This window comes from Bos indicus x Bos taurus, chromosome 16 (assembly GCF_003369695.1).
Source record: "Bos indicus x Bos taurus breed Angus x Brahman F1 hybrid chromosome 16, Bos_hybrid_MaternalHap_v2.0, whole genome shotgun sequence".
In the NCBI taxonomy this organism is placed as follows: Eukaryota; Metazoa; Chordata; class Mammalia; order Artiodactyla; family Bovidae; genus Bos; species Bos indicus x Bos taurus.
In genome coordinates, this window is record NC_040091.1 from 71,105,911 (window position 1) to 71,177,800 (window position 71,890).

A 71,890-nucleotide genomic window follows, 5' to 3' on the forward strand; every position below is an offset into this window, starting at 1 on the left:
AGGGCCCATGTTTGTTCTGCTCACCAATGAACCCTCTAAGATTGGCACACAGCAGAAGCTCGAGGAATATTTGATGACCACTTCTTTTTCTGACTCACACCTATTGTCTTTTTTGGGCCCCTGAGACATCTTTGGAGGTTTCTTGAATGTAAATATTTCTATAAACAATATCTCTTCCAAAAGAATGATGACTTTAAATGAACCTAAGCAATAAGGAATGCCTTGAAAGCTTATAGAGTCCAAGCAATGGGGCTTATAAAAATTTATATCTTTTTATTATGTTCAGGTAATTTATGCCTCATGTCAGTTACATAAAGACAAGACTAGAGAAAACTAGTGAACTAATTAAACACTGTCTTTGTTTCACTCCCTACCTTATTAGTTAATTATATTATCAAACATTTGTTGAATGCCTCCTCTGCAACAGCAATAGGGTTGGGCTATCAGACTTGGCTCCGTTTCACAAACATGTGTTAGGGCTGTTCTAGCTACTAAAGCAAGAACTGAATAAACACATAAGTATGGTTTTCTACTACAAAGCCTAAAACAAATAAGCTTTTCTGGTTAACCATTAGATAACTCAATAAACTTCAGTTACTAGGAGGACATTCTTGTATGGTTTTCTAGTCATTGTTTCTATTCATAGTTTCCTCTTAAGGGAGAGACTTAAGGTCTGGCAGTCTGCGGGAAGGAAGGCTGGAAGCTTGTCTTGAAATCATGTTCACACAGCAAGCGTGCTGATTCTGCTCAGATTGCATGGCTCTTTGGCATGGCGAGAGGTGGCTATCAAAAAATATTGTGGGATAATTAAATCATTGCCTCCTCCTAGCTACCCCTTGGAACTCCCACTGATCCTAGTTAACTGAAGCATAATTGTATTTTGTTTTTAAGACTTTCATATATCCCAGGCTTCAAAATCCACTAAGATTTCAAAAACAAAATATCAAAAGGAGGAAGCAGCAGTGGTCTTTGATGACTTACCAACTATTTTCCAGTTGCCCAGGTTTCTTCTCTCATAGGAAGGCACCAGTGAGAACTTGACTCTTAAGGCTGATGTCCACAACAAGCTATGATATAGAGCATATTCGAGTACTTATTTTTGTCAGGTGAGGGTTAAGGGGAAGGGCAGTTTGGGACCCTGAATAGGAAAAGAAAAGAAAGAATCTGTAAACTGGCAACATGGAAGCATGTATTAACCTATTTCCTATGGACATCATGGCATCAAAATCAGAGGAATATGCTGTGCAAACACAAAGGATGTCATTTAATAGTTTCCAAGTGGCCTTTCTTGTTTTATTATCACCCATCCCCTCCTTGCACATTGAAATAGAAAAAAAAAAAAAGACTTGTTTGTATTTATCCTTTTCATTTCTGCTGAATGAACACATTTAACTCAAGGAAAGCAGAACTAGACAGGTCCGGTTTAATTGCACAATTAGATATTAACACACTGTTTTGGAAGATAAATGCTTTATGACCTCAGAATGAATCAGCTCTCAGGGCAAGGAGACTTTAAAACAAAGGCAGGAATGCCTGCTGTCCATTGCTGTAGCCAGCAAGGCTGAGCTTCATGCTCACACAGTTTAGAAGCTGGATTAACAAGAATGTATGAAACTGGACTTCATTCTCCTTCTCTTTCTGGGCTCCATCCCTGGCTTCACTTCAGAGCCTTCATTTTTAATCTCCAAACTATAGTTTCTAACCAATCATAAATAACCTGAATATCAAGGACTCTCTAACTTCCAACCCAAAGTAGGTGCTCAATTCAACTCCAGGGCTGAATCAAAGCATTCAGTTCAGTTCAGTCGCTCAGTCATGTCCGACTCTTTGTGACCCCCATGGACTGCAGCATGCCAGGCCTCCCTGTCCATCACCAACTCCCGGAGCTTACCCAAACTCATGTCCATTGAGTCGGTGATGCCATCCAACCATCTCATCCTCTGCCGTTCCCTTCTCCTGCTTTCAATCTTTCCCAGCATCAGGGTCTTTTCAAATGATTCAGCTCTTCGCATCAGGTGGCCAAAGTTTTGGAGTTTCAGCTTCAGTATCAGTCCTTCCAATGAACACTCAGGATTGATCTCCTTTAGGATGGACTGGTTGGATCTCCTTGAAGTTCAAGGGACTCTCAAGAGTCTTCTCCAACACCACAGTTCAAAAGCATCAATTCTTCTGCACTCAGCTTTCTTTATAGTCCAACTCTCACATCCATAATGACTACTGGAAAAACCATAGCCTTGACTAGACGGACCTTTGTTGGCAAAGTAATGTCTCTGCTTTTCAATATGCTGTCTAGGTTGGTCATAACTTTCCTTCCAAGGAGTAAGCGTCTGTTAATTTCCTGGCTGCAGTCACCATCTGCAGTGATTTTGGAGCCCAAAAAAGATAAAGTCATAGATGGCTGAATAAATGTCCTACTTGATAACCATGCTGTAGACCGATTACTGCTGTAGGTTGAAAAACATGGAATGGATTAAAACACTGGGAAATCAGAGCACCTTGTGAGCCCTTAAAAGAAACGGATTATTTCCTGACGTAGAGTAGCAGTTGTGCTTTCTTCAGTGCAATGGGCAGGTGAGAAGTGTGGATTCCATTGTGTATATGTACCATAGCTTTCTTATCCATTCATCTGTTGATGGACAACAGTCTTTTGGACTCTGTGGGAGAGGGAGAGGGTGGGATGATTTGGGAGAATGGCATTGAAATACGTATAATATCATATATGGAACGAGTCACCAGTCCAGGTTCGATGCACGATACTGGATGCTTGGGGCTGGTGCACTGGGACGACCCAGAAGGATGGTATGGGGAGGGAGGAGGGAGGAGGGTTCAGGATGGGGAACACATGTATACCTGTGGCGGATTCATTTTGATGTTTGGCAAAACCAATACAATATTGTAAAGTTTAAAAATAAAATAAAATTAAAAATAAATAAATAAATAAAATCTTAAAAAAAAAAAAAAGTGTGGATTCTTCTCTGTATCTCTTTACTATTGGCAAATCCCAGAGAATCCCACACTGGTGTATTTGCAGTGAGCAGACACTTCCATAAGAGACACCTCATTTCACTGATCTTATCCAATTAACAAAAGGAGACAAACAAATTAAAAGGAAGTCCCTGAGGTGGCTGAGATCCAATATGCCTAAGTGGGTAAACAACATAATTACCATCGCCTTCCCTAATGAAAGCACCACGCTCAGGGCTGGCTTTGAACAAGCAGTTCTAGTTTTGCAAGAGTTAGCTACTGTCTTGTCAAGGAAAGGTGAGGAAGAAATGTGCTGCAAACAAAAGTTTTGGTTTAGACACAGATGGTGAGGGTTGATACCTATTGGAAATAACCGTTGAAGGAAGTCAGAGAATGTTTGTTCCTCGCGTCTCAAATATAATCTTGTCTCCAAGCAAGGAGCCTGGGGAGTTCTCCAGGACTCTTCCCACCTGGAAATTCCAGCGTCCTACTGGGATGCACTTTCTCTGTGATTTATGCTGATTTATGTGTCAGAGTGAGGAGATTCTAGAGGATGGACTACCCTTGAGAACAATCAGTGGTGCTTCTGAGGATCACCTATGCTTTTCTGGTGACCTGACTCCAGGGTACTCTACCGACTGATTCTGCTCACCTGATCTAGAGGAATGAGGCCCACCTGGGTCTTGCTGGCTTGCATACAAAGGAAGTGACTTGGTAGTACCTGTACTTTAAGGGTAGAGGTATTTGCTCTCGTCTGTAACAGTGGAACAATTAGCAAAGTTACAAATTGTCTGTTCATCAGAATTTGTTGCCTTGTTACGAGGTGTGTATGTGCGCTCAGTCGCTCAGTCGAGTTCAACTCTTTGCAACCACATGGACTGTAGCCCATGAGGCTTCTTGGGCCATGGGATTTTCAAGGCAAGAATACTAGAGCGACTTGCCATTTCCTACAGGAGGGGATCTTCCCACCCAGGGATTGAACCTACGTCTCCTGCATTGGCAGGTGGATTCTTTACCACTTATCTACCTGGGAAGCCCTGGTAGGAGGTAACATGACCTAAAATAGGTGGCTTTCTATGCAAATCAGCAAATTCAATGTAACTCAAGCCGATATCCTAATGAGATATAAAGGAAGAAGAAGAAGAGAAAAAGAAAAGATTAAAAAGAATAATAAGGTAATGGAGGAGTCACTTTCCTTTTCATATATGAATATGCATTAAGATGTTCAGGTATGTATGTGGTAGCTGAAAGTATGATCCTGGAACTTCCCTGGTGGTCTATATGGTTAAGACTCCTTGCTTCCACTGGTTGCGGGGGGTGGAGGGAATGAGGGGGTGGATTTGATCCCTAGTACTGAATATTGACAACACCTTTATTCATCATCAGGAGCTGAAAACAGTTCAAATGTTTCTCAGCTGGGGAATGAATAAACAAACTATGGCATATTTGTACAATGGACTGCGGCTCAGTAGTAAAATGGAAGGAACTGTCGATATGTGCAACTATGGGGAAGGATTGTACGAACATTATGCTCAATGAAAGAAGCAAGCCTCAAAAGGTTACGTGCTGAAAAATTCCACTTATATGCCATTCTGGAAAAGGCAAAACAACAGGGACAGAAATCACATCAGTGATTGCCAGTGGCTAAAGGGAAAGGTGAGGTTTGACTGCAGAAAGGCAGCATGAAGGAATTTGGGGAATGAGGGAACTCCTCTATCTTGATTGTGATGGTTACACAACTCCATGCATTGGGCGAAACTCAGAACTGTGGGGTGGGTTTCACTGTATGATAACTGAAATATAAAATCAAATAGACCAGTGCTATACTAGTACAAGTATGGACAGATCAATAGAACATCATAGTGAACTAGAAGTGAAACATAAATAGTTAATTAGTTTTGCTAAAGATGGCAGTTTAAAAACCATGGGGAAAAGCTGCATTATTTAATAAATGGTGTTAGGAAAATTAGTCCTTATCATTATGAAAGATACCTAATTTACTCCTTGAATCAAAATAAACTCTAGAATGATTACAGATTTAAATGGGAACAAAAATGAGACTAGTGGAGGAAAATGAATATTTTTTATTAATACTGGAGTGGGGAAGGACTTTTAAAGAATGGTATAAAAGTCAGAAACCATAAAGAAATAAAACCCAAATTGATATGACTCTATACAACATTTTTTAAAGCAGTAAAACAAGCAAACAATAACTATTAAGTCCATGGGGTCAGTAAGAGTCGGACATGACTGAGCAACTTCACTTTCACTTTCCACTTTCACGCATTGGAGAAGGAAATGGCAACCCACTCCAGTGTTCTTGCCTGGAGAATCCCAGGGATGGGGGAGCCTGGTGGGCTGCTGTCTATGGGGTCACACAGAGTCAGACACGACTGAAGCAACTGAAGCGACTTAGCAGCAGCAGTAGCAGCAGCAGGCTCCTCTCCTACAGCTGTCCTCAGCTGAAGACAGCCACTTTGCATGGCCATACCCACTCCCTGAGGGCAGCTCTCATCCAGTGATTGATTGATAAAGGAGTATGAAGACTGGCCCTCTTGCCTCAAGACAGACTGTGAAAGGCCACTCCAGCTCAAGAGCTCCCCATGGGGTCAGCTAAGTGGGGCCTTCTGTCCACTCCTGCTTTTTTACACCCTCTCTTAGGTCTTGATCCCAAGGGAACTCCCCAATAAACTCTTTCGTGGCAATCTGTCTCAGGGTCTGTTTCTAGAAATTTTAATTCCAAATGATATCCTTAATATGTAAAGAACTTTCCTAAATCAACAAGAAAATAGATAAATAAGCAAAAGACATAAACAGCTAATTTTTTATATGCACCATAATTAAAACTACCTGTGCCTTTTGTCACAGCAGGCTCACTTCTAGAACTTATCACGGAGAGATAATCTCACAAGTGTGTAAAGCTATATGGTCAAAGTTGTCCACAGGAGCATTGCTTCTAATAGGGAAAAATTGGAAACAGCGTCCACCAATTGGTTAAATGAATATCATACTGTGTGGTTATTAAAAACAATGATTTAGATATTTATAAACATGAAAAAATGTTCAACATTCAAATATGCTTCTTAAAGTACATTCTGTAAAATAGATTGCATGGTACATAACACATATATAAAATTAAAAATAATCTGGGGGGTTTCCCTGGTGTCACCATGAATAAGAATCCACCTGTTAATGCAGGGGACACAGGTTCGATCCCTGGACCAGGAAATTCCACATGCCTCAGGGCAAATAATCCCGTGCACCACAGCTACTGAAGCCCGAGGGCCTAGATCCTGCACTCCACAGCAAGAGCATGTGTGCGTGCTGAGTCGTGTCTGACTCCGTGACCCTGTGAACTGTAGCCTGCCAGGTCCCTCTGTCCATGGAATTTTTCAGGCAAGAATACTGGGGTGGGTTGCCATGTCCTCCTCCAGGGGATCTTCCCAACCCAGGGATCAAATCTGGGTCTCCTGTGTGTCCTGTATTGGCAGCCTGATTCTTTACCACTGTGCCACCTGGGAAGCCCCCAAACAAGAGAAGCCACAGCAATGACTAGCCCCAAAACTGCAGCTAGAGAGTAGCCTCTACTCTCTGCAACTAGAGAAAGCCCGTGCAACTACGAAGATGCAGTGCCACCAAAAGTAAATAAATAAAAACTTAAAAATGATTGGGAAGTTTCCGAAGAAAATTTTAGTAGTTAGTATTTTTTAGGATTATAAGGGATTGTCATTTTCTTCCTTGTACTTTGCTATATTTTCTGAAAAATTTTTTATAATGTATAATTTGCATAAAGAGATAAAAGTTATGTTTAAAAGGATACTGTTGGATAAGACTTTAGTATAAAATTCAAGCACACTGATTGAAATTCAAGCATGTTTTCATTTTCACATTTCCAACTTTTTCAACTAAAGCAAATTAACCACAATATTAATTTTAACAGCAATGAATAAAAAAAATCTTAATTTCTGGCTTTACTATCCATATTAACCCATAACAGTCACACACAACATGCTGTTTCCATGTTTGTTTTGCCTGAGCAGTCTCCAGTCTCCTTCTTCAGGTAAGGGTCCTGGTTTGCCTTTGGGGAAACTACCCTCCCTCTTGGAAAGCCAAGAGGTTCCTGTGAGGCTGACCCTACAGCCCCCATGGAAGAGCACATCACCCATCCACACCTTCCACCCCTCTAGCCACGAGGGATTCAGGAGGTGTGTGTGTCCTGAGTCAGTCCAATGAGAGTCAACTACTGGACTTCTGTGGCAGTTGTTAGGAATGCAATGATGTGTGTGCATGCTGTTGCCTCAGTCATGTCCAACTCTTTGTGACCCCACGGACTGTAGCCCACCAGGCTCCTCTGTCCATGGGATTCTCCAGGCAAGAATACTGGATTGGGTAGTGATTCCCTTTTCCAGCAGATCTCGCTGACTCAGGGTTCAAACCCACATCTCTTGTATCTTCTGCATTGGTAGTTGGTTCTTTACCACCAGCACCACCTGGGAAGCCCCTGGGAATGGAATACTTGCTCTCAGCTGGGGCTGCTAAGCTGGTCACAGAGAAGCTTGGAGAAATCCTGCTGAGTACGAAGTCAACACAGAACAAAACAGAGCAGACAGATGGAAAGAGAAACATTCCTGAAGACAGTGTTGGTGCCTTTCAGTCCAGCTGCGCTCCAAGGTAAATTCCTGGACTTCTCACTTGCATGAACCATTACATTCTCCAGTTTTTCTCAAGCCTGTTTGAGTTGGGCATCCTTTGCGTCTCAGAGGATGTGGTATGATACTCATTCTACTATACCTTCAAGGAAACCAAAATCCTGTTCTTTTGTTCAATCTTTCAGTCATTCAATTAAAATGTGTGGAGCACTGTCTTAGCCTAGGCTGCCATAACAAAATACCATAGACTGGATGGTTTAAACAAGAAATCTATTTCTCACAATTCTGCAGGCTAGAAGTCCAGGATCAAACTGCTACAAGGTAGGCTTGAAAGCAAGCGGTTCTCAAACTGCTGCAAGAGGCATCTACTCTTGGCTTGCCTGTGGGCCACCATCAGGCTGTGTGCTCCCACAGCTTCTTCTCTTTGCCTGCTGAGACAGAAAGCAGTTTTCCAGTGTCTTTTCTTATAAGAGACATAAAAACCCCACCTTCACACCTCATCTAACCTTTATGACCTCCCAAATGCCCCATCTCCAGATCCTATCACACTGGGGTTAGGACTGCAATACACGAGTTTTAGAGAGACACACTGAGCTCATAATTTAGAGAGACACACTGAGCTCATAATATGCAGGACCCACCATGTGCTAATAACCATGCTGATCCTGGGAGAACAGGGGAGGAAGCCACAGTCTCTGACCTTAACAGGATGGGCACTCTTGGTGGGAGCTCAACCCCAGCCTCCTCTAAGCAGAAGGTAGGCCATCATTTCTTTCTGTCTATGGACACTCCTTCTTGCTAGAAGTAGTGTCTACCTTCTCTCTGGCTGTCACTGGCCTTCCTTCTTTGGACTCTTCCAGCTGTCTGTCAAGTCAGAATGGCTGCAGACTGGGAGGCCTGGGCTGGGCGGTCCAAGTAGTGATACAAACACCCTTCTGCCCCGGAGTCCTGCTCCTTGTGCCTTTTTTTTTTTAGCTTATTAATTTTTTATTTATTTGACTGCATTGTGTCTTAGTTGCGGTGTACGTGAGTGCTCAGTCGCTTCAGTAGTGTCTGACGTTTTGTGACCCCATGGACTATAGCCCACCAGGCTCCTCTGTCCATGGGATTCTCCAGGCAAGAATACTGGAATGGGTTACCATTTCCTTCTCCAAGAGATCTTCGCAACCCAGGGATTGAACCTGTGTTTCTCTCTCTTCTGCATTGGCAGGCAGATTCTTTACCACTAGCGCCACCTGGGAAGCCCCCTTTAGCTGTAGCATAGAGGATCTCGTTTCCCTACTAGCAATCGAAACTGAGCCCCCTGCGCTGTTAGTGCAGAGTCTTAGCCAACAGGGATGTCCCTGTGCTCTTGTTGCCTGGACTTTCCTCTCCTCTGGACTTGGTGAGATCTAGACCTGGGGGTGCACTTATGGAAAAATGATAAAGGAAGAAGCTGCCTCATGCCTAAGTCGAAGGGGTTCTGCAGGGGCTCGGCCCAGCCTAGACTACTGGCTCCACATTGGGGACTGATCGGGGCCCACGTCCCCGAGTCACAGTCTTTGCTGCCACCTTGCTCTCTGAGCGTGGGTGACCTCATGGAGAGGGGCTGGTGGCCAGAGGACAGGGTCTGGGCCTTCCTGGGCTTCCTGGCCAAATGCTTCCTTCATCTCGCCACCCACAGACGTGCATAATACCTTCAAAGGAAACTGCTCAGATGAGAAACTTGTGGGGAGTGTAATCCTTTTCAACGTATCTAGCTGAGCCAGATGGCTCTCTCAGAGGTCCCTGTAAGAGAACTTAGGAGGCTGTAGATCACATATCCAGAAGGGGAGAAGCAGCGTCCTCAGCAGATTCCATGAGGATAAGGGTAACTCGTGAGGTCATGTCTGGTAATTACAGAATTATCTTCATTATTTTTTAATGTATTCAAGGCTTGAGTGCACCAGCATTTTCATTAGACAGTATAAACTTTTGAAACCAATCCCAAACACTTCGGGAGAAACTGCACAAACAGGCAGTGAGCCTCCTGATCGCACCTGGAGATGGAGAGACCTAAACTGGCTAAGGGCTACACTGTCCACTGTGGGAGCTACCCGCTGGCTTCCTCTGTCCTCTCGGGCCTGGAGAACCAGTCTCAGTACAGTGGTCCCTTCCTTGGTGGGACGTCAGAACCTCCTGGGGAGCTTCGGCAGGCTTCACGTATCCAGTCCTCCCCTTTGGAGACTGATCCTGTAGGTCTGGGTGTGAGAGGGCGGGGGGACCTTCAGCGTCTGAATTACACCGATGAGTCTCTAAATTAGCCGATGGAGACCCGAGACCCGGAAAGAGAGAAAGCCACTTGTCTAAGGCAGCAAGGACTATTGGTCAAAGCCAGGCCTAGCAGCCAGGTTTCCTGACTGACCCACTGCTCCTTCTACTATGTAAGTAGAAGCACAAACACACGGGCATTCTTACACAAACTGCCTGGTTGGCTTCCGTTACTCGAAGGGCCACATTGGAGAGTGGAGTGTGGCTTCAGTCTGCCCCTGGGAGCACTGATCAGTGACTTCTAGCTCTGCCAAGCAGACGGACCTGTGCTATTTGGGTAACAGCTGCCAGACAAATCTGTCCCTCATTTCCAAAGACAAGGCCACTGGCCCTTTGTATTCCACTGTGGTAGACAAGACGGGGAAATGTGAGACACATCTCCTCCTCTTTCTGTACATGAAACTTGCGGGGCGTGTGACCATCTTAGTTCCATGACCAGGGATTGAACCTCTGCTCCCTGCATTTGGAGCACAGAGTCTTAACCACCAGTGTGCCAGGGAAACCCCAGTATATGAACCCTTAATGCCCCGTGGTTTGTGGTTGTGGTCACTCGTTTACAAAGCCTGGCTCTCAAAGCCACGGTCGGCTCAGAGTCTTTGTTGAGGAGGAATCACCACGTGTGCTATCACACCCAGGGGGTTCTGTCTGCTGCTGGCCTTTCCTAGGCCCCAGGTTTGAATGTGGGCATTTTCATTGAATGCAGGAGACACACCCCACAACAGTCAAGAAAGAATTTGTTGAGGGATTTCCCTGCTGGTCCAGTGGCTAAGACTTCGCACTCCCAATGCAGGGGGCCTGGGGTTTGATCCCTGGTCGAGGAACGAAAAGATCCCACGTGCCACAGGGTAACTAAGCTTGTGCGCCTTAACTGAAGAGCCTGCCTTGGCAGCTGGAGAAAGCCTGTGCCCCCCAGTGAAGAGCCCTCTTGCTACAAGGGAGACTTGTGCAGCCAAAATTTAACAACGAAGAAAGTATTAGTTGAGAGATAGTACACACCCAGCATCATGCCTGTGTTTAACTCATGCTGTAGTTAGAAGGCATTTCAGGGTGTTGGGGGGAGAGAATGTAAATGCCTCAGAGCTCTCTTTCAGAGAAAGAAGGTCCCCTATTCACAGCACACTTAAGAGTGCACTAAAATTTCTTTACTCCTAGAGAAAAACATCCTTTGGATACCCCGGAAAGCTTCCATCAACCTCTCTCCGCCAGGCCTATCTGCTGGGACTCAGCCACACAGCGCTATCAACTGTCTCAAAAGTGCCACCTTGCTAGAAGAAATCTGGCAGCTGCAAGTCATACAGCTCCCTGGCCCCTTGGACTTGCCACCACTTGCAACTGTTTTACAGTTCAGGAAATCTAGAGACTGAGTGATTAAAGCCCAGCCAAGGTCACTCACATGGAGTTCAGAGTACAATCCAACAGAAGGGAAACTTGCCGGGTTTCTAGAATCAAAGGACACAAAAGCTGGAAGGGATTTCAAGAGGTCATTTGGCTCACTTGCTTCACTGCAGGTGACCAGCAGAACCGTCCAAGACTAACGACTGTCTAGGGGCATAGGCTTCTTAACGCCCCCTCACTTCTGGGTTCGAGTTTGTTCTTCCCTATAGTTCTTCCTTAAGTCTAACTGAACACTCTCTTGCTGCAACTCTTTCTATCATCCCAACCAGTGTTTCATGGAGAGAACAGGGTTTCTCTAATGTAAGGCTTCATTTGTTCTATTGAAGAGTCGGCTCTAGGGCAGTCTTGAAAGACTCACTCAGAGAAACCCTGTAGGGAGCTTTCCGCCACCAAAGGCACACTGGTCTGTATTTTTGGCTCTTTTATACTTTGGCTGAATGCCAGGCAACTGCACTTTCCTGATTCATCCTCAAGGATTATTTTCCCTGGAGAAGAGAAGGCTGAAGGCGAATCAGTGAGAACGCGAAGACAGAAGATAGTAAGAGACGGTATCCACAGCCTTGGAAACTGCGGAGTGACGGCTTTCAGGTTAGGCAGATGGAATGGGTCTTCCACACTCTGAGGGCTATTACTGAAGTCAGATCTGATCCAGAGGGCGGCTGTGGCTCATCCTTCCCAGGAAGACTTACAGACAGGAGACGGTCTCAACACAGGGGTGACTTCGCTGTGCTCCCCAGTGGGGGAAAGGGGCACTTTACTTGGACTCTTTCCAACTTTGCAGGGGCTCTTCCCCTGCTCTGAAAAAGCACCAGTTCTGAGGACTTTGAAAGGCCAGTGTGTGTGAGGGAACTAATAAAGTGCAGCTCCACGAGATGCCCTTTGAGTTTGGCTCTCACCCTGCATTAAACCAGCACAGACAAGCCTAAAATGAGATGGTTCCGAGATGGCTCCCCGGGCAAAGTTTGAAAGCTTTAAAACTGACATTTTCTTTCTTGATATGTTCTCCCCCTCCTGCCTCCTTCCATTAGGCTGTGCAGCAGGAGACAGACAGAGTTCGAGGTTTATTCCCACGCCTAGGATTTGATTTCGTTAAGTCTCCTTTGGGGGTGAACTATTCACTAGTTGCTCTTGAATCCCTGCCTAACTTGAAAGGCTTCGATAGCAAGGAGAATTTTTCTTAAGCCAATTCTCCCTAAAGGTGAAACGAGATATTGTAAACTCTATGGAGATGAGCTTTAAAGAAAAAATATATATATGACAAATCAATAGACTGCTCTTTACATTGACACTTTTTGTAACACTTTTCACCAATCTGCCAACAAGCATGTCCATCAGTTAGGAAGCACTGACTGAGGCCAGGTTTAGGCCATGCAGTGCAGGCTTTATCCCAAAGTATCAGGTTTAGTCCCTGCCCTTAAAAAGTGTCCAAGCTGGGGGGCTACAGTCTTAACTCACGCATTTAGGGTGCTAAAATGGTATTAGTGCTTTAGTGGATTAAGGAAGTAGTCAGATATTCAGAAAGCTTTTACTAAAGGGTGCATGGCCAGAGATCGCTTTCAAGAGAGGGCAGATTTGGGAGAAGCAAAGCAAACAAACAAATAGAAATAAATGGGGGGTGGGGTAGAAAGCAAACTATGAAAATTTAAACTAGTATTTAAAGACTTCAATATAGGTCATTTCAGTCACATAGAAAGATACAGAATCCCTGTGTACTCAGCACTTATCATTTCATGGCCAATCTTGCTTCCTTTATACCCCGACCCACTTTCCCCACATCATGGATTGTGGGGAAACCCAGACATCGTAGCATTCTATCGGTAAATATTTCAGCATTTTTACTAGCATTTTGATGTAAGCAGGATCAACTTACGCAGGTCAGAGCGTGTTTCAGAAAACAAACCCCAAACTGAAAATCTTGGCACAATAAAAAGATCCCCCAAGCCTCAGCTAATGACACATTTATTCCCAGTTCTACTTGGTTCAACAATATCCTAACACATCAGAAGAATCCTTAATTCTTTTTTCTTTTTGGAGGAGGTTGAAATAAAATGTATATGTCCAGAAATGCATGCTTTTTGCTATAATGCTGGGACCTTACTGGAATGTTGGAAGCATATGAACAAACACTTGTCCCTGTACATCTGCTTCAATGTAAGTCTATTTCTTTAGTCTATTTTCAACATAGCTCAGAGTGGTATTTCAGGAAGACATGCTTTTCTTAAACCAGAGTCCAACAAAAATGGTCAGAGGAATCTGAGGATGGTTGGACAGTCTGGGACCAGAAGGTAACAGCACAGCTGGGGAGGGGAGAGGATGGGGAGGGCAGTGGGGGCAGAGAGGACAAGGAGACTCTTAGGGCTTTGCCTGGATGTGAAACTGAGTGGGAGGCCAAGAATGAAAGTGGAGCATGTTAGTTAATCTTGGAACGAGGATGAGTCATACAGAAAATGAGATACTTTCCCACTGATGCTTTGAATAATACCCTTTGACTGGGAAAAGAAACCAAATGAATGTTACTTTTTTTTTGCCACAGTATTTCCCCAACCAAGGATAGAACCCAGGCCCCCTGTAGTGGAAGGGCACAGTCTTAACCACGGACTGTCAGGGAAGTCCGTAAATGTTGCTCTTGATATGGTAGATATGGGCGACGGCCTACAGGGTCTATAGTTGAAGACTGACCATGCTTCCAAGCTCTTCCTCTCTTCCTGGGTGACCTGGAACAAGCTATCTAACGTCTCAGGGTCTCAGACGACTCCTTTTCAACAAAACGGAAGTGGGGCGAGATCATCTCTGCATCCCTGGAGACCCATAATATTCAACAGTTCTGTTACTTGATATGTATTGTAAAAGGACAGATAGATATGAATTCGGGGTGACTTTTGGATGGGGGCTCCTAGCAGTAAGAAGTAGCAGGAGGAACTGAGACAAGCAAACCCATGTACAAAGTATCATACAGGCAATAGAATAATGGCACTGACCTACAAGCCATTGTAGGTATGTATCCGTTTACTATGTATGTAGGACGTATGTATCCTTTCCTTTACTAAGCAGTTTACATACATTATCTCACTTAGTTCTCGAAACAACCCTGTGAGGTAGGTTCTAATATTATCATACTATCGTGAGGAAACTGAGGTATAGAAAGGGGTAGGTAATCTACCCAAGAAACACTGCCAATAAATCAGAAAGCCAGACTCGACCCAGGATCTATTTTGACTCTTAAAACCTAGCCATACTACATTCTCTCTTATTATCCTGCAGCTGCTAAGTTGCTTCAGTCGTGTCCGACCCTGTGAGACCCTGTAGATGGCAGCCCACCAGGCTCCCCCGTCCCTGGGATTCTCCAGGCAAGAACACTGGAGTGGGTTGCCATTTCCTTCTCCAATGCATGAAAGTGAAAAGGGAAAGTGAAGTCGCTTGGTCGTGTTGGACTCTTAGCGACCCATGGACTGCAGCCCACCAGGCTCCTCTGTCCATGGGATTTTTCCAGGCAAGAGTAATGGACTTATTATGTTAAGGTACATAAAATAACCATTAAAGTCATGTATTTTACCTTTCAATCAAAATCTAGAAATCTCCGTTAAATATATGACACAGGAGCCTGTTTGAAGGGGGTCCCACTGGCTAAATCACACTGGGACAAATTAAGCACCAGAATTAAGTAGAGTGATGAATTATAAACCACTGGAAAAATAGGATTCAGGAATGCTCTTACTGATGATAGACAGATAAGTACATACATACATAAGAGAATACTGAGAGTTGCCTGGTAGACACAGAGAGACTACTGGAGTTGGAAAGTTGTTTGGTAATCATCAAAACAAAGATGGGGTCAGGGCTTCCCCGGTGGCTCAGTGGTAAAGAGTCCACCTGCCAATGCAGGAGACATGGGTCTGATACCTGGTCTAGTAAGATCCGACATGGCACAGAGCAACTAAGTCCATGCACCACAGCTATTGAGCCTCTGCTCTAGAGCCTGGGAGTGGCAACTACTGAAGCCTGCTCACCCTACAGCCCGTGCTCTCCAGCAAGAGAAGCCCAAGAACCACAACTAGAGAGGGGCTCCCGCTCGCCACAAATAGAGAAAAGCCCGCACTCAGCAATGAAGACTTAGCACAGCCCCTAAATAATCAATTAATTAACTAATTAAAATGGGATCAGGCAGAAACTGTCGATAGATGCTAAATGTAAGGGGGGAGCATGTAAATGAGCAAGATATTCGCATGGTTTTAAAGTATCTCTCCAGAGACTTCTTATTAGTTCAAGGGAGAAAAAGATTATATACGGTAAACAATTTGATCAACAATTTGATGGGTGAGAAAAATTTACATTACCAATAAAGGGCAGATGGACAGCGTCTGCCTTCAGCTGTAATACCCTTAGAAAGACAGAATATCCATTTTTCAATATTCTAGCCAAGAATGCATAAACAAAAACAAAAATATGTGAATGTTCTATTTTCTTTAAAAAGGGCAAGGGGAACTGTATTATTTTAAAAATGCCGACATCATAAAAGACAAAGGCTGTGGAAATGTTCCAGATTAGAGGTTAAAGGGGTAAGACAACTAAATGCACGTTTGACCCAAAACTTGATGCTGTGCAGGAGCGGGTGGTGATGATAATACTTCAAAAGACATTAGTAGATCAACTGACAAAATTGGAATGTGGATGATGTTCATGTATAAAGTTGGTAAAAATGCCCTGTGGTTATGTTGAGAAAATTCCTATTTTCAGGAGATGTACATTGAATTTAGTGCTGATGTGTGGGAGCCTGATGTGTGGGACTTAGCCTCAGATGGTTCAAAACAGAGAGAAAGTTCAAACACTAAAACAAATGGGATAATACGTTAATAATAGTTGCATCTAGGTAAAGGATATGTGTGTGTATGTGGGGGGGTGTCCTTGAAAGTTTTTCTAAGTTTGAAATATGTCCAAATAAGGAGAATTTTTTAAAAGTCAGTCTGGCATCACATTAGTAATTAGTGGTCAATCTCTTAAATTCTCGAACTGTGTGTGTGTGGGTGCAGGGAAAAAAGGAATGATCCACACTGAGCCATGAGAACAATTGTCATCAGATGGAAAAAGCTTAAGGCAGAGCTGGCTCCCTGCTGTTTAGGGGTTCACCAACCAATCCAAGGAGTTATGTGGGTCACACAGAAAACAGGCTCATGTGTGAACAAATAATGGAATAATTCCACTGTGAGGAATACCAGAAAAACCAACATCTCCGTATGTGTAAGGGAAGGTTTTCAGGCATGGGACTATTAGCCCACTTATTTCAACACGAATGTCCCCAGTAGAAGAATTAGTCTGTTTAAGCTCATCTTCCTTTTGCTTTTCTGGAAAATATGTGCGTGCGTGCTAAGTCACCCCAGTTGCGTCTGACTCTTTGTGACCCCACGGACTGTAGCCCACCAGACTCCTCTGTCCATGGAATTCTCCAGGCAAGAATACTGGAGTGGATTGCCATGCCCTCCTCCAGGGGATCTTCCCAACCCAGGGAAAGAACCTGCATCTCCTGTAATTCCTGCATTGCAGGTGGATTCTGTACATGCTGAGCCACCAGGGAAGCCCCTCCTGGAAATATATTGGAACTTAAATTATATCTGCAAAGGATCTTTTTCACAAATAAGGGAGAATATTCACAGTTTCCAGGAATTAGGATATTGGGCAAATCCTTTGGGAGCCACCCATTACAGGTCCTTTCCATGTACCAGGCATTGTCCTAAGCATCTTATATGCATTAACCCATCTATTTCACAACAACCCAATGATACAGGATATTATTTTGGTCCATATTGGGGAAAGGAGGCACAGAGCCATTAGGTAACTTGCAATCATTTCTTAGGATAATTTGGTTTGAGCAGCAGGCTTGGAGAAGAGGAATGAGAGATAAACAAGTTAAGATCACATGCAAGATGCCTTAAATACCTAGATAAAATAGTGTGCCTTTATTTGTGGGTAATGGGCAGTCAGTGAGGGTTTTGAACAAGAGTGTCATGTGAGCATTGATATATGGGACTATTGATCAGAAAGCACTGTGTTAAACAGACTAGAGGAAGGCAGGAATGGGATGCCTATTAGAAGTGCTCACATAATTGCTCCGAGAGACGCGTCGGCTGGGACTGAAAGCCTGGCCACAGAAACAGAGAGGAATACTTAATAGCCCATCCTTCTTTTCATCCCAGCATGGGGAGCCAGGCGGTCTTTTCCATTAGACTCAGCTCGTCCATCTTCCTCCTGGTTCCATACCAGGAGGCAGTTGAGAGATAAAACAGTCTCCATTTGCCCCAATTTAGCAGACACTGGTTTTTCCATTAAAGGATGGCTCTCAAATCTGAAGACACCTGAGCAATGCCTAGAAATGCAATCCCAGTAGTCTCGATTATGCTCACTCTTAGACAACGGCACTTTGGGGACTGAAAGATGTCTCTCTTGAGTTTAAGAGAGGGTCAACTCTGACCTTACGATGGAAAACCTTGAAGCTCAATGCAAAGCATAAATAAAGTCAATAACAAGGGCTCATGGGAGCAGTCTGTGGCTACAGCTACCACGAGGCTAGATCTTGGCTGTCTTCTTCTAGAATCAGCAGACAGGCTAGAGGGAAGCATTTCTAGCCTCACTTCCCACCTACCCTTTTTGGTGTCTATTGCCATTTCCAGTGCTGCCTAAATATTAAACACCCCTTTTTCATTTTAAATCTCTTTGGCTCCTAATGAGGATTTGATCAGTAATTGATAGAAAAGCCTTTTCACTTTGGATAATGAAAGGTTTGAGTGCAAGAGACCCCCAGTCATACTCTGACTCATCAGCCCAACCCATTATTCAGACTTCAGGAGCCATTAATGTTAGTCAGAATTTTTTTTTTCTGACACAGTGAAGGCAAAACCGGAAATGCATATTCACACCTGGAACTTGATTAATTTTAAGGTGTGCTTACCTACAAGAAAAAGACATTTGATTTCATTTAAAAATTCTAATATAAGTGATATCATTTATTACAAAATAAAATTTGAATATGACAGATTAATATAAAATAAAAAGTAAAATCAAAACATTTTAACATCTGAGGATTTTTTTTTTTTTTTTTGCATGGGACCAGATTAACTCCACAGAATAGCCTCCTCCTAAGGTTAAAAATAAAAAGCTTCTGAGGAGAAGGCAATGGCAACCTACTCCAGTACTCTTGCCTGGAGAATCCCATGGATGGAGGAGCCTGGTAGGCTGCAGTCCATGGGGTCGCACAGAGTCAGACACGACTGAAGTGACTTAGCAGCAGCAGCAGCAGCAGCATGCAGTTACAAGCATAATGTAGATGGATCCTAAACTACATATCACCTGTAATTCATAAATGAGATTATCCTTACATAAATAAATGATCCTCTTAAGTGTAGAATTACTGGACTTTTAGATATGCAGATGACACCACCCTTATGGCAGAAAGTGAAGAGGAACTCAAAAGCCTCTTGATGAAAGTGAAAGAGGAGAGTGAAAAAGTTGGCTTAAAGCTCAACATTCAGAAAACAAAGATCATGGCATCTGGTCCCATCACTTCATGGGAAATAGATGGGGAGACAGTGGAAACAGTGTCAGACTTTATTTTTGGGGGCTCCAAAATCACTGCAGATAGTGATTGCAGCCATGAAATTAAAAGACGCTTACTCCTTGGAAGGAAAGTTATGACCAACCTAGACAGCATATTCAAAAGCAGAGACATTACTTTGCCAACAAAGGTCCGTCTAGTCAAGGCTATGGTTTTTCCAGTGGTCATGTATGGATATGAGAGTTGGACTGTGAAGAAAGCTGAGCGCCGAAGAATTGATGCTTTTGAACTGTGGTGTTGGAGAAGACTCTTGAGAGTCCCTTGGACTGCAAGGAGATCCAACCAGTCCATTCTAAAGGAGATCAGTCCTGGGTGTTCATTGGAAGGACTGATGTTGAGGCTGAAGCACACAGGGATCCCCTGTGCCACAAGTAAGACTTGCTGTAGCAAAAAAAAAAAAAAAGCTTCTAGTATCTCTTGGTCCTCAGAGTGTGATCTGGGAAACACTAACATTGGCATCCCCCAGGAGCTTATTGGAAATGCAGAATGTCAGGCTCCACCACAGACCTCACTGAATCAGTATCTGCTTTTAACAAGGCACCACAGGCAAGGGGTCACTATTTTCACTAATGTTAGTCCTTCGGAAGGCATCCAAACTATTGAAGAAATTGAAAGGAAGAGGTACATAAAAACAGTAGGCAAAACAATGAGGAATTCACTCTACAAAGTCTTGTGTGATCAGAACCCAATTGTGGAACACGCCACTAGAGAATCAGATTGGGGAGTGACCTGTTAAAGAGATGTCACTCAGATGTAGGCCACCTCCCCTTAGTCCTTATAGTAATTACAAATTAATAAGAAAACCATGGAACCAGAGACCTTTAAAACTTTAACGAATGATAGAATTTGTAGTAATCAGTGCGTGTGAAGTCTGGAGCCTCAAACTGAGTTTGTTTTTCCCAATTTGGGGTATGAAGTTAAAAACAAACCCAGTGCTGGTGCGATTAGGGCCTCTCAAGCAGAGGGACCTTGAGCAAATGTCTTCATTTCTTGGAGTCTCATCCCATACTCTGTAGAATCTGTCCTGCAAACCTTATAGGGTCATCATGCACCTTAAATAAGGGATGTGGACGTGTTTTGAAAACTATGAGACCCTAGAATGTCACCATGGCGGGTTTCAAGGGTGGGTCCTAGTTTTACTCAATTAACTGCATCTTGTGTGGGATAATATCACAGCAAAACTGTGGTAGCCTGCTTGAAGTAAAGAAAACAATGAGCTAACTAATAAGACTGTGTCACAGTGGTTTCTACACTGTCTAGAAGAAGAGGATTCTCTGACTCTCAAGTTCCAGTGTAGACAGGAAAACAAGGATATTCAGTAAGGATCTGTTCAACGAATGCCCGAATTACTAAACTTGAGAAAGGTAATTTACCAACATTCACTCATTCATTCATTTATTCAACAAACACTTTTGAGTCCCAGGTTGGCTGGGGATAGATACAACGGTGAACAGAAAAGCACACACTGCCTGCCCTTGCCCACATGGAGCTTGTGTGTGAGCGTGCTAAGTCACTTCAGTCGTGTCCAATTCTTTGGACCCTATAGACTATAGCCTGCCAGGCTCCTCTGTCCATGGGATTCTCCAGGCAAGAATACCAGAGTGGGTTGCTATGCCCTCCTCCAGGGGCTCTGCCCAACCCAGGGATCAAACCCGTCTCTTCTGTCTCCTTAATTGGCAAGCAGTTTCTTTATCACCAGAGCCACCCAATTTATTTATTTATTCTTGGCTGTGCTGCATGGCATTGTGGGATCTTAGTTCCCTGACCAGGGATGGAACCAACGACCCCTGCATTGGAAGTGCAGGGTCTGAACTACTAGGCCACCATGGAGCTGACAGCCTAATCAAATACTCAAATGGATAAATGTAAATGGCATCCTTGCTCTGTGCCACAAAAATCAGGACCAGGAGCCAAGCGAACTTGTACTAGAGTGATATGATCTGGTCAGAGAGGTCACAAAAAGTTTCCCTGAGGAAGTGGCTCTTCAGCTGAGAGCTGAGTAAGAACTAAGGTGGGGAAGAAGGGAGGAAAGAGTGTCCCAGGCAGAGGGAATAGGGTATGCACAGGTGTTCTGGCAAAAGGAGGCATGGTGGTCAGGAGGACCAGGCCTGTTAGCTTCGGGGTGGTGGGATGAGGCTGGGGAGGCCAGCCCATGGCCAGCCCTGTGCACTCGAGCTTGGCTCATCCCCTCTGGGCGCTGGGGAGCCACAGAGGGATTGCAGCTGTGATGGTGCTGGTGATGGTGCTGGTAGAGGTGGTGGGGAAGGATGTGTATTTTGTCATGCTCAGATCTGGGTTTTGAAATTATCACTCTGGCAGCAAAATGGAGCATGACTCAGGGACAGGAGGGCCGGGTGTATGTGGAGACACAAGGAGGAGACTCTCACAGCTCAGGAGACAGAGCTGAAACTGTCTCTTCCACAGAAGATCCAACTCCTCTGGCCCAGTTCTGTCCTCCATATACAACCTTGCTTCTGAGAGGTCCTTCCCACAAGAGGGAGGCGGGCTCTGGGCAATGGATTCCCGGCTCCGAGACTAAGTAAATGAAGTAGGGATTCTGGTCAGGAACTCAGTCCGTTTTGAGTCTATGTGAATCAGTTCCCCTCAGGTGAAATGACAAAGTGTGGTTTCTGAATCTGCAGGTTAAAATTTTCAGTCCTGGATTCATCGTGACCCCAAGCACAGGTAGCCTAAAAGGCTCTCATTCCCATCCCTCATGAGAATATGAGGTAGGCAGTATCGTCTTCTGTGGTCACATCTTAGGGCTTCCTTTGGTGACTCAGATGGTAAAGAACCTGCCAACAATGCAGGAGATGCAGATTCCATCCCTGGGTTGGGAAGATCCCCTGGAGAAGGAAATGCTAACCTACTCCAGTATTCTTGCCTGGAGAATCCCCATGGACAGAGGAGCTTGGTGGGCTACAGTCCATGGGGTCGCAAAGAGTCAGACACAGCTGAGCAACTAACACACACACACACATAACTCCAGTTAAATGGCCATCCCTTAGAACCCCTCACTAAAAAGATATGGAAGTGAGGCCTACAGAGTTTTAATAACTTGTCCAAAATATGTCATTTTTAAGGATCAGTTCCCTGAACTTTCTAAAAGTCATCAGGTATATAAAACTCTCAACATACTCTGCTGGTCAACATCATCTTTATAGACAAGTAACGGAGAGAGTCATAAAAATATGCTTTTAAATTAAATTTTTTTTTTAGACTTCTGTACTTTGTACTTTAATTACAATCTCCCACCCCTAGAGTTAGAAGGGCTAAAGAAAGAATGGGCATTCAGCCTAAACCTTAAAACTGACTAACTACGCCTTCCACAATTTCTAGTATTATGTAACACTGCACCCAAGAAATTCACAAATGCTTTTCATGAGCCGTTCTATATAGGTGTCAGGGTCTTTATTTCTAGATTTAATTTCCAGGCATGACAAGATCTTAGATCCAGTTTTCAGTCTCTAAGAAAAATGAGTTTTCCTTTGCTATTCACTCTCACCTGCCATTCTTTAGCTTAATCAACACATACAAAAAGCTCCGTGACTGTCTGGGGCCTCTCACTGGACATTCTACTCCCTACCCCGTTCCTGTTTCCCGTTTGCTTCCCAGTAGAGTTTCCAGCTCTGACCCTTTCTTTCATATGGTTTCCCTTATACCTCTGAGCCCTTTTGTGATGTTTCTGGGCTTTATTACTGCATTGTTACTTGTTTATTCTTTTTTTTTACTGCCTGTTCCCTCCGGGAGCAACTACAAATTCAAGCCTTCATGTTGTTGGTAGAGGTTTTATATTTTTAGTAATTAGTCAATATATTCCAAAACAAGACAAACATATCTGACTTCCCCCATCATTTTTGCCCTAAGATTGAACATTAGAATTGATTGGCCACCAACCAAAGTCAAATGCAATCTGCTTTTCACATGGTTTTATTCATCTATCTGTCCTTAACACAGCTTCAAACACTCATGATTTTTGAAAACCAATATTCAGAGGTGTGTCTGTGTTTAACAGTTTTTGTTTGTTTTTTATAAGAATCCTTTTAAACCTACACTTTGGGTTGATAAGGTTTAGGCTAGCTCATTGAGCTAAGAAGATCCAATTTGGAGAAGCTTGGCTTGATAAAGCAGGGAGGTGTCTTAGAGGGCTCTGAAATTGTAAAGTTTGTGTTCAACATTTGACTTTCACTCAAATTGGCAATCTCTTTCCAAAATGAGCATTATTTTCTCATCTTTAAAGTATGCTGAGTTTAGTCAGTTTGAACACCAAGCAAATTGTCAGGAGAGTTCTCAAGAATTAGGAAGAAAAAGCCAAGCCATCTTACTCAACCTGGGGCCACAACCTCCAGGAGTGCTGGTGAATAATGGTATAGCTTCCCTTCATTTTAACCCACTTCTGGCTGTGTTAATGCTATGCCAAGACACTCGGCTAAAAAAGGACAAGTTTGAGTCAAGCTACCAAAGTATTTTGACTACACTATGCTAGGGGGGATAAAAGGTTTATTTGACTGAAATGTTTTGCTGATAGGTAAATATTACTCTTTCTGGAATGCATGATTATAACTTTTCCAATCTGGAAAATGCATCTCTGACACCCCTCCCTGCTTCTAGGTTATGAGCGCATAAAGCACATTGTCTGGGAAGTGGCTTACAAGAGGGGGAAAAATGTGGCACCACGCAGGTTCTCATAAGTGACTACTGAGTTGACTTGAACCTAGAGCCCCTTTTACCTGGGTCTGAACGTCTCCCAATTCAGTCTGCTTAGTTATTGAAAGGATTGCTACTGTTTGCTGAGCATCCTCGCCTTCTGCATCGTCTTATTGATTTCTTTTTGGACATTAAATACTTACACTTGGAGGAATATTTTTTCTTTTTGCTTTTTCCCACACAGCGCATGGCTTTTAAGATCTCAGTTCCCCTAACCAGGGGCTGAGCCACGGCCACAGCAGTAAAGCATTGAATCCTAACCACTAGACTACCAAGGAACTCCCTGAAGGAATCTATCTTTTAAGTAAAGGGACCCAGCAGCTCCCAATAGGAGGCAAAATGGTCTTCCAACTGCTTCCTGGCCATTTCCGTGGGATATCTTGACCCACACGTGGCTCCTCAATGTCTATATAGGGGGACCTGGTTTGAAGGAGGTTTGAGGCTGTATTCATATACATGAATGCACAAACATCCATTGTCTACACCAAGAGAGAGAAGATTATGGAAGTCCCCAATCCCATCTCCTCACTCCCACCATCCAGACTTCACTGAAAATTCAGCACATTAAAAAACAGGCTCAGTATTTTCTCGTTAAGAGCAGCTCCTTGCACACCCTTTTCAACTTCTCCCCCTGTTTTAAGCAATATTTTCCTTGTCGGGTTAAAAACTATCTTTTTAAAATTCTCCTTATCAGCTTTCAATCAAGTCCTGTCAATTCTTTCTTAATAAATGTCTCGGGAAGTTTCCTCCATTCTTCTGCATTCCAGAAGAACAGAAATAGATGAGGATCTGGCTCTCTAGTCTGGCTGGGGAGATGAGAAATACACCATATACAAGTGAAAAAACTTTTCTAGAAATAATATTTTTTTTAATGCAAAAATACATGGCCCCAAACAAGCCTTATATACAGACCCTGAGGCACTGGCTAGCACTGTCTTTGTCTCCCAGCAATCCAGAGCAGTTGGAGGTCCTTCTCGCTGTTGAGGGGCTGTGGTGAGGCCTTCCGGAGTCCACTTCAGGCCACTCTGACTCTAGCCACCCCTCCACTTACGAAGCAGGAAGCCTTCACTTTCAAATTAGCTAGTCTCCATTCAGAGCACAGCAAGGTATGTATCCAATCTGAAGCAGTGTTGGCACAATTTATCAGGAGTATTTCACCGTAATTTAAAATTTTATATGTTTCACCTCCACCTGGACAGAAGCTCATACTTCTGTATTCTCACTGCCCCTCCCGTTCCCCATAGCAACCAACACTGGGTTCTGCTGTTTGTAGTGTATAAATACAATGTTTAAGTCTTAGAGCCTTAGAATTTTAAAGTCAGGGGGAATCTTAAGATCTCTTGTTCAGTCCTTTACTCTCCATAGACGAAGAAACAGGTCTAGAGAGACCGGCTGACTTGCCCAAAGTCACCCAGCTGGCTAGTGGCAAAGCAAGAACCAGAACCCAGGTTTCTTCTGCTTTAAGTCTGCACCCTAAATGATCCTTAGATAATCAGTGACAGAAATATCTGACTTCACACAAGGTATCCGGGCGATGGTGGCGATAGGGGGTGATTTGCTTTATTGAAACATTTACAAAGATTCCATTCATCGCCTCGCAGGACCGTCCTGGATGAACTCCTCAACTCGGTGTTGAGCAGAGTCACAAGTTACGTGCTGCACTTGTTTATGAGTCTGTCGGCCCTAATCGCGGTTCTTCTGACAGAAGCGCGCCCCCGCGCCTCCCGCCGCCCCTCACACTGGGGCTCCCCCTCCCTGCCCCTCCCAGGCTGCCGACTGTCACACGGCGGCCGAGCGGCCCGCCCCACGTGGACCCGGCTGGGAGGATCAAAGTCTGTTTGCTGCCTGGCCCCCGACAGGTGTGAGGGGGGCTGCTAGGACCCGCAGCGCCCGGGCAAGAGGCCCGCCACGCCGAGGGGACCCCGCCTGCCTCGCCCTGCCCCTCCCCCTCCTGCTGCACGCGGCCCGCGCCCCCTACCCTCCCCCACGACGCCCGTCGCTGCACCCGGCCGCGGCCCCCGGCCCACGCCCGGCTCCTGAAGGGAAAGGCCCCGCCCCCATCTGTTGAAGCCGCGATACCGCCTCCTCCCCGCCCCTCTGAGCCTCTGCCCAATAGCGAGCGCGGGTGGGCGGGACGCGGCGGCTGTCGTGAGGGGGTCCTGGCCAATGGGAAGACGTGCCGGGCCTGGTGGGCGGGGCGGCGAGGCCTTGTCACGCTCGGGTCCGTGTGAAAACGGGGGTTCCGAGTGCAAAGCAAAGTTTTTTTGTAAACCGTCTGCAAAGGCGGGGGGGCGGCGGGTGGCGAAGAAGGCGCCCGACACCGGGCCGAGTGCAGCAGCCGTGGCCGCCGCCTCTTTAGCTCTTCAGGCGTCGCCTCCTCGGTCCGGGCCACACCGGAGGAAGACCGCCGGAGGGGAAGACCTGCGCGGAGAACCCGCAGATGCTTGGAGCCTCCTCAGCGCTGAGCTGCCGGTCGCCCGCCCCCGCCGCCCGCCTGCTCGCTCCTGCTCCGGCTCTCTGTCGGCGGGCTTCGGGAGCCCCAGCTCCCTGCCGCCTCCGCCGCCGCCCCGCTGTGGGGGTGTGGGGGCTGCTGGGGCTGAGCCGGGCCTCGGCGCCGGCTCCGAGGACGGACGCCTAAGAAGGAGCTGCGCGCCGCCGGCCGGCCGGGGACGCCCGCAGGCGCGTGGGCTCGGCGGCTAGACCCCGGGCTCGCCCGCCCCTGTCCGGTCACCGAGGCCCCGCGGCAGACTCCCGAGCCCCGCGCCGCTCGCCCTCCCTCCCTCCGTCGCCGGCTCCTCGGCGCCTCGCCGCCGCCTCAGGAGTGTCCGGGCCGCGCTCGCGCGGGCTTCTCAGCCGCAGCCATGGGGTGCTGGGGTCGAAACCGGGGCCGGCTGCTCTGCATGCTGTTACTGACCTTCATGTTCATGGTCTTGGAGGTGGTGGTGAGCCGGGTGACCACGTCCCTGGCGATGCTCTCCGACTCCTTCCACATGCTGTCGGACGTGCTGGCGCTGGTGGTGGCGCTGGTGGCCGAGCGCTTCGCCCGGCGGACCCACGCCACCCAGAAGAACACCTTCGGTTGGATCCGGGCCGAGGTGATGGGGGCTCTGGTGAACGCCATCTTCCTGACCGGCCTCTGCTTCGCCATCCTGCTGGAGGCCATCGAGCGCTTCATCGAGCCGCACGAGATGCAGCAGCCACTGGTGGTCTTCGGGGTCGGCGTGGCGGGGCTGGTGGTCAACGTGCTGGGGCTCTGTCTCTTTCACCACCACAGCGGCTTCGGCGACGACTCCAGCCACAGCCACTCGCACGGGGGGCACAGCCACGGCCTCCCCAAGGGGGCCCGCAGCAAGAGCAGCCGCGCCGGGGGTAGCGACAACGCCGTGACCCCGGGCGAGCAGGGTCCCGACCAGGAGGAGACCAACATCCTGGTGGCCAACAGCAGCAACTCCAACGGGCTGAAATTGGACCAGACAGGTGAGGAGAGAAAAGCCGCCGCCGCAGGTGGTTGGCCCTGGGGAGCCCAGACCCCGGGATGGCCCCGGGCGGGGTGGCCCGCACGCCCCCTGGCGCCCGAGCGGACCGCGCCGCGCCGCCTCGGGGCCGCTCCTTCCCGGGCCGGCTCCCGCACCCGCACCTGCGGGGAAGCCGCCGAAACAGACGACCCTAGCCCCGCGCTGTCAGCCGGTGTCAGGAGCCGGGGAAGTGCGTCCTCCGCCCCCCGTTTGGGGGTGTAGATGGCACTGTGGTGGTGAGAGCGGGCAAAAGGTCAGGAGGTGACCCTCAGCCCGCTGCGGTCCACAGCTGCACTTGGCAGTCTTACGGGCTGTCGTTCCAAGAGACTGTCTGATTTTGGCGTTTGCAGGATCAGCAGTGCTTCCTAATTAAATTTCTTCGCCCTCTTGGAAAACCGGAGAGAATCTCCAGTTGGTCCTTAGTTGTTGGATGTTTGGAAGCTTGCTCTGCCCAAGTAGTACTTTTGCCCTTCAAACAAGTTTCTTAATGTATTCAGAGCGATCTTAGTGATTGACTTTCCTGAACTCAAAATCTTGGTTAAAGGTTTCTGTTATGAACAGCAATGCATGTGTCGGTGAATTTTCTAAAGTCTAAACCCAATCCTGAAAATCCTAGACTTAGGACCTGTCTGGGCATGTTTTTTGTTTTTTTGCGGGGGGCATGTTTTAACATTTCACTTAGGATTTGTCGTTTTTGTACTAAGGTAAAAGTGATGATAATTTATTCATCTTATATTTTTAATGTGTAGTTTTCATTCTAAACATTAAGTGCTCTTGGAAGGAAATTGGGGAAATAGGTGTTGAAAGAGGAGATGGGAAAAGGAATCATCCTAATGCCCTACTAACCCATCTCAGTGATATTTTTAATAGGTTGGTGTATTTCCTCCCACTGTTTTCCATTTATATGGAAATATCAATTTCTGTTTACCTATTTGTGTGAAACCACACATGCATGGCACTACATAGACAATTTTCCTCTTTCTAGGATTCAGGATATCATGTTAATGAAATTGACGTTGTATATTGAAAATGTTTAATAAACAATTGAATTTCCTCTCACTATACTCTGCAAGGAGTTATTCCAAAGAATATTAAGCTGTTCTGGTGTGTATAATTCCTTTAAAGGAGCTAGTAGGGTAGATAGTGATCATTTAGTTCCAACTTTTCCTGAAGTCTCCGTGTGATTGTTGATAGGCTTATATGGTTGATTTGTCAGTTTCTAAACCCCTTCCATCAAGGGACTCTTATCATTTATAAGTGACAAAAGTCTAAAAGTTAACCTTAACACTTGAATGATGCAAAGTGACTAGAGCTCTGTGTCAGGTCAGCCATGTGTATTAAGAGTTATCCATAGTTGCGTATGATTTGGGGTGATGGCATTCAGTTTTGTTGTTTTTGATATATGCCAAGTATAGAATGTTCCCAGGGTATGTTTTATGAAAAATTTTCACCTCCATCTCTTAAATGGAATTAGGCAAGAATGTTTATATAAACACTTTAGATGTGTTTGATACAGAGTTTTTATTTCTTTGTAGATCCAGAAAAGTCCAGAAATGATGCAATGGAAGTACAAGTGAATGGGAATCTTATCAGAGAACCTGAAGAGGTGGAATTGGAAGAGGATGAAGATAAGACTGGACAACTTAACATGCGTGGAGTTTTTCTGCATGTCTTTGGAGATGCTTTGGGTTCAGTGATTGTGGTAGTAAATGCCTTAGTCTTTTACTTTAATTGGAAAGGTTGTCCTGAAGGGGAGATTTGTGTGAACCCCTGTATACCTGACCCCTGCAAAGCATTTGTAGAATTAGTTAATAGTACTCAGGCAACAGTTCAAGAGGCTGGTCCTTGCTGGGTACTGTATTTAGATCCAACTCTTTGTGTTGTAATGGTTTGTATACTTCTTTACACAACTTATCCATTGCTTAAGGAGTCTGCTCTTATTCTTCTCCAAACTGTTCCTAAACAAATTGATATCAAAAATTTGATAAAAGAACTTCGAAATGTTGAAGGAGTTGAGGAAGTTCATGAATTACATGTTTGGCAACTTGCTGGAAGCAGAATCATTGCCACTGCTCACATAAAATGTGAAGACCCGGCATCATACATGCAGGTGGCTAAGATCATTAAAGACGTTTTCCATAATCACGGAATTCACGCTACCACCATTCAGCCTGAATTTGCTAGTGTAGGCTCTAAGTCAAGTGTAGTCCCGTGTGAACTTGCCTGCAGAACTCAGTGTGCTTTGAAGCAATGCTGTGGGACACGGCCACAAGCCCAGTCTGGAAAGGATGCAGAAAAGGCCCCGTCAGTTAGCATTTCCTGTTTAGAACTTAGTGACAATCTAGAGAAGCAGCCCAAGAGGACTAAAGTTGAAAACATCCCTGCTGTTGTGATAGAGATTAAAAAAATGCCAAACAAACAACCCGAATCATCTTTGTGAGTCTTGAAAAAGATGTGATGTTTGACTTTTGCTTTAAACTGCAAGAGGAAAAAAGACTCTATTGAAATTCTATGTTTGCCAAGTAGTGTAATTGAAGTCCTTGTCTGGTCACACAGTTTAATTCTATTTTTGTAAGAACATAATGGGACTGCTTAACAGAGTTCTATATTACAACTTTGTGACTATTAGTGCAGAGTACAGCTATGCTGTAACAGTTTTGGAAAGCCAGTTTTAACACTATGTTACATTTTTGTTTAAGTATAAACCTTATATAACATAATGCTATTTGATTTCCAGTTTTTCAATGGTAAAAAACTAATTAGGGGGATAAATAAATTTAAATTGTTACTGGAATTTCTCTGCTTTTCTTTTCCCCCAGTGTTATATTTTGTTTGTTAGAATTATAATTGCTAGAACTCTAAAAATCAACAGGTCTGTTTCCTTTGACGTTTTATGTAATATTTACTTGCCCTTTGAGATCATTACATAGCATAATGGCAGCATATTTTAAGAATGACTCATGAATATTATTAGGAAAAGTTCTTTTTTTTCTTCACATGGGGTTTTATGATACTGAAGATCAGTTACTACTCTGTATCCTATGTTGCTGAGTATTATTCTAATAAATAGATAATTAAATTGAACTAGTATACCTATAATAGGGCAAATGGACAGTAAGAGCAGGGAAGGAAGTTTTACCAAATTTAAGTATTTAGATTCTTGTAAGTTAATAATCAGACTACATATCTAAATTATTCTGAGAATTTTAACTTTTTTTTAAAAAAAAAAACAAAGGTAGTCTAAAAGATGAATATGTTCACCAGCATTACTTCCTTTGAAAGATTGGCATTAGAAACAGAGTTGAAAGTTTACTCATAAAATATACAATAAATATTTTTAGGACTGTTTAATAATTACATGTTAAATGAAAGCTTATTAATCTAATCTTTTAAATTGTGAGTTTTAAAAATAACTTCAGAGTCATTTCACAGTGACCAATTATGAATGGATTCAAACAGCTTTTTGAGCCCAACCAGCAATGCTTGTGCTTTGCCAAGAGCCATTGACTTGAGAGAAAAATCTGAAGGTTAATGCAGTTTGGATATTAAACTGTCAAAAAGCAAAATTTGTTAAGACAAAATTAATAATTGAGATTCTATATGTCATTCTGTCTTGACATTGCTCAGACCTTCCAATAGTGGCTTATTTTGCAAGATGTCGTAATATCTATACAGGAAACTGTTATTGGCTATTTCATTGTTTGTATGGATTTCAAATCCATACACAAATATTATTTAAGGGTATTTAAGTTATATTTTTCTGATAGAGGGATTATGCTTTGTGAAGAAACTAGATTTTTGTCCTCAAAAGGATGAATATTAATATCAGTTATCATGTATAGCTCTATTTTTCTAGAAACGAGGTATCCTGACTACTTTAGTACCTTTTATAGCTGACTACTTTGGGGATGGCTACCTTTTGGGATTTGAAATAATTCATTGTTTAGTGGGTCTTAAGATGAAAACGTTGGCATTTGACAGTTAACTTTTTAAAGGGATGATCTTTTATGGTAGACGATGTGATTTTTTCCTAGTATAAGCCTGTTGCTGGCAATGGGCCTGTTTAAGAACACCCGATTTTTCCATTGAGAATGAGGTAATTTTAGGAACACAGTTTGTAAGTTCATATTTACTATAATGGGCCAAAACCATAACCTGCCAATTTGCAATACATCTTTATCATTTAATACTCTTCTGATATTGTATATTTCAATTCCTAAACTGGTAGTTACTTGGAATTTTGCAAACATTTTTTTAAAACATGAAATTGGAATTTCATATGAGTGAACAAGAGAAAGCTTCAAATTATATCATGTACATTCCTGATTTACCATTTTTTGAAGATCTCAAAACAATTTATGTTATAGAAATATTTCAGTAGTGATATAAAAGGATAACTGGTAATATATATTACATTCAATGAGGTTTTCTTTACAATGCTCTATTGGGTCTATTAAAGGTTGCATAAGGCATACGACATCAACTGAAAGAATTTTTTTTTTAATGGTGTATAAGCATGGGACAAGGGCTACTTTTTTTTTCAAAGTGCTTTGAAAGTAACAGCCTTTAGATTTTAGTTATTTCACTTCATAATTTTAAGTAGCTCATAAGTAACAAAGTGGTACCATAGGATTCTCTTTTTCAAAGGATTTCTGCCATAATAGCAAAATCAGTGGGCACTGACCCACCTTTTCAGTTTTAGCAGAGAATTATTTATTTCTTTACAATGCACTTTCTAACCCATTTTTAGCTATATTAGCATTATCTTTTTAAAATGCTTTTATATTTAAATATTGTGGGATTTAAGTGTCTTTTCCAAAATAGTTTATTCTTTCCTGGAAGAAAATGAGGGAAATTCCATTAATTATTAGGAGACTTAAACCCAATATTTAAATGCTGTTTTATAACACTGCATCAGTTTTAGGAGGTGCATCTCTCCTGCTGGCTCTTTTATATTTGAGCAAGATCAGTGTATTTAGAATATGTGTTTAGAAATGTGTCTATCGTCTCAATTTAGTAAGATGGAGGTGCTGCATGTGCCTGAATTAAAACCAACCCAGACAGTTTTTTCCAACCTAAATTCCGCCTTAGTGATGAGAGAGATTTAATTCTCCATTGTCACCTTTTAGTTATATGATTGTTTAATAAAATTTTTTTTTCCAGAGAGCATCTGCCCTGTATAAAGTATGAACTAAAACCTAAAGGAAAAGTAAAAAACTCAGAAACTTTGCTGTGTGTATTTTAACATTTTAGAAAGTAGTATGTTTGGGTAACTAAGGTATGTAATTTGACCAGGAAGAATTTGCATCAAGAGCACCTTGGAAAATCACAAGTAGATGACTATTAATGTTTGTACCTTGTTAACATCCTCAGTTAATTTTGAATTTTTGAAAGTTCTGAAGGAAAAGGCCTATGGAACCTAATGTGAAGTATTTAGTAGGCTAACTGGTATTGAGTTGTAGATTTTTACTGTTTATAAACAAATATCATTTGATGTAATGTCATTTACCTGCTGTCTTAGGATGTTCACACATACACAAATATGGAGAAGAATCCTACAATATAGAACTATTTATTTTAATAGAGTTTCAGTTAAGTCATAAAACAGTGTTAAAACTTGGGAAGGTGGAGGGTTTGTTGTTTTTTAAATTGAAACTGTCATACAGTGTTTGACCATCTGAAACGGGAATTATAATAGCACTATTTTGATGTAACTCTACCGCTATCATGTGGCAATGCTATTTAGTTTTACTAACAAGTTCTGAAATACTTAGCAGTCATTTTCACTGGCACAGGAGCCTTTTGTATGTCATTCAATTAAGACTTTTAAACCAAAAACTTTATGGTTCAGTGTCTTTGGCAAAAAGATACTGAAGGGAATGTAACATACGATTAATATGTGGTTATATATAAAAAGACACAAGTTGCCATGTTATGGTTCTGCCTTGAAACAGCACAATGAAGCGTATCAGTGTATCTGTGATTCTTTATGAAACCTCTGTGTTGTGTTGTTTTGTGTCTGCCACAGGGTGTCCTCTGGGCCAGGTGTGGCACAGTTAAATGCAATTATCATCTCATGAAATGCAGATGCAGATAAAACGTCTTTAGTGCTGCAACATTTTACCTAACTTTTTGTATGTTTCTGACTGTGCGTTGTTTTCCAAAGCTGTTCCTACCTCACCATGAGGCTTTATGGATTGTTATGTATTATAAATGTTCTTTATGAGACAGACTACTGTGTTTCTTCTCATTTATTAAGAGTTAAGTAGAAAAATAAACTAATTTTAATATCTACTTCATTGTTTTGTGCATATGGCCTCACTCAGCAGTTGTGGCGCACAGGCTTACTCGCTCTGGAAAATGGGGGATCTTCCCAGACCAGGGATTGAACCAGTATCATACTATCTACGATTTCAGGCAACCACTGGGGGACTTGCAATGTGTCCTTCATGGATAAGAGGAGACTAAAAGTGTGTGTGTGTGAGAGTCACTCAGTTATGTCAGACTCTTTGCGGCCCTGTGGACTGCAGCCCGCCAGGCTCCTCTGTCCCTGGAATTCTCCAGGCAAGAATACTGGAGTGGGTTAGCATTTTCTCCAGGGGATCTTCCTGACCCAAGATCGAACCTGGGTCTCCCACCTTGCAGGCGGATTCTTTACCGTCTGAGCCCCCAGGGAAGCCCAAGAGGAGACTACTGGACTATGTTTTCTAGTAATTCTTTTCCAAACAATTAATTGTAAGATCCAGTGTTGAATTACAGCACCAGAGGAGACTACTACAATTGATTCCACATTTCTTTCATGCTTGAGAACGTTTCTGCGATCAGTGCATCAATACAATCAGTGGTATCTTAACCACTCCTTTTGGCCCACTGTGTCTCTTATTAGCATGTATCTTACAATTAATCATTCAGAAAAGAATTACCTGGTCTTTCCAGAAGTACTGCCAACATTTCCTAAAACCTTATGTACTATGCATTGCACATCTGGATGAGAGCTGTTGCTTTTGAATTAGATGAAAATATGCTTAAGAAAGTCAATGACAATGTTGCTTTTAAAGAAATCCCATAGACATTTCTGAGCCTTCAGAATTGACCATTTTTGCCCTCCTCACTATAGCCTATATAGCCTTTTCTCTTTTAAATCAAGTAACGTAGCACTTTGTTGCATTTGCTTATTTACAAACCTATTTCCTTTTTAAAGATTATAAATTCTATGAGGTCAGAGCTATCTTCTTTATATCCTCAGAGTCTAGCACACTGTAAGCATTCAAAGGTGTTTGAAAGAATATTGAGGAATGGCAGGTGTGGAAGAGGACATAGCAATAACACTATTAATAGCTAAAATATACTGAGCAGTTATTACCTACCAGCCACACACATTTTCATTTAATCCTTACAAACTGTTAGCAACATTCCATTATTCCCATTTGGCAGACCAACGGATATTAAGTACCTTACCCAGAGGCATCCAGATAGCGATAGAGCCAGAACTGGACAGGAGATCTAGAGCACATCAAGTAACACGCTTTCCCATTACTTTGAACTGTCAACAACCTATTTCATATGTAAATTCAGAATGAAGATTTTTATGCAACAAGCAGCAATAGATAGGCCAAAAAAAAAAAAAATATATACGTTTTACAGTATTTGATATTTACAAAAAACATCAGCATAGTCACCAGACAAAAAATCAGAACTTATGGTTGTGTCATTCAAATTACACGGGGCAGAGGGATAACAATATTTCTTAGAATTTAGTGTCTCTTGGTTTCAGTCTAGCCTTGGAGACAGTGCCCATCATTACAGAGTAGTCAGCTAGGCCACTGTTAGTACAAGTGTTGTTTAAGGCAGGAACTGCTCCACTTGAAGCACAAACACCTATGGCCTACATATCTTTTTATGCTGAAAACTGGGTATTTGGAGAACTGGAGACCAGAGGTGATTGAACTAAATGTGAATGAGGAGATGCAGGTAGATGATTTGCTTTTCGACAGAGATGCTATTAGCATTTGGGTGAGAAAATGTATCATCGTACAGAAATGTCTCATGTGCTGAATTTAGTAACCCCAACCTCCCACACAAGTGTTTGCAGCTCCTCCACTTCCCCCGGCTCAACATCAACACACCCCAACTTTCTCAAATGTCTCCGAGGGAGGCAGCCTGGCCCTGGACCACCGTGAAGGACTGACCCAGTGGGACTCCTCCAGTCTCTCCCACATGATCCAAATGCTATCTCTATTTCCCTCCTTTTACACAGACCCAGTATCAGAGATTCTTTGCGTTTTGTTTGAACTTCAGTCCCGTCCTAAAGTCCAAGAACCAAGCTTCCATTCCTACAGAGTCAAATAGACAACCTGAAGATTTGATTTCTGAGACTTACAGCCATTGAAAAGACCAGGTAGACAGGAGCTCCTCTGAGAGGTTAAGATTGTTCTGCTTAAGGAAGCAGTGCAGATGTGGCCAACTGAATTGGTCATGGAAACCGTATCTTTTTTTGGAGTATAAGAATCAAATTTCTGGCATTGTAAAAGGGGTTCAAAACCAGTGCCCTTAAAGTATGGATTCGAATATTCAAATAGAAATTGTAAGGACTGACCCTAATTTTTCTTCTAATTGTGAAAATGTCAAGGACAATTCTAGACAAAATTTATCTGCACTTTATTTTTTGGAAGTATAGACTTACAGTATTATGTTACTTTGAGGCATATAACATAGTTTTTCAGTATTTTTGAGGATTATGTTCCATTATAGGAGGAGGAATTGGCACCCACTCCAGTATTCTTGCACGGAAAATTCCATGGGCAGAGGAGCCTGGTGGGCTATAGTCCAAAGGGTCTCAAAGAGTCGGACAGGACTGAGCGTGAGCACAGATAGGTTATAACAGATAATGAGTATAATTCCCTGTGTTACACAGTATGTCCTTGTTGCTTATCTATTTTATTTATAGTAGTTTGAATCCATACCCCTAATTTGTCCCTCCTTCTTTCCTTTTCCTTTTAGTTACCATAAATTTATTTTTTTTTTATATCTGTGAGTCTATTTCTGTTTTGTAAATAAGTTCATTTGTATCGTATTTGAGATTTCACATATAAGTGATATCATATAGTATTTGTCTTTCTCTGTCTCATTTTGCTAAACTGAATATTGTTTAAGTCCATCCACATGGCTGCAAAAGGCAGAATTTCATTATTTTCTATGGCTGAGTAACATTCTGTTGTTATATGTAGACAGGGTTATATATATATTGTTGAATATATATCTCACATATTCTTAATGCAATCATCTGTTGATGGGCACTTGAGTTGCTTCCATATCTTGGCTATTGTAAATAGTGCTGTTATGAACATTGCTACTGCTGCTGCTGCTGCTGCTGCTAAGTCGCTTCCGTCGTGTCCAACTCTGTGCGACCCCATAGACAGCAGCCCACCAGGCTCCTGCATCCCTGGGATTCTCCAGGCAGGAACACTGGAGTGGGTTGCCATTTCCTTCTCCAATGCATGAGAGTGAAAAGGGAAAGTGAAGTCACTGAGTCGTGTCCAACTCCTAGCGACCCCACGGACTGCAGTCTACCAGGCTCCTCTGTCCATGGGATTCTCCAGGCAAAACTACTGGAGTGGGGTGCTATTATGAACGTTGGGGTTCACATATAACTGTTTCAAATTAGTGTTTTTGTTTTTTCAGTATATATACCCAGGAGTGGAATTGCTAGATCATATGGTAGTTCTATTTTTAGTCCTTTAAGGAACCTCCATACTTTTTTCCATAATGAGGACACCAATTAACAATTTACATTTCCCTTAACAGTTTATGAGGGTTCCCTTTTTTCTACATTCTCTCTAACATTTGTTTTTTGTAGACTTTGATTTAAACAGCCTCAGAATAGCCATTCTAAGCAGTGTGAGCTGGGAGGTGTGAGACTTTAATTTAAACCAATTCACCCTTAGAACCTCCAGAAAGAGTGCAGCCTACTGATGCCTGCATTTATGTCATAAAACCCATTTACTTATGACCTCTAGACATGGAAAGTATGTTTGTCTTGTTTTAAGCCACTTAGTTTGTGGTAGCTTGTTATAGCAGCAATAAGAAACTAATATACATTTATTAGCACATAAATATGATTGATACACCAAACTTCTATATTTATTACTACCAAACCTTTGCTATCATGAAGTTAAAGTACAGACTAACTTATAAATAGAATTTTATCAGAAAAGGGCTAGATGCCATAAATGATGGTATAGCTTTTGTTTCATGCTTATGCAATCACTTTTTTTGGATAAGTAAGTTAATGGAACATTGATATATGGTTTTAAGGTAGGAAGAAGATGCTAAAGTTGAATACATGAAATACAATCAGGGGTTTTCTTTATGCATGTGGTCTGAGTTTTTATGTGGCAATATCAAGCTCCAGAGATAAGCAACTCCTTAAGGGGTTTGGTGGGAGTCCAGACTTCCTCGTATGTTGTGACAGGACCCAGCTGAAAGAAAGAAGAGCTCAGGGTGAGTGAATCAGCCTTGTGTGGATTAGAGATGTCCTCTTGGAAAGCCCGGAGGCCCCCTGAAGTGAATATAGAGCAGCACTCACCACCGCAGGCTCCGTTTTCTTTTCGCCTGTCTCCTCTCGCTTCCCCCTCCTCGCCTCCTCCCTCCTCTCTCTTTTCTCTCTAGCCCGTTCTTCACCTCCACATCTTATTAGGAATATGGCCTTGGCTGATTTGGTACTTCTTGGAGACTCAGTTTTCAGATCTGTGAGATGGGAATAATACACCCTTTTTAAGGTTCTTGTGAGGACCACACGGGGCGAAAATGAGCACGTGCCCACCTGCCCTACTTTTGGCTGCACCAGGTCTTAGCTGCAGCACACAGAATCTTTAGTTGTGGTTCCTGGGCTCTCTTACTCGTGACATGATCTAATTCCCTGACTAGGGATTGAACCCCGGCTGCCTGCATTGGGAGCACAGGGTCTTAGCCTCTGGGCCACCAGGGAAGCCTCTCTACCACATTCTGTGTTCCGGCACTATGCTGAATGTTTTAGCCAATCACTCTATGACATGAGGGTAGGAGAACCGAGTGATGGAGGCTCTTCAAATTACATGGTATACAAAGTGGTTAGTTGTGGAGTCAGACTGCCAGGCTTCAAACCCCAGACTCATTGACTGTGTAACATTTGGTAAGATGTCTGCCTTAGCTTTCTCATCTGAAAAATGAGGATAATAGTGGTGTTTTTTATAGGGTGTTATAGATTAAGTGAATCAACATAAGTAAACCATTTGGAACAATTCCTGGCCTTCATTCAGTGCTCAATAAATATTAGCCAGTTTGCATTCTATTCCCTTATTTCTTACCCCCCACTTTTTCCTTCTTTTTCTTCCTCCTTCTCCATTCTTTCTGACTTCTCTCTTTTCCTAACCTAATTAGTGCCCCCTAACACCTTGCTTGGGCTTTCCTGGTGGCTCAGTGGTAAAGAATCCACCTGCAATGCAGGAGATACAGGAGGCAGGGCTTCGATCCCTGGGTTGGGAAGATCCGTTGGAGGAGGGCATGGCAACCCACTTCAGTATTCTTGCCTGAATAATCCCATGGGCAGAGGAGCCTGGTGGGCTACAGTCCAGAGGGTCGCAAAGGAAATCAGTCCTGAATATTTATTGGAAGAACTGATGCTGAAGCTGAAACTCCAATACTTTGGCCACCTGATGTGAAGAACTGACTCCTTGGAAAAGACCCTGATGCTGGGGAAGATTAAAGGCGGGAGGAGAAGGGGACAACAGAGGATGAGATGGTTGGATGGCATCACTGACTCAATGGACGTGAGTTTGAGCAAGCTCCAGGAGTTGGTGATGGGCAGGGAAGCCTGGCATGCTGGAGTCCCTGGGGTCGCAAAGAGCTGGACACGACTGAGTGAACTGAACTGAACTGAGCAACTAAGCACAGTACAGCAGAGCACAGATGCGATTTAATGTGCACTCAGGCACACAAGACCCTGAGTCATCCCACTCGGACTCTTACTCTTTTCAATGGTACCACATTTCTCTTTTTCAAAACCATTAGACTCTCTTTTGGAGAAGGCAATGGCACCCCACTCCAGTACTCTTGTCTGGAAAATCCCATGGATGGAGGAGCCTGGTGGGCTACAGTCCATGGGGTCGCTAAGAGTCGGACACGACTGAGCGACTTCACTTTCACTTTTCACTTTCATGCATTGGAGAAGGAAATGGCAACCCACTCCAGTGTTCTTGCCTGGAGAATCCCGGGGATGGGGGAGCCTGGTGGGCTGCCGTCTATGGGGTCGCACAGAGTTGGACATGACTGAGGCGACTTAGCAGCAGCAGCAGCAGACTCTCTTTTCCCCTCCAGGCAACCTTTGTGACAAGCATTACCTGCAGGATAGTACAGTATCTTGAGGACAAACAGTTGTTTACCTGATGATTGATTCTATGACTGCTATGGGGAGACAGTGTCGGGGAGGAAGAAAATGGTTGAGGCTCAAAACAAAAGAGACAATTGCAACAGTTCACGCAGGCTGTGGAGGGTCAGTGACGGATGGCCTTTGAGTGTGCACTCTCTGCCCTCATGTTGTTGCTGCTGCTGCTGCTGCTGATTTCTGTTGTAGCCTGATGATGATTTCTGTAAAGGGCAAAGCTTGGACCTGAGAACTTTTCAGCTGAGATTCAGGGATCTTATGAGAAATCCTTTTAAGGGACAATGGTATGGCAGAAAGGAGAGTCCTAATTGTGCTCTTTCACTACATCAACCCAACAGGTCTGGGCCACCCTCTGCAATTCCAGAGAAGCAGACCCAAAGGAGGCGATAACACCCACTTCCCTTCTCCTCCTCCTCGTTCGTCTCCTTCTCCTCCTCCACGTTCTTCTTCTCCTTTCTCGTTTCCTTTTCCTCCACCTCCTTCTAAATCAACAGACCATATAATTTTCACAGTCTCCCCTTTTTTGTAACTGAACTGTTTGAGAACCTCTGAGTGTGTTGCCGATGAACATGCCTGGGTAGGTCTGGTGAGCTAACTCCTGAGTCAGCAGCTCAGGCATTTTTACTGAACATCATTAGCTGCTTTGGGACCTTGGCTGTCTTAGGGTTTTCAGCTGGATTTTTCCTCTCTTAATTATAACTTAGACACAAGTCACAGAAGAGGCAGCTATTTGAAACATAAATTAATAAGCAGCAAAAAAAAAAAAAAAGATTCTGCAGAATTGCTTCAATATCTGCTTCCCCCAGATTACTGTGTCACATTCATTTGATAACTCTTATTTAACAGGACATGAAAATGTTTACCTTCCTCCAAAATCCAATATATTGATACAAATAGAAAAGACGGTGCAGATTCCACCCCGTGTGGTTTTTTGGTTATTGGAAGTCGAGAATGCTCTTGCCCGCAGTGTGGGATTTGTGGAGAAGGGCTTGCAAAGAGCAACCTGAAACTCTACCTCATCATTTAAAGCCAAACACTAGCATTTTGTATGCATATAAAAATAAAAAACCCAGTTAATTTTATCATGTGTATAAATTAGGTCTTGAAAGCACTTTTTGGTCTATTTTTGATGCTGGAACACATGGTATCAATAATATATCAACTTATATTTTAAAACTATATATGTGCATATATATGTGTCTACAAATATTTTTCTTGTTTAACTAGAAGTCAATTTGTGCCACTTGTTAAACAGCACTAGGTTGAATTGTGAGATCACATTTATTTTTAAAAATTTTGTTGAAACTTTGTGACTTAATTTTTTTGGTAAATATGCCACATAAACATCAAAAAATGTATGATCTCTATTTTAGGGGGGTGTATGGTTCTGTTAATATAGCTGTCAAATATATCATCCTTATTCATCACTTTGTCTGATTTGTCTATCAGTGTCTAAGAGAGCTGCATTAAAGTCTCCCACCATGAATGTGAATTTATCCAATTTTCTTTGTGATCCTATCAGTTTTTCATTTACGTATGTCTGAACTGTATTAGTAGAAGCATACAAGTTCATGGTAGTTATAAATTCTTGAAGACTTAAAAAAACTCATTTTAAAGTGAAGATCTTTATCTCTGCTAATGCTTTTAGCCTTAATTTCCATTTTATGTGCTTTCAGTATTGCTCTCTAGATTTCCTTTGGTTTGTTGTTGCTGTTTCGTCACTAAGCCATGTCCGACTCTTTCAAGATGCCATGAACTATAGCCTGCCAGGCTCCTCTGTCCGTGGGATTTCCCGGGTAAGAATGCTGGAGTGGGTCACCATTTCCTACTTACTCCAGGGTGAAATCACATTTAAAAGAAGCTTATAGAATAAATTTAGTGATATCTGAACAGCAATTGATCTGAAGTTAAAATATTTTTTCCTTATGTATTATTTAAAATGAAAAGTGAAGTCGTTCAGTTGTGTCCGACTCTTTGCGGCCCCATGGACTGTAGCCTATCAGGCTCCTCTGTCCATGGGATTTTCCAGGCAAGAATACTGGAGCGGGTTGCCATTTCCTTCTCCAGGGGATCTTCCTGACCCAGGGATCGAACCCCGGTCTCCTGCATTGCAGGCAGATGCTTTACCCTCTAAGCCACCAGGGAAGTCCATATATATATATATATATATAAAATTTTTATATATTTAAATATATATTATTATACTCTTATATATTAAATATACATTATTATTTACTCTATGCAAAAGTGACCAGGTCCCAGGGTCTGGTGCCAAAGACGATCCTGGAAGGGCAGGTGTGGTGGCTGGGGAGACAGTGAGCTCATTCTTAAATATGAAAGACAAGGCAAGTCACCAGGCTGGGGCGAGCGCAGAGGTGAGCCATCCCTTGGTGAGTGATTGCTCCTTCTCCTTGTCAGAGCCCAGGGCAGTATAGGAACATTGCTGGCTCGCAGCAGCTCTGCTGAGGGGCTTGGGTGGAGGAGATGTCAAGGGACACTGCCAGCCTCTTTTCTCCATTGAAAGTGAAACTGAGAGTCCCTCAGTAGTGTCCAACTCTTTGCCACCCCATGGACTATACAGTCCATGGAATTCTTAAGGCCAGAATACTGGAGAGGGTAGCCTTTCCCTTCTCCAAGGGAGCTTCCCAATCCAGGGATCAAACCCAGATCTCCCACATGACAGGCAGATTCTTTACCAGCTGAGCCACCAGGGAAGCCCTTTGTCCATTAGGGCCCAGCATTTTATTCACACAAACTTTCACTTTCATTTTCCATCTGGGGTGGTGATTAAGGCATGGATTTTGGAGAGAGAGTTGGAGTCCTGTGGCCTGTTTCCTTTCTTTATTGCCCTGGGCACATCACTTGGGTCTCTTTGCGGGCAAGAGCAGTATAGATTCATGGGATTGTTGTGAGGATTAAGGAAATAATGTATGTACAGTCCTTGGCACAGGACTCAGGAAATTATTGGTCCTCCCTATAATCCCAGGAGGCAAACATTCTCCCTCAACCAATCATAAAATGAGGCTTAGTGAGATTAAGTATTACTCTAGATTTTTAAGCAATTATTTGTTTATTTTTGGCTGTGCTGCGTCTTGGTTATTTTGCGCGGGCTTTCTCTAGTTGAAGAGAGCGGGGGTTGGGGGGCTGCTCTCTAGTTTCGGTGCACAGGCTTATCATCGTGGTGGTCTCTCTTGCTGTGGAGCATAGGCTCGTGGGCTTCAGTAGTTGCAGTACGACAGCTCAGTGGTTGTGGCTCATGGGCTTAGTTGCCCCCGGCATGTGGGATCTTCCTGGGCCAGGGATTGAATCCATGTCCCCTGCATTGGTAAGCTGATTCATATCCATTATGCCATCAGGGAAGTCCAAGTAATACTTGGATTAATTATTAAACTGGATTGAACATTCATCTAGGCTAGGTCTAGATTCAAATCTGGGCTTCTAAAACTCTTGATTTTCCTCTTAGTGTCACACTTAAACCCATGGGAGTTTTCCAGGATTTCACTGTTCTCTGAAGCACAGATTGGTTTCATCTAAAAAACATTTACTGTGTGCCTATTATGCAGAAGGCCCTGTCCTAAGTGCTAAGGCAGCAAATAAGAATCCATGTCCTTGTGGAGCTTGCAGAAGTAAGCTTCTCATGAAGTTTGAGTAGAGGCAAGACAAAGAAGTAAAATGACATCAGATTAAATTCTAAGGAGAGAAAGATAACGCAGGGAAAAGGGCTAAGTGAATATGAATTTACACGCGTCTATATTGGGCCTCCCTGGGGGCTCAGTCAGTAACGAATCTGCCTGCAAGGCAGGAAACCTGCGTCCAATCCCTGCGTCGGGAAGATCCCCTGGAGCGGGGCATGGCAACCCTCTCCAGTATTCTTGCCTGAAGAATCCTGTGGACAGAGGAGCCTGGTGGGCTACAGCCCATGACGTCGCAAGAGTTGGACACAACTTAGCGACTGAACCACATATTGGAGAGGAAGGTTGTTGTTGATATTCTAGATATAAAGTCCGGGAAAGCCTGACTGAATGAAAAACAAGTATTTGAGTTGACTAAGAGGGAGGCGAGGCAAGTCCCTCAGCTTCTGGGAGGAGAGTCTTTCAGGAAGAGGAGGATGCCACCGAGGGAAGGTCCACATTCCAGGAAACAATTTCTTGATTCTTTGATCAGACTGGAGATCAGATTACTTCCACAAAGCAGGTTTTCTGAACATTTGGCCTTCCCTTTCATCAGCCACTGGTCCTTTGTTGAGTCACTAAAGCCTGGGGTTGAAGCAATCCTGAGACGCAGGGCTGGTTTCGTGGCGTTCTGATTTGTTGCATAATAGCAGTGACAGGCTCGGTGACTCAGCAGGGTTCTGTGCGTGAAAGTCAACCTGCTGGGCGACCAGCTCCAGCCCCAAGGCCTCCAGGTCCCGTGGATCCTCTGCAGGATGAAGCGAGGGGCCGTTTCGCTGATGCTGACCCTGATGCCATCTTGCTGTCTGAACTCCTAGAGTTCTGTACAAATGCTTTATCCCAGAAGGAGTGAGCCTCCAGTGTGATATGATTTCCCCGGAAAAAGGAGCCCGCTGAATGCAGCAGACGAGAATGTGGACTTCGGAGCCGGAGACTCGTTTAAGTCTGGCAAGAATGAGCTATGTAACCGTGAGCAAGTTATTAACCTGTAAAGTGAGGACATGAGTGCTTCTGTCTTAGCAGATTGAGTTCAACGGTGGTGAAATAGGGAGCGTGCCTAGCACAGTGCTAGCACTCAGCAGAAGCTCAATAAATGGTCATCATGATTATTTTTATATTTTTGAGCACTCTCGCACCAGCAACACAGCCACCCCACTAGTGTGTCCAATTCTTTTTTTTTTGGCTGCACCACACTGCATGTGAGATCTTAGTTCCCCAATCAGGGATGGAACCCCTGCCCCTGCAATGGGAGCTTGGAGTCTTAGCCACAGAACTGAAAGTCCCTGTAAACATTTCCCATGTGTTTGTTTGATTGGCTTTTGTTGTTTGTGCCGTGTGACTTCTGGGATCTTAGCTCCCTGACCAAGAACTGAACCCAGGCTCTTTGCCTTGAAAGCCCCATGTCCTAACCACTGGACCATCAGGGAATTCCCTCCAATTGTTAATCCTTATCTAAAGATTGATAGACCTGTGGTTCCTACCTGTCTAGAATCACAACTGAAAATGGGTGTCCATATGCTAAATAAACAGGCACTGGAGGAGCTAGACCTGGAGTGAGGGTGGCACCAAGTCAGAAAAGCTAACAAATTCAATCAAATGTCTAAATTGCCTGCCCTTTCCTTGTATTGAAGGAGTTAGGTGTCTTTCCCATTTGACCTCAGTATTCTCCTTGTTCCTTAGATTTACAGATGGATTCTGGTGAGTGGAAACCTGTTTTGAATGTGGCAAGAGAGATCACTATTTCAAAAAAAGATCTATCATTCTTAAATCTATCATTTAAGAATGCAGATTCACAATCTTTTGTCTACTAATAACAGAAAATCCAAGTTGAGCTCACTTAAACAAATAAATAACAAGATAAGGGGGGAAAAAGGAATGGAGATTCACAAAGGCTTTGGCTTGCTAGTTCCGATGTGTCATATTTTGATAATGTTTTTGTTTGTGTGTGTTTGCAGAATTATTTGCTTTCTATCAAATATATGTGTGGATATCCATGAAGTTACAGATTCAAAGGCTCTTTACTAGAGTTTTTCCCATGTAAGTGGGTTTTGTTGTGGGTAGAAGGATGGTCATTGGCCTGGGAGTAAATGTTTCCTGGGGAAAACCTGCTTGGGGCAGTGGAGGTCACTGAGTTAATGCTCATCTCAAGCAATTGAGGGCCTGCAGAGATGAAAACCTGCCTCTGCCTCTGCCCTAAGGCTCCTCTGGTCCGTGTGGCCAAAGCAGAGTACTCAATTCTGGGAGTCAAGAAAATAAAGTAAGTTTTAATTACACAATTTATATGCAGATGCATTCTCCTAGTAAATCATTAATATAATACCGACAAGGCTCAAGAAAGTTTCCTTCGATTTGTTTATTAGAAGTTGCTTTTTTTTTTTAAGTAAAGGCTTTTGAATTCATCAAATGTTTTTTTATTCAATTTTTATGACCATATGGTTTTGTGCTTTAATTGCCCTCCCCCTGATCCTCAATTTGGTATCATTCAATACCTTTTCCTACCTGTATAGAAACAAATACATAGATATGAATATATACATACCTATGTATATATGCATATGCAGGTATTAAATTAATGAGTTTTATATTAATATAGTTATTCAAGCCATATACACGTTATATATGTGTGTGTATGTGTTACTTATGTATAATTAATACCTGTTTTAATTTATGCAGGATTGTTTCTGTGGAGGTGTTTCCCAACTGAATCATTTTGCAACTTTTTGCAACTCCACTGAGTCATTTTGCAACACTTTGCAACTGCACAATATGTAGTTCTTAAAGATCTACCTTTTCTTTTGTAGCTGATATACAGTGTTGTTTTGTTGTTTAGCCTGTAAGTCATGTCAGACTCTTCTGTGACCCCACGGCCATGTTGCCTTGTGACGACTGTGTTTGGTCAGGTTCCACCTGATGGGTGTTTGGGGTGATCTAGTTTTTACTCTTGAAGGCAATGCTGTAATTAATATCTTTAACCGTGTTTCCTCATGCATATAGATCTGCTTTTTAAGAAAGTCCAGAGGCATGTGGGATCTTCCCAGACCAGAGACAGAACCCATGTCCCCTGCATTGGCAGGCGGATTCTTGACTATGGAACCACTAGGGAAGGCAAAGGCTTAAGTCTTTTTTAAAGACAATGTTTTTAGAGAAGTTTTGCTGCTGCTAAGTCACTTCAGTCATATTTGACTCTGTGTGACCCCATAGACGGCAGCCCACCAGGCTCCCCCGTCCCCAGGATTCTCCAGGCAAGAACACTGGAGTGGGTTGCCATTTCCTTCTCCAATGCATGAAAGTGAAAAGTGAAAGGGAAGTCACTTAGTCGTGTCCGACCCTCAGTGACCCCATGGACTGCAGCCTTCCAGGCTCCTCCGTCCATCAGATTTTCCAGGCAAGAGTACTGGAGTGGGTTGCCATTGCCTTCTCCAAGAGAAGTTTGGGGTCATGGCAAAATTAAAACAGAGGCACAGAGATTTCCCATCTACTCCCTTACATACACAGCCTCTGCTACTACCAACATCTCCCACCAGAGTGGTTCATTCATTACACTTGGTGAATTGGCACTGAAAGACCACAACCACTGAAGTCCACAGTTGACGTTAGGGTTCACTCTTGGCATTTGGCCATAGTCTATGTGTTTGGCCAAATGTGTAATGACACGTATCCATCATTATCCCTTGACTTTTCTGTCTTGAATTTGGTGGAAAACTGATCATTTTTCCTGAAGAATTGCCTACATTCAAAATGTATCTGCCTCCACACCATGTCTTTTAATGCCCCTGATATCTCCTGAACGTAGTTGTATCTGAGGTCTTTATTAGAGTCAGGTTCAAATTTGTTGGCAAGTTTATCTATGACATTTTTTAAAATTAATTAGTTGATTTGGCTGCGTCAGGTCTTCCTTGCAGTGTGCAGGCTCAGTATTTGCAGTGCTCAGGCTTAGTTGCCCCACAGTGTGGGATCTTACTTCCTTGACCAGGGAACCTGCACCTCTTGCATCGGAAAGCTGATTCTTAACCACTGGACCACCAGACAAGTCCCTCTATGACACTGTTTAATGGGGTAAGTGGTGTAGGAAAGCTACTATTTTTTTGTCCCGTTCTATTTTGTATTTGTACATCTTGATTTTGTATTTGAGCATCTTATTAAATTGTCTAACTAGTTCTAATAATCTGTCAATTAATGTTCTTGAATTTTCTAGACAAACTATTATCTCATTTGCTAAAAAGGCCAGCTTTTTGTTTCTTTTCCAACATTTGCACATTTTATGTTAGCTGCACTGATTGGGGCATCCTATGAAATGTTGAAGAGTAGAGGCAATATTTAGTCTTTACCGACTGTTCGGAATGCTTTAGTACTTTACAAAGATGTACTACATCTGTTATATATTTTTGGTAATGTACTTTAGCGAGTTGGTAAAGTTGACCTTTATCAACTGTCTGGGAGTTCATTAAAAAATGGTGAATGGATTTTGAATTTTTCAAAGGCTGTCTATTATCTATTGAAGTGATCATCTGATTTTCTCCTTTTATGTCATTACTATAGTGAATTATACTTGAAGATTTTCTATGTTGAACCATTTTTGAATTCTCAGTTCAATCCTTACTTAATCTTTCAATATCATGCTAGATTTGATTTCCCAAGTTTTTCTTTAATATGTTTGCATCTATCTCATAAATTATGTGCTGTGCTGTGCTTAGTCGCTCAGTCATGTCTGACTCTTTGTGACCCCATGAACTGTAACCCTCCAGGCTCCTCTGTCCATGCGGATTCTCCAGGCAAGAATACTGAAGTGGGTTGTCATGATCTCTGCCAGGGGATCTTCCCAACCCAGGGGTGGAACCCAGGTCTCCCACATCTCAGGCAGATTCTTTATGGTCTGAGCCACCAGGGAAGCCCAAGAATACTGGAGTAGGTAGCCTATTCCTTCTCCAGGGGAACCTCCTGACCCAGGAATCGAACCGGGGTCTCCTGCATTGTAGGTGGCTTCTTTACCTGCTGAGCTACCAAGGAAGCCCCCTGAGGGAGGGCTCAGGGGAAGGCTCCTGGCTCTTCCTTTGTAGGTTATACTGGCCTACAAATTTCTTTGCTTCTGATATCTTTATTTGGTTTAAGAATCAAAGCTACATCAGCCTCTTAAAATGAGTTGAATAGTTTTCCACTATTTTTTCATGCCATGGAAGACATTATATAAGCTATGAATTATTCATTTTTTGACTATCATAATTATTAAAATATAATTTGTTTATATATTTGCCAAAAGATTATCCATTACACTGTACTTTGCAAAAAACCATCAGTTAGCTTTAGAGACAATTGCAAATCTGCTTTAAAATCATTATTTTTTGTTTTTATCTTTATTCCTTCATTCCAATTGGGCTTACTTAGTTTCTTTTTTACTTGCTTCTTTTGTTAAAAGTTTAACACATTCATTTTTTAACTTTACAATTACTTGGTGTGTATTTAAGATGATAAATGTTCTTCTGACTACTGATGTGGCTGAATTCCTACAGAGCTTGATATAAGCTATTCTCATTCTGGATCATTTCCAAAGACTGTGTCATCACCATTTTGACTTCCTATGTAATCCAAAGGTATGCAGAACTTTGGGGAGCTATTATTTATTTCATGGTTTCTAATTTAATGTATCATGGTTAGTGAATGAGGCTGTATGAAGTCAATATTTTGGAATTTGCAGAATTTCTCTTGTGGTCAATTTGTGATGAGTTTTGTACAAATTCAATGTGTATTTCACTTGTTTCTTAGGAGCAGTTTGTTAATTTGTGTTATTAAATCCTCCGTATCTGTGATTATTTTTTGACCGCTTGATTGGTCATTTTCTTAGAGAAATGTGTGAACTATATGTTTGTCTACTTCTGAGTCTATCAGGTTTTACTTTGCATATTTCAGTGTGTTTTATTCATGTCACTATTCATCACCTTCTTGAGAGACTGCTCCTTTTATTAATATAAATACTCACCTATTCTAGGTTTGCTACAGAGATGGGCTCATATAAATCAGAATTTTATTATTTTTAAGGTTGAATTGTATGGATCTATGACATTTGGTTTACCCATTCATCTGTTCCATTGATGAAAATTTGGGTTGTTTACACCTTTTGGCTATTGTGAATAATGCTGCTTGGAACATTGATATTTGCAAGTATCTGAGTCCTTCCTTTCAATTTTGGGAGTACATGCCTAAAACTAGAGTTGCTTCATCATATGGTAATGCTACATTTAACTTTCTGAGAAACCACCACGCAGTCTTCCCCAGGGGCTGCACCGTTTCACATGCTTACCAGCGAGGCCCCAGGGTTCTGGCTTCTCCAGCGCTTGTTATTTTCCAGTTACAATGACAGCTATACTCATGGGTGTGAAGTAGCATCTCTTTGTGGTTTTAATTTGCATTTCCCTAGTTACTAGTGATGTGGAATATCTCGTCATGTGCTTACCCGCCATTTGTATATCTTTTTTGGAGAAATGTCTTTTGAAGTCCTTTATCCATTTTTTCCATGTGGGTTACTTGTTTTTTGTTGTTGTTGAATTTTAGGAGTTCTTTCTATTCTGTTGGCCAAAAACTTTTAGTTTTTCCTGTATAGAAAAACTTGAAAGAACTCTTTGGCCAACCCAATATATTTTGGACATTATTCCTTATCAGATATATGGTTTTCTCCCATGCTACAGGTTGTCTTTTCACTCTGTAAATAGCATCCTTAGAGGTACAAAAGCTTTTAAATTTTGATGAAGTCCAAGTTATCTATTTGTTCCTTTGTTGCTATGCTTTTTGTGTCATATTCAAGAAATCCTCACAGATCCAGTGTCATAAAGTTTTCCCCTATGCTTAATCCTAAGCTAGTTTTAGGTCTTTCATTTAGGTCTTTGACCCACTTTGAATTATTTTAGCATATGGTGTAAGGTCAGGGTCCAATTTCATTCTTTGCATGCAGATAACTAGTTTTCCCACAACGATTTGTTGAAAAGACCGTCCATTCTCCCATTAAATGATGTTATGGGCTGAATTGTGCCCACTCCCCCAAATTCATCTGTTGAAGTCCAAACACCCAGTACCTCAGAATGTAGCCATATTTGGAGATAGGACCTTCAAGGAAGTGATTAAGTTAAAACAAGGCTGATAGAGTGAGGCCCTAATACACTGGGACTGATGTCCACATCAGAGGAACGAGATGTTCAGGATGTGTTTTCACAGAGAACAGGCCGTGGCAGGGTGCAGCGAGGAGATGAACATCTGCAGGTCAAAGATAGAGGCCTCGGGAGGAATCAAACCAACTTTAGTAACTCTAAGTCTTCTAATCCATGAGCGTGGCTGTCTTTCCATGTCATGCACATGAGTGCTCAATCATTAAGTTGTGTCCAACTCTTATCAACTCCATGGACTGTAGCACACTAGGCTCCTCTGTCGGTGGGATTTTCCAGGCAAGAATACTGGAGCGGGTTGCCATTTCCTTCTCCAGGAGATCTTCTCAATCCAGAGGTTGAACCCACGTTTCCTGAGTCTCCTGCATTGACAGGCAGATTCTTTACCAGTGAGCCACCTGTGAAGCCATCCATGTTAATATTACAAAGAGAAATCATCAAATTTATCAAAGGTCTAGTTCTAGAAATTTTTGTTTGATTTTGCTCATTTTTAGAGTAAACACTTGTATATACCTAAATATAGATGCAACATACAAAATACATGTACCAAAACATACACACACATATATATGTATATACACTTTTGTGTATGTACACACACACATCTATGTTTCAGCTTACTACTTCTTGAAACTTACTTATTCCTCATGGATTCAGTTTTCTTCTTTTTAGAATATGTCTTAATTTCAGAGGGGCTTCCCTGGTAGCTCAGATGGTAAAGAATCTGTATGCAATGTGGGAGACCTGGGTTCAATCCCTGGGTTGGAAAGCTACCCTGGAGAAGGGAACAGCTGCCCACTCCAGTATGCTGGCTTGGAGAATTCCACGGACTATTTCAGAGAGAGTCTAGTTTGGCTGGACAAGGAATTCTAAGTTCTGTTATTTCCGCATAACATCTTTTTTTGTCTTTGCAAACACCCTTGAAGGGAGGTACTGTTATCCCTATCCGACAGCTGTAGCTGCAGAGGCTTGGGTAAGCTAAGTAGTTTGCCCAAAGCCACATAGTTAAAGCAAGGCAACTGGGATTCAAACCCAACTCCTTCTTGTTCTAAGTTCACCTTTCAAAATACCAGGCGACCCTGTGAAAGTGGACAGAAGGCACTCAGCTGTTAACTTCCTTCTGTGCCATCTTCCTCCTGTCTCCAAAAATGGACAGAAATTTTTCTCCCCTCAGGTCAATCTATCAGCCAATGAATCAACTTCACTGTACTTAGACTTTTAAGAGCAGCAACAGGGGAAAGAGGAACTTTTCTGAGGAGAAAGTGGAAATGATGAATGGTTGTGAGTTCTGAGCAGGGAGATGGAAGACCCAGAGAGGGGCTGTTGGCTGTCTGGATTGCTGATCCTCTTGTCTGGCCCAGCATCTCCAGGGAGCTCCCTTTCGTCTGATCTCTGTTGCCAGTAACCCTGCACTCGTAGGATGTCTGATCTGGGATTGGCCTGTGTCACAGAGCAAACCTGGCCACCCCTGGCTCAGCCAGACACTCTCCATGAGGCCCTTGCAGCCTTACGAGCTGGTGGGTGCCTGGCAAAGCGACTAGAGCAGGCCCTGGGAGGTCAGCCGCTGGCAAGAACCCTGCAACCCCGCATGTGAGAAGGTAAGAAAGACTCCTGACTCCTGGGTACTTGGAGGTGGAACATTCTGCCTCACTAACTGTGATTTCCCTTCCCGCTTCCTTGGCAAAGTTAAATAATTAGGTGCATCTTGGCAGCAAAGTCAAAATTAATTTTACTTCCCTCTGCAGCAAAAAGTCCAGCTGAGTTGGGAAGGGAGGGGTCCTTGAAAGGTATTTCCACCTCGGCTTGATTTCTGAGTTTAGTAGAAATGGACTTTTTGTTCTTACTGGTAGGTTATTAAAAACCCTCAAGGAATGTGCAGAAGGCACATTGAGTTTGAGGAGCCCAGTAGGCCGAAGAGAAGCTGAATAAATAGTCTAGTTGTTTGGATAGCTGGAGAGTAGTTAAGAGGGAGCTTTAAACAGAGGGCTGCCCCAGGACTGAGCATCCTGGCTCCCGGGGGGCTCCATCCTCAGAGGGTCTGCGGGCGGCATCTGCTCCCTGCTCAGCCCCCACACCTTCCTGGTGCCTAGCAGGCTCCTCGCCTACAGTCTGGAAGCCAGAGGGGTTCAGCTGGCCTCTCGACCCTTGGACGTGACCTCCACGGAAGTCTCTCCAGGCTGAGGAGTGCAGGAGGACAAGGAGGGGTGAGGCTGGGTGACGAGGGAGAGGGGAGAATGCCGGGGGCAGGCTCAGGGGCTTCCTGGAGCAGTGAGGTCTCAGCAGGGTGGTGGGAGGAGGCAGGGCCTCAACCTGTGCCTGTAAAGGGCTTGATTGAGCTGCTGACTCAGAAGCACAGGGCTGATTACCCATAATTACAGCCCCATGCAGTGTTGAGTCTTGTCAAAAAGCAGAGATCTCCTTAGTCCCAGAGCCCCTTGCTCCTTCTAAGTGGAAGAGGCCTTTCTAGAAAGCAAATCCTCCTATCTCCCCACAAAGACAGGATTCAACTTTCTAGAAGGGGCGTTCTCCCCTCCTGGAGCCCAGGGCAGTTTTTCTAAACACTCTCGTGATCATGTCAGCGGTCCTCCAGATCTTTAGCAAGACCTGCAAGCCTGCCAGTCTGGCTCCTGCCCACCTCTCAGCCTCTTCTAGCACCTGTGACCTTCATACTTGGTTTCTAAATTAAGGCAACAAATAGCATCCAGTGCCTAGCATGAACTAGGCATTGCTCTAGGCTTTGAGGATACCCTTGTGAACCTCGCTTTCCTTGATTGTTTGAGCCGTGTGTGCAAAGGCCTAAAAGAAGACAAAGAAGGGAAGTCAGACATACATGGAAGAAGGGCATGGAAGGAAGAGGGACTGGCAAGTGCAAATGTCCTGAGGCGGGAACACACTTTCCTTGCTCAAGGACAAGAAGGCCGGTGAGACTGGAACAGAATAGGAGCTAGTAGGTGGAAGCAAAGGAGAGCCAGGGCGTTTGCACTTTGACTTTTATTCTGAGTGACATAGAGTGTTTTGAGCTGAGTACTGTACTGTATGATCTGATTTCGGTTTTAAGTGGACACTTTCACTACTTTCTTGAGAATAGAATGAAGGAGGGTGAGGACAAGATCAGTTAGGAGATTCTTGTAATGATCCAGGAGAGGGTTGATAGAACCTTGACACCGTCCTAGAGCTGGAGGTGAGTGGTAGCCAGAGTCCAGACATACTTGACCGAGTTGTCAGGATTGTCTGACAGATTGGATGGGGTAGGAGAGAAACTGAGGAATCAGAGATGACTCCAAACTTTTGGCCCCAACAATTGGAAGGATGGATTTACCACATAGAGAGATGGAAAGTACAGGAGAAGCAGGTCTGGGGGGCCAGATCTGGAATTTGGTGTTGTGATATGTTGGACATTCCAGAGAAGGTGTCAAATAGGTATTTGGGAGGAGGAGGTATTTGTAATTATTTATTTTAATTTATTTACTTTTCATTGGAGGATACTTGCTTTACAACGTTGTGTGGGTTTCTGCCATACATCAGCATGCACCAGCCAGAGGCATACACGTGTCCCCAGCCTCGTGAACCTGCCTTCCACTACACCTCCCACCCCTCTAGGGCATCGCAGAGCACCGAGCTGAGCTCCCTGCATTACACAGCAACTTCCCATCAGCTATCTATTTTACACATGGTAACGTACACATTTCAGTGCTACTCTCTCAATTCGTCCCACCCTCTCCTTCCCCTGCTGTGTCCGTAAGTCTTTCTCTATGTCTCTTTTCCTGCTCTGCAAATAGGGACATCAGTACCATTTTTCTAGATTCCATATATATGTGTTAATATATAATATTTGTTTTTCTCTTTCTGACTTACTTCCCTCTGTATAACAGGCTCTAGGTTCATCCACCTTGCAAGAACTGACTCAAATTTATTCTTTTGTGGCTGAGTAATATCCATTGTGTATATGCACCACAACTTCTTTATCCACTCCTCTGCCGATGGACATCCAGGTTGCTTCCATGCCCTAGCTATTGTCAATAGTGCTGCCATGAACACTGGGGTACATGTGTCTTTTTCAATTATGGTTATCTCAGGGTGTATGCCCAGTAGTGGCATTGCTGGGTCGCATATCAAATAGGTATTTTGATGTTCAAGTCTGGAATTCAGTGGAGTAATTCTGGCTGGAAAAAATAAATTTAGGAGTCGGCAGCTACAGGAGGCATTTAAAGCCATGAGCCTGGCTGAAAATCAGCCTAAATTAGAATCATGACCACAAATCTCAGTGGGCTCTTAAGGAGACAGAGGAGAGAAGGCCAAGGACAGAGCTCTGGGCCACTTCAGTGTTTGGGGTCAAGAGATGGAAAAGAACCAGTAAAAGAGAGAAGGAGCAGCCAGTGAGGTAAGAGGGAGGTGGGGAGCACGTGGTGTGCTGGAGGCCATAGGGGAAAGCATTTCAAGGAATGAATGCTCAGCGGGGTTAAAATGTCCTGAGAAGCCAAGTGAGATGGGAATTGAGACTCAGTTACCTGGCAAGGAATTGGCCACCTAGAGGTGTGTTTCGGGGAGAGGTGATGGGGACAAAGCCGATGAAAGAGGGATCAAGGGATAGTGGAGGTTAGGAATCAAAGACAGTACAGGGGACTCTTCTGAAGAATTTTGCTGTACAGTAAGGCAGAGAGATGGGGCGGCAGCTGGTAGGGTATGTAGGATTAGGAGAGAGCTGGGCTATTTTTGAAAGAGGAGAAATAGCAATATAGTCACCGGCTAACGGGAGTGAGCTGGTAGAGGGCAAGAACTTGTTGATGAAGGAGAGAGAAACTGTTGGAGTCCAAGGCCTTGGAGAGATGAGAGAGGGTGGTTTCTAGTTTCCCCGGACTTTGGCTGCAGGCGGGAGCATAAACAGCTCCTCCACAGCAACGGGAGGAAAAGCCTAATAAAGGGGTCCAGACGTGAGCGGGCAGACGTGGGGGGAGCACGCAGAAGTTTTCTTGTACTTTCTCAGTAAAATGGGAAGTGAAGGCGGCAGTTGAGAGTTGATGACCGAGAAGGAGGTGACGGAGTTTTTGGAAGAGAGGGGAACATAGAAAATAGTCCTCTTGAAGGGTGGGAGGATGGATAGACCAGGAAATGAGGTGGGAGTGCTCTGGAAGCAGCAAGCATCCACTTGACCTCAGTTGGCTGTGAATTTAAAGTAAGGTCACTTATCAGCTGTTGGCAGGGCAGGTGTTGAAAAGATCGAGAGCTGGAATTAACCAAAGTTGGTGTTTTTCTGGAAGAGTACAGTGGAGGAAGAGAGGGGCAAGGGAGTTGAGGGTATATGCAAATAAGTGGTTATAACGTTGAGTCGGTCATCTAAACTGGGTAAAGAAGGGCATTGGTGAGATGAAAGGAAAACGAAAGACGGGCAAGTCTCAGGAGACCGAAGCATTGTTGGAGGGACTTCCCTGGTGTCCAGTGGTTAAGAGTCTGCCTTCCAATGCAAGGGATATGCATCCTATCCCTGGTCAACGAATTAGGATCCCACATGCTATGAGGCAAATAAGCCCATGCACTGCAACAAAGAAGAGCCCCGCTTGCTGCAATCAGAGAAAGCTTGCTCTCAACAGTGAAGGCCCAGGGCAGCCAAAAAGAAATAACTAAAAAAAAAAAAAACCACGTTTGTGCTTGAAATACCTGGAAAGGTTTCTGGTTACTTTCTTTCTTTGTTGTTTTCTCTTTTTTCCTTTTTTTTTTTTGTTGTTCTTTAATTCTTAATTTACCAGATTCCTCTCACCAGAGGACTTTTGTACCTCTTGTCCCTCCTGTTTGAAATGCTCTGCCCAAATTTTCCACTTCTTACCCAGTTATACTTGAGCTCTGAGTCAACTGCTACTTCCTAATGGACATTGTTCCAATTATCTATTGCTGCATAACAAACGATCCCAAAATGTGATGTGAACAGTCAACATTTTAGCCGGGTCAGCAATTTGGACAAGGCCGAGGGGGGATAATTGTCTCTGGTCCTCAGTCTGGAAGACTTGAACAGATGGGGGGCGACTTGAATGGCTGAAGACTGGAATCGGCTGGAGACTTCCTTTTTGAAAAGTTACTTATTTTTAATTGGAGGATAATCGCTTTACAAAACTGCATTGGTTTCTGCCAAACATCAACATGAATCAGCCATTGGTGTACATATAGCCTCTTCCTCTGAGACTTCTTAACGCGTGTGTTTATTGCCTGGACTAGAAAGGCTCACAAGCTGGGCTCAGCTGGGACTGTGGACTAGAGAGCCAACACACGGCCTCTCCCCGCGGCTCAGGCTTCCTTATAGCATGGCGATGCCAGGGCAATTGGACTTCTTCCGTCCAGAGCTCAGGGCTCCAGAAGTGAGATTTGCGGAGAATAAAGCAGAAGTGCCTGGGGCTTCTCTGGTGGCTCAGTGGCAAAGAATCTGCCTGCCAATGCAGGAGACATGGGTGTGATCCCTGGCCCAGGAAGATCTCACATGCCTTGGAGTAATTAAGTTCACGTGCCGCAGTGACTGAAGCCCACTCCCTAGAGCCTGCGCTCCACTCCTTGCAAGGAGAAGCCTGAGCTTTGCAATGAAGAGGAGCCCCCACTCGGTGCAACTAGGGAAAAGCCTGTGCAGCCATGAAGCCCCAGCACAGCCAAAAATAAATAAGTAAGCAGGAGTGCATGGCCTTTTATGTTCTAACCTCTGAAGTCACACATCAATACTTCCACTGACTCTGTTGGCTAAAGCAGAGAAAAACCACTCAGATTCAAGGGACGGACACAGACTTCACTTCTCCATGGATGGAATGTCACAGACTTAAAACAATCATCTCTTTCGGTATTCTTATCTTAGTTTCTATGTCCTCATTAGGCTGAGAGCTTGAGTATGGGCTTGCAAACTCACATCAATGACTGCCACAGCCAGGCAGGGGAGTGAAGCTGGCTAGGAATCAGAGACCATAAGGGCTAGCAAACCAGAAAATAATCACTCTCTGAAGTAAGCAGCCACCTCTTGGCATGGCTAAGTGTTGTCCCAAGGAATGGCCTGCCCAGGACTGCCAGAGGCTTCCAATTTGTCAAGAAGTTCCAGAACTAAGGCTGTTTATGTAAAGCATTCCAATTTTTAAAAAACATTATACAGACCAGCTGTCTGGCACACAGTAGGCTTAATAAATAATTGTGGAAGAAATAAAAATATTCCCAAAGTCTTTTCACGTGCTCAAACTGATGCCCACTGCCATTTATATCTTGGTGTCTGCTAGCGAGGAGAAAAAGGAAAAAGACACCATAATGTGAGGCGTGTGGGTGGGGCATTCCGTCTCTGGTCAGGGCGCTGCAGGGGGTGAGACCAGAAAACTAGACCCCCACAGTGGGCCTGGCTGGATTCTAGCATGGTCCACACAGTAGATTATCAGGCACATTGCTGTGCCCCTACTTTGCTTTATTTTTCTTCTAAATGCTTAAAATGATCCGAGATGCATAATTGACTGGCCCCTCCACACAAAAGATTAAGTCTCATTTGTCTTGTTTGCTCTGTGTCCAAGGCCTGGAGAAGTGCCTGCCACAGAAGGGGCTCAGTGGATTCTTAGAGGAACGTCACATGGCCATTATGGGTGAGGCTGGGGGTGTTGAGCACCTGTGCCAGGGCCCAAGGTCAGTGAGGCAGTTGGGATTAAAACATACGTGCACACACACACACAATTTGGTGCAAAAGTCTGACTACAGTTGATGCTTCGGTTCAGAAAATGTTCCTTGACATACTCTAGAGCCATATTTTTGAGAACGTTTGTGCAATTCAAAAATGCATTTGGCATAACCAGTTCCCCTATATGATATTATAAGAAAGAAGGGGATTAAGGGATTTTGCTAATCCCTGGGAGACATTACAAGCTTCATGATGCTCGGCTATTTCAGGCCAAACTGAATATTTAAGGATGTGATTTAAATGTAGATCCTGGGGATGGAGAGAGTGAGAAGCAGAGTTGTGGAAGCCAGGCAGGGATGAGGAAGGGCGGCTTGGCCTCCAGAACTTTGCCTGGAGGCTCATAGCCGCAGAGATTGTTCTTGCTTTTTTTTTCTGTTTTTGTTGTTTTAAAGACGTCTGGAAATGTTGACCTTCAGGCAGAGCTCACCTAGCTCAGCTAGCTGGGAAGTCGGAAGTTTCATAGCATAACCAAGGCATGGAGTGTGGTGCCAGGAAGCAGAGATAGCACAAACGCACCTTTGCAGATGATGGTCTCAATGCCCAGTCACTCACTGGTGACCGGCCATCCTCCCAGCACTGCCCACCGATGTCAAAGATGCTGGGGACGCAGAGGTGGCAGCCTACTGTGACACCATCACCAACAGCATGTTGATAAAAAGGTCTGGGGAGAGAAAGCAAGCCCTACCCAGAGAAGTGCATATCCTTCCAGTCTTTTTTCCATGGAACCAGGTTTGAACCAGAGTTGCCTGACCCCCAAACACTTTCTCTCTCCATGGTTTTGCAGATTACCCACACGTCTTTTTCTAGTCCCAGTTGGTACTGCCCCCTGGTAAATGTCATTCATTTCTCCAACGTCAGGGAGTCGGGAGAGTTCCTGGTGGTCCTTCCCCACCATGCCACAATTCACACACACCGTGTCTTCGGTTTGCTTGTCACCCAAGGCAGAATTCCAGCAGCCATTCTGGGCTGCAGCCTGTCGTCTTGATGCTGCCCATTAAGAGGGGAGCTTTCCCAGATGTATTTAACAGTGCTTGGCACATGGTGGGCACCCGAGTAGTGGGCATTCATGAGAGTAGTAGCCATTACTAAAGACTCGTTAGGCACTGGGTGTAGCACTGGAATCTCTGCAAACACAACCTCTTTAACCCTTACAACAACCCTAAGAGTTAGTCACTCAGCCGTGTCTGACTCTTTGAGACTCAACGGACTGTAGCCCACCAGGCTCCTCTGTCCATGGGATTCTCCAGGCAAGAATACTGGAGTGGGTAGCCATTCCCTTCTCCAGGGGATCTTCCCCACCCAGGGATTGAATTTAGAGGTCTCCTGCATTGCAGGCAGATTCTTTACTGGCTGGGCCACCGGGAAAGTCCCTTAAAACAACCCTAAGGGGCAGCAGCAATTCCCTCCCTACAGATGAAAGAAATAAGTAGACGCGTCCATGCTCACAGAGCTAGTTAGTGGTGGAGCTGGGATTTGCATGGAGTAAGTTGGCCTCCATTGCAGTTGCCGTGATATCAGATGCTGCAGGGGTGTATGGGTGTGTGTACGTGTGTACGTGTGTGTGGGTGTGGCAGTGTTTATGTTGCCTGTACCCGGTGCTGACGGTGTCCACATCAAACAGGCGTGAGTGTGTGGCACTTGAGAGGCAGCTCCCCATGACAGGGAGGTGTTTGGAGAAGCTGTGAGGAGTGAGTGAGACGAAGCAGGTTGGGGAGACAGGTGGGGTGCATACAGGCTGGGTGACAAGGGCAGGTGGGGAGACAAACTCCTCTGGGCCCCTCAGGCTCTGGCCAGGCAGGAGGGCAACGAGGGAGGGGCCACTGGCAGAGGTCACAGAGCTCAGCCCAACCCGAGCAGTTGTTTTTAGCTGGACCAGCCAAACTCGCTCTCCCCAGCAGTTTCCTGGCTTTCTAAGACCTTCTCTTCCTTGTGCCTAAGTCACTGGGCTAAGAAAATACATTCTGTTTACCTGGCCAGCTTCCCAGATAAGTCTCATAAGGTTCTGACACGCAGAGAAGTGAAAGAGAAGAAAGGAATCATCTGGCTGGTAGGGTACCTAGCCCCTACGTACACGAGGTACCATCATAGTTGCTGGGGATGCGGCGGAGAACTAAAAAGATGGAGAGCCTACTCCCTGGCTGTTTCTGGCGGGCAATGAGGAGATTGTAGGTAATAACCGTGAGAAACAAGTCAACCAGGTCACAAAGGCTGTGACCAAAGACAAAAGGAAGCAGAAAAGGGGGGCCAGGAATGCATGCATGACTGGGGCTGGGGTAGATCTGACTGCCATGGAAACGGGTGGCCAGTGAAGTAGAGAAGCTATCTCTTAGCTCCAGGGGAAGTGTGTTCCAGGCAGAGGGAACCACCAGGTTGAGAACCGAGGGAGGAGGCACAGGATTGTGTGTTCGAGCATCAGCAGGAGAGCAGGAGCTGGAGGTGGGGGGGTGATGGGCAGAGTAGACAGAGATGAGGCAGGGATGGGGGATCCAGGGCTGGAAAGTGGAGGCCATTTCTGAGTAGAGAAGCGACCATCTCTCTATGTGACAAACTCCTCTGGGCCCCTCAGGCTCTGGACAGGCAGGAGGGCAACAAGGGAGGGGCCGCAGGCAGAGGTCACAGAGCTGATGTTTATGTATCAAAAGCCCTCTTTTTGAAAAAAATAACAAACAAACAAACAACTTTTTGTTTATCTTGGGGTATAGCAGATCAACAATGTTGTGACCATTTCAGGTGAACAGTGAAGGGAATCAAGGGTACATATACAGGTATCCATTCTCCCCCAAACTCCCCTCCCATCCAGGCTGCCACGTAACATCGAGTGGAGTTCCCGAGCTATAGTAGGTAAAAGACCCCCTCGATGCGGTGCAGGATGGAGGTGGAAACAGAGGCCAGCTGTAACCTGGTGGGCTGTGCAGGTGAGAAATGAGAAGGGCTGGGAGATGGGCAGATGCTGTGGAGGTGGAGAAGAAGTTGATCCTTGATATAGCTAAGAGAGGAGCCAATTGGACCTCCCAACAGATTGGATTGTAAGGAGAGTCACTTGGACAGCAAGGAGATCAAACCAGTCAATCCTAAAGGAAATCAGTCCTGAATATCCATTAGAAAGACTGATGCTGAAACTGAAGCTCCAATACTTTGGCCACCTGATGCGAAGAACTGACTCATTAGAAAAGACCCTGATGCTGGGCAAGATTGAGGGCAGGAGGAGAAGTGGACGACGGAGGACAAGATGGGTGGATGGCATTACTGACTCAATGGACAAGAGTTTGAGCAAACTCCGAGAGATGGTGAAGGACAGGGAAGCCAGGTGTGCTATAGTCCAGTTCAGTTTGGTTCAGTCGCTCAGTTGTGTCCAACTCTTTGTGACCCCCTGGACTGCAGCACGCCAGGCTTCCCTGTTACAGTTCATGGGGTCACAGTGTCGGACACAACCGAGTGACTGAACAGCAACAGCAACCGAAGATTGGATTTAGGGAGTGAGAGAAAAACAGGGGGCAGAGAAAAACCTCAGGGCATTTACCTAAGCAATTGATGGAGCTTGAATCAACTGAGACAGGAAGATGAGGAAGGAGCAGGCTTGTAGGCAGGGGCAGGGAAGATAGGAGTAAGTCTTAGAGCTCCAGCCTCAGGGATATCTGTCACTCCTGCTGGACAAGGCAGACAGGCAGTTGGGCTTAGGAGTCATGGCTGCAAATCCAAGTGTTGTCCCGTAGATGGTGTTTAAAGCCATGAGTCTGAATGAGATCCTGGGGTGTGTGTGTGCAGACAGACAAAGAACAAGGGCTGACTCCGGTGCTGAGAAGCCCAGGAGAAGGGAACGAGCAACAGGAAAGTAGGAGGGAACCCAAGAAGACGGGTGTCCTTGAAGCCACGTGAAGAGAAAGCTTCAAGGCGGAGGGAGGGACCAGCTCTATCAAGTGGTGCTGAATTGAATCTCGAAGTTTTTGCTCTGCCCACAGCTGCCGTTCCCCTCCCTGGAAGACAGGACTTACAATGTCCACTCCCCAGGGGTGTGATGAAGATGAAATCATGTTCCGGCATCATAGGTACATTGAGAGCTCTTACCAAGGGGGAGTTTCTTTTTGTGGGAGAGTTCATACACATAATAATGATACTCTAAATAAAATAATAACATGATGATGCTGAAAAAAAAATATCTAAGGCATGTCTTTCTTGTTGGGCAGCATCACAGCATCTGGGGAGGATGCTTGTAGACCAATGGGCTTCCATCCATGCCTGCAGGACACAGGCTGGAACTGAGCAGCCAGGGGACCAGTGAGGGGTTCCCAAGGTCGGGGGGTCTACAGAGGATGTGGAGAGTTAGGTGGGCGGGAGGGACAGGACAATCCCATGAAGGGAAGGACGTCACAGAGGTCAGTGCACAGGGACCAATGGGACCAGCTTGATTAGAGAGCTGTGGACTGGGGTGTGGTTGGGGGCACAGGGACAGTGGGCAAGAGGCTGGCAAGATAGGTAGAGTGGGATCAGATTAAAACAGGAGGGAAGGGGGTGGGGCTCAACCGGTAAAAGCAAGACAGCCGGAGGACACAACATAAACTGATCAGAACCAGCTAGGTCCAAGAGGGCAGACGATTGATTTTCTCTAGACCTTGAACCTCAGTAAAACACACTGTAACTCGTCGGCAAGCTAAAGGACGCTCTGATAGGTGCCATGACAATTCCAAGGCGACCATAAAGGTCCAATAACTTTTAGACTCAGTGGGAGCAGGCGAGGGTGGGATGACGTGAGAGAACAGCATTGAAACTTGTATATTACCGTATGTGAAATAGATGACCAGTGCAAGTTCGATGTATGAAGCAGGGCACCCAAAGCTGGTGCTCTGGGACAACCCAGAGGGATGGGGTGGGGAGGGAGGTGGGAGGGGGGTCAGGATGGGGGGACACATGTGCAAGTGAGGCTGATTCATGTTGATGTACAGCAAAAACTATTGCAATATTGCAAAGTAATTGTCCTCCGATGAAAACGAATGAATTTTAAAAAATTGGGCAGTGGCCCAATTTCTGGAAATCTCTGCCCCCTTCCCCAAAATAGTTAGAATAACCCTCCCGCTCATTAGCCTATGAAATTACCCACCCTATGAAAACTGACCATCCCGTACCTCGGTGCTGCTCTCACCTTCTGAGACGGTCCGCACTCTGTCTGTGGGGGTGTTTCTAAGTAAATCCACTTCTTACCTATCACGCTGTGGCTCACTGATTTCTTTCTGCAAGGAGACATCATAGAACCTGAGCTTCATGAAGTCCTGAGACCAGATGTGTGATCTCGGTTAAAAGACCGTGCATTTAAGTCCCAAATGGAGGAATGGAATGAGTATGATGTGGACCCAGGTTTGACTGCTCTGAGAGCTGCCACGGGGTCCCTGGGGCCCATCATCTTGCAAACCCTGATTAGGAGTCTTGAGTCCAGGCTCCCAGGAGGTCCCACTGCTTCGAAGATTAGATTCCAGGCCTGGGCCGGGAGGGCCGGCTGCAGGGTCCCACTCCAGGCACACACCCAGGCGGCAGGTCCTTCACCCTCTCCTTGGGTCTCGGAATCCCTCCCGCTCTTTGGGCTCTGGCCCCTCTGAGGCTCAGATAAGGAACTATTTTTGCTCTCCACCTCTCCCCCCACCTGCCCCTCCCATCCCCTGGCCTGAGGGTGGCTCTCTCAGCAAGGGACTTAAAGGGCCAGCTAGAGGGGGCATCAGCTGCCAGGCCAGGAGAGGACAGAGGAGCCAGCAAGATGGAGCAGAAGGGCCAGAGGAGCAGGTGCGGGCAGGGGTGGAGGTGGGGTTGTGGGGTGCTGTGTGTCAGCGGGGCAAGACTGGACCTGCAGGGTCCGTGGGGGGCCTGGGAAGAGACAGGAGAAGAAGAGGCAAAGAGGGAGACAGTATGCGGGGCTGGCAGCAGCACCCCGGCTGAGCCCGGGACCCAGAAATCTGTGGGTGCCCAGCAAGTGCCCTTCTGATGCTCCCACTGACCCGGTGACGGGTCCAGAGGCGGCAGCGGGCAGGCCGAGCCTGTCTGTGCCCTTCAGCCCACCTGGGGAGTGGAGCTGGGTCTTCCCACTCTGGATGTTTGGGGGTGTTGATGGGTCGCAACTAGCAAGAAAGTTCTGGGCCAAGAGAGGAGGGGAGCAGAGGGACTCGGGTTCAGAAGGAGGCTGTGTAGAGGGTCAGGGCTGATCTTGACACGGGCGAACATAGAGATCTTAGAAACTTCTGTGGTCCCCACTCAAGGGAGCTCCTGAGTAGTAAACAACTTCTTCTACAGCATGTGCTTTGTGGGTTGGTCGCATTGTAGCTCATTTGTGAGCTGCTGACAGCAGAGGAAATTGGGGTGGGGGGGGTGAGTGTGTGAATGGGGGTGTGTGACGGTGAAGCTCTGTGTGTGTGTGAGTGGTTGTGAGCCTGTGTTATTGTGTGTATGGCTGTGTGACTGTGTGTGTGAGGGTAATACTGTGTGGGTGTGAGAGCTGAGGCTGTGTTATTGTGTGCATGTGAGGGTAAGGGTGTGAGTGTGTAAGGGTGAGGGTGTGTGAAGAAGTGGCTGTGAGTGCATGTGAATCCCCAGGGTAGCCATGGCAGGGGTCCCCCATGCAGGGGCCCTAAGGCAGGATTTAGAGGTGTCTGGCTGGTGGCGCTGACCTATAGAAATTTTGCTCCGAGTTCCTGGAACCACTGTGGACAGGATTTACCCTGGCGAGGAGGCGGGGAAGGGGAGAGTGACCTGCCTCTCATCATAGAAGCGGACAGTGTAGTCTGATGCTATCTGAGCCCCAGAGGTAAAAAAACAAAAAACCAGGAAGACCATTTCTTTTTTTTCTTAAACTTTAAACTTTTGATCTTGTATTGGGGTACAGCCCATTAACAGTGTTGCGAGAGTTTCAGGTACACAGCAAAGGAACTCAGCCATATATACACATGTATCCACTCTCCCCCAAACTCCTCTCCCATCCAGGCTGCCGCATCACATTGAGCAGAGTTCCACGTGCTGTACAGTAGGTTCTTGCTGGTTATCCATTTAAAATGTTGCAGTGTGTACATAGGAAGACCATTTCCACACAGACCCTGGCCCCTCCAATCAAGTGCAACCCCAAGGGGAGACGTGTCCACCCTCACAGTCCAGATCCACTGACACCCAAGCTCCAAGCAATCGGCAGCTGTGGCTGGTGACATCCAGCTGGGTACACTGGGGAGGCAGAAACCCTGGAGGAGGCATCCGGGGTGGGGGCAGGGGATGGGGGTGTTGAGAGCTGGCAGGGGTTTGAGGCCTCATCAGTGACATTATGGTCCACGTGCGCATGAAACACGGTGAGGACTGGGGGAAATTCGGGCACATAAAACAGCAATGATCAGCTTCCTGGTGGGCCAGTGGGTAAGAACCTGCCTGTCAACGCAGGGGTCACAGGTTTGATCTCTGGTTGGGGAACTCAGATCCCACATGTTTTGGGGCAACTAAGCAAAGCCCATGAACCGCAAGGAAGACCCAGCACAGCCAAAACAAAAAAAAATAGGAAAGATCAAATACTATCCTTCCTTTTCCTTAGACTAGCATTTGCTGAGCACATAATTGTTCACGGCACACACTGGGGCCACTAAAATGAACTAAAACACAAGCCGTAGGAATTCACCATTCCATGGGCAAGATGAGCTTAGAAATGGGTCATCAGGTGCCATGTGCAGTAAATGACGACAAGGATAACGGCCAGCATGCTGAAGGCTACAAGTCCCGGGCACCGTTCCTAGGCACTTTGCAGGTGCCAGCTCAGTGTTGGGATTGAGGGACTGATGGGGGCCTGGGAGACGCCCACAGAAGGGCCCCCTGTGCAGTCTGGGGCCCACAGGTAGGGGTTCACCGTCCTCACTGTTTGCCTCAGTCCTGCCAAGAAGCTCCTCCAGAGAACAGTGTTCTCTGCAGGGTTCTAGAAAGGCAAGAAGGGCATTTGAGCTCCTAGCTGCCCTCATGGTTGCCTCCTGCTTGACCTGTCCTCCCTGCTAGCCAGTGTCTGACCATCCCAGCTTGGGGCTGGCTGGATCAGACTTTTCTAGATCACAGTGAACACTAGCCCATCTCTCCAGCCCACCTCTGAGGTGGGTGCCCTTCGGGCTTTCTTGAGCAAAGCAAACTTTGTGAAGATGGGGAGGCCACAGGGAAGGCAGCAGATGGAGCCTCAGGGGTGGTCGTGGGAAAGGGAGGGAGGGGTCCTAGAGGACCCCCAGTGGAGGGAGGAGGAGCTGGCCAGCCCCTTTCTTCAGCCCCTCTGTGGGGCTCAGCTCTAGCAACCTAGAGGTGGGGGATGGGGTAGGCAGAGATGAGCAGTGTGCACTGGATTTTATGGGGCTCAGCGCAGAACAAAGTGTTCCCAGACTGTGGCCCACCTCCCTTCTCTTCCCTCTCCTGTCTCCATTTGTATCTCAAGGGGCCAGAAGTGCCACCGGCACTGTAATAGGGAAGAACCTTTTGTATCCTACCCAGGAAAAACAGCTATCACAAACCTAGACAGCATATGAAAAAGCAGAGACATCACTTTGCCAACAAAGGTCCATATAGTCAAAGCTTCCCCACCTTCTGGCTGTGAGAACCTCCCTGGGATTCATGTTCCTCGTCCACCTCGCGGGGCTGGTGGGAGGATGAAGTGACAATGTGTCTGGTACAAGTGACAGCTGTTATTAGTGTCCCTGGCTGAGATCCCACAGCTAGAAGGTGACAGGCTGCCACTCACCCTTCAACCTCTGGGTCTGGGCTCCCAAGTCTTCTCAAGGACACTCAGCACCTGACTCAGATCCCAGCCGGCGAGGGCCCTGGACAGAGGCGCAGGTGGCAGAAGGGACTGGGAGGGAGGTGGGTTCTGCTCTGGATATCCTGACTTCTCCAGCCGCTGGAGAGAGCGCACGGGAAGAACGGGGGAGGGGAGGAGCTGACACGTACTGTGCGCCTCGAGATGCCTGATATTTGTCATCTGATTTGTGTTGTTGTTGTGTGGGTCATTCAGTCGTGTCTGACTCTGTGGCCCCCCTGGACCGTAGTCCACCAGGCTCCTCTGTCCATGGAACTTTCCAGGCAAGAATACTGGAGTGGGTTGCCATTCCCATCTCCAGTTATCTGATTTAATCCTCACTGAACATGGCATGTGGGTTTCTCTGATGGCTCAGATGGTAAAGAATCCACCTGCAACACAGGAGACCCCAGGTTCGATCCCTGGGTGGGGAAGATCCCATGGAGAAGGGAATGGCAACCCGCTGCAGTATTCTTGCCTAGGAAATTCCATGGACAGAGGAGCTTGGCGGGCTTCAGTCCACGGATCACAGAGTTCAACATGACTTGTCAACTAGACAACAACAGCAAATGAACCTGTGTGAAGTGCTTCGATCAGCTCTGGGGGAAAGCAGGTGCTAAATAAGTGCTAGTTATTACTATTGTTATCATTATTAATTCATTCAACAAAGACGCCCAAAGCTCTATTTTAGGCATGGGGACATGTCAGCAAACAAAACAGACTGGAAAGTCCTGCTCTCGTGGAGCTTTCGTTCTGGGAGGAGGGCGGGGCCACCACTCCGTGTTCGGTGCGGTGGAGTCTGGCGGGCCACAGTCCAAAGGGTCGCAAAGAGCAGGATGCCACTGAGCGCGCGCACACACACACACACACACACACGGGCCTGCCACTAATGATACCGCCACAGCAGCATAGGAGTCACTGCTGCCACCGTCTGGACCCCGGCTACTCCTGGCGCGGCTGTTTCTCACCTCCTTCGGGCCTCTGCTCACCTTCACCTTCCCACCTGGCCCTCCCTGACCACCACACCTAAGACAGAAAGCCTCCCCCAGGCCTGGGGGAACTCTCTGTTCCCCTTTTCTGCTGCTCTTTTCCCCCCAAAGCTCTTTCATCACCCAATTAAATAACGTGCTTCTTTTTGTCCCGCTCCCCTTCCAGAAGGTAAGCTCCGTGAGAGCGGGTCTTTCCAGTCTGTTTTATTGACATGTTCCCGTGCCTAAAAGAGAGCCTTGGGCATCTTTGTTGAATGAATTAATGATGATAACAAGAGTGACAACTAATACTTATTTAGCACCTACTTTGCCTCAGAGCACTCTACACAGGTTCATTTACATAGGCTGATCCTCACCACACCTCTGTGAGGCCCAGAACAGCAGAGAGAGGGTAGGTAACTTGCCGAAGGTCACACAGCTAGCAGGCAAAAGCTGCCATCTTGTCGATCTGAGTTCCCAGTGGACTGTCTTACACACTCCACAGGCGTCTTCTCTTCTCGTGCATGTCATGCCCCACTCCTCAGTCACACTCTATTATGAGTGTCTCTTGGCCCATTTCTGGAGAAGGAAATGGCTACCCACTCCAGTACTCTTGCCTGGAAGATTCCATGGATGGAGGAGCCTGGTGGTCTACAGTCCATGGGGTCACAAAGAGTTGGACACGCCTGAATGACTTCACTTTCACCTTCACTTGCCCATTTACTGCTGATAATCTCTCTGAGGGCAGGGACCAGCGTCTTTCATCTTTATTTCTCAGCACCCTGTATGGTGGCCAGCCCACTGCAGAGCCTCCTCTCTGAGTCCCTGGTTGGCTTGTAAGGCCACCCGGGGAGGCGGGAAGCACCGGTGTGACCACAACCCAGTCCGTGTACTGGTGAGAGACCAGGCTCAGGCAAGAAACATGACAGGTTGCAGCTGGAGGAGCAGATGGTGACCAGACCCTCCTGAGTCAGCACTTTCTGGACCACAGTGTGCCGGGGTGCAGACCCATGCTGTGTAACCCTTTGGGCTTGAGCTGCTACCCAAGGCTCTGGTGTGACCGCCCCCCCGCCACCTCTTAGAATGGAGCAAAGGGAAATACGAGCATGGGCTGGGGGTCAGGAATGGACCCGAGGATCTCGTGGGCTCTTTCAGTGGAGGCCTGTGGGCTGCCTCTTGGAGCTGGAGTGGTGAGCGGGTGATGCGATTCCCAGCCTGTGATGCGTGTCTGCCAGGTGTGCTTCAAAGCAAACAGGATGCAAAACAGGGTATATTTAGCCTGTGGTTTCTGCTGCGGTAGCAATCGCTGCCCAGTCCCTCCTTGTGGGGGAACCCTTCAGAGCCTTTTCCTCGGGCTAGGGAATGTGTTCCTTGGGAGGATGGGGGAGATGCAAGGCTCAACCAAGAAAGGTCAGCAAGTTCCCATGAAGAAATAGACCTCAGTTGGAAGAGAAAGGCCTTTAAATCTGTCCTTCTCCTTGGCCCTTGAGGATGTTCTGTGGATAGATTCCTGCTAGGATCTGGGAATGGTGGGGAGAGACTATATTCATTCACTCATCACTCACTCACTCACTCATTCATTCATTTAACAAGTATTCATTACCCTTCTGCTGTGTACTACACACAGAGCTAAGAGTTGAGAATATACCAGGGAAAGCATGGTATCTGTCCTCACTGAACTTTCAGTTTCACAGGGGAGCCTTGCTTGTATTTAACTAGTTTTAGCTGTCAGTTCTCTGAAGGAGAACTACTGGATATCACAAGAGGGTTAAATAAGGAATTTCAGTCTGGGAAGGCTTCCTGGAGGAAGTGGTATTTAAGCTGAGTTTTGGAGGGTTTCTGAGAGTTCCTTTGACAACTTGCTGGGAGTAGGGGATGAGAGGGGCTGAGTGACAAGCATTCCAGGGCCAGGGAGTGGCACCTGCTAAGATCTTGAGTTAGAAAGGAGTGTGACTTCTGAAGATTATTGCATGGAAGACTCCAAAGGGGCTGGTGTCTGGATCCTAATCTGATCAAGAGACATGTCCCTGCCCACAGGCATCTTTTTGTCTGATGGGCCGAACCATGGGAGTTCAACCATGAAGGCGGCATTGCACTGGGCAGAAGCGATGTGGAGGTCTGAAGTGGGGATATTTGCCATGAAGGGATCAGTTAGTTCTGGGAGGCTTGCTGGAGAAAGTGTCTCAGGTTTCTAAGGTGGGAAGCATCCTGATTTGACAGAGGGTGTAGGAGTTTGAATTGCTGGATGCAAGGCTGGGGAAGTGGGACCAAGCCTGCTCTAGGCTGGAGTGGGAGGTGGGTGAAGGACTCCACCTGCACGCGAACCTTCTGTCTCTCCAGTTACAGTCGACTCATAAACAATGCAGGAGTTAGAGGTGCCAACCCTCTGCACATTTGAGCTAAAATTGAATATTACAGTTGGCACTCTGTAGCCCTGGTTCCTCTGTAGCCAAAGTTCTGCACCCACAGATTCAACCAACCATGGATTGTGCACAACTGTTGTGTTTACTATTGAAAAAACAATCTGCTCATTAGTGGATCCATGCAGTTCAAACCATGTTGTTCAGGGTCAACTGTAATTCAAATAACTACTATTTATTTCATGATAAATATATGCCTGCCCTTTGAGGTAGGTACGGCCACCCCATTTTTCAGAGGAGAAGAAGGAGACTCCGAGGATTAAATGACCTGCCTGCAATGACTCAGAGAAGAGGCGGTAGGACCAAGAGTGAATCAAAATGTGCCCACTCTGCAGCTCTTCAACCTCCCATCACACCTTCCTCCCTGATGACCTGACGTGGTAGGGACTCTTCCTTCCTGGTCCGGGGGTGTGACCCACCTCACACCCTGGCTACAGCTGCCTCTAGCCATGTGCCAACACTGACTGGTAACAACTGTTATCATCAGATCTCTTGGGACACGTCCCGCCCTCCTTTTCAGCCCACAGAGGAGGAGCTTCTGGTTCTCTTTTGGAAAAGGTGTGGCCCAGGAGGATGTGAGGGCCCCCAGGATCTGTCTTTCCCCCGTCACCACTGTCCACAAGCCTTGATTAGTATCACTAGAACTGGGATTTTTGTCAGTGTTACTGTTATATCCCCAGTCCCCAGAATAGTGCATAGTAGGCACCCCATACCTTTGGTTGAAATACATCTCTCTGTGGGTGGCACAGTGTTAAAGGGAATTTCACACATACCACCTCTGCCCTATAGCAGTGTAACTGAACATAACACACACACACACATGCACACACTCACAGGAAACCAGTCTCTGACTCAGCCAAGACACTGGGGGAACACTTAGTCTCTCCCTGCGCCATAGATGATGAAATAGTGTTTATCTATTGTATAATAAGATGGGCTTAGGTTCGACTTGAGACAACCAGTTAATTTTTCCCAACAGAAAATTAATCAGAAACAAAGCCAAAAAAAAAAAAAAAAAAAACACCAAACTAAATCAGATCAAAATCATCCAGTATTCGTATTGCCTTCTTTTTGGGGGGTTGGTGGGTAGGTGCATAGACATAACCTATATAACAAGGTTTACAGGCCTCGAGCGTACAGCCAGATGGAGTTTTAACACGTGTAATATATGTATATACTTGTGAAAACCCAACCCAGATAAACGTGGAGAGCATTTCCAGCACCCCCAGAAGCCTTCTCAAGAACTCTCCTAGAAAATACTCTTCTACCAGGCAGAGGTTACAGCTCAGTTTTATTTTGCCTGTTCCTGACCTTCACAGAAATGGAATCATATCACAAGCACTCTTTTATGTCTGGCTTCTGAGGTTCACGTTTGTTGCCAAATGTAGCCGTTCATTTCCCCCCCACTGCTCTACAGCATGTATTCAATTCATTTATCCATTCTCCTATTGATGGGCATCTGGGTTACTTTCAGTTTGGAGCTATTTTGAAAAAAACTATGATGAGCACTCTTGTATATGTCTTTTAGTGAACATAAGTCCTAATTTCTGTTGATTATATACAAGAAATGACTTTGCTAAGGTAGGCTTTTGTTTAGCTTTAGTAGATCTGTCAAAAAGATTTCCAGGTTCAACCCATTTATACCTCCACCAACAGTGTGAGAGACTGGAGAGTTTT

General features: G+C 45.1%; 1 protein-coding gene and 1 long non-coding RNA gene across 2 annotated transcripts in view; one reads left to right on the forward strand and one right to left on the reverse strand.

The window, feature by feature from the left end:
• Positions 1-1,931, reverse strand: part of LOC113906192 — a 3,146-nt gene extending 1,215 nt beyond the window's left edge. The window contains exons 1-2 of the long non-coding RNA XR_003514814.1: positions 1,892-1,931; positions 982-1,138 (exon numbers count right to left, since the gene is read on the reverse strand). This is a non-coding gene — a long non-coding RNA (uncharacterized LOC113906192). The remainder of the gene's footprint in view (positions 1-981; positions 1,139-1,891) is intronic.
• Positions 1,932-26,404: 24,473 nt separating this feature from the next.
• On the forward strand, positions 26,405-33,416 carry SLC30A1 (solute carrier family 30 member 1). The gene is made up of 2 exons (XM_027565668.1): positions 26,405-27,084; positions 28,658-33,416. The coding sequence occupies exons 1-2, from the start codon at positions 26,469-26,471 to the stop codon at positions 29,560-29,562; spliced, it is 1,521 nt and encodes a 506-aa protein (XP_027421469.1). The 5' UTR covers positions 26,405-26,468; the 3' UTR covers positions 29,563-33,416.
• Positions 33,417-71,890: the final 38,474 nt, after the last annotated feature.

Coding starts and splice junctions, on each gene's coding strand:
- SLC30A1 (XM_027565668.1), top strand. CDS start 26,469: ATGGGGTGCTGGGGTCGAAACCGGGGCCGGCTGCTCTGCATGCTGTTA. Junction 27,085..28,657: donor GCTGAAATTGGACCAGACAG/GTGAGGAGAGAA, acceptor ATTTCTTTGTAG/ATCCAGAAAAGTCCAGAAAT.